Here is a 72,089-nt window from a genome sequence, read left to right as displayed (position 1 = left end):
CAGTGTCACCTTCAGAGAACATGAACTATTAATCACATGTAATCACTCTTCACGTCTTAGGTACTAGTTTCATAGCTTCCTACTGGGATTCCTGTACAGTAAACTATAAGGTTTTGAAATATGCATAAAATCGTGAAATTTGTCTAGATATTTACGCCAACTCACAAGACTCACACTAGTATAATAACTAAAATTAGACTTTTGTGTTACGTAGTCATGAAACGTGACTGTTTCTCATTTCACGAATTCTGTTTGCGCCCGTAGCGGGAACAATTATTCATCATTGCTGTTAACTAATAAACAAAAGTTACAAAAGGGTAAATACGTGTTGCATTAAAGTTTCAGTCTTACCGCAAAATATAAGCAAACAGCGTTACGTCGAAGTCCCATGACAAATTGGTTTGATGTTGACTGCATAAACACGCACATTGCCTTCCCTCCCCCTGAATTTGCATTACTCTTTGCTCATTCCAAAGATATTTTTACCTTGTGAGTTGCTAAGCTGTAACAAATGAAAGTCCTAGTTTTTTACGTGGCTGATAATTATAGAGGCGGATGTTTCGGTAAGTTACTGTTTCAGATACGTTCTATTTCTTAATTCTGTCTCGAATATGATCATAGTTGCTTTCAGACATGCAGCGCTTTTCGGAATCGATACTTGTGTAATAGGGGGCAAATATGAACTCATGGAGACCAAAGATAGTTTTGCAAAAATGAGTAGCATTACTGTTTTTAAATTACACGTAGGGTCTTAGGCAGAACAAACTAATACGCACTGCAATAGACTGTACTCTAAATCAGCACGTTGTGATTGGGGCAGATCATATGGAAGCTTTGTATGTTCATCTCAGGTTTACAGCCGGATACTTTCGTTGAGTATTTCACTTGCTTACTTCTATTCTGCGGTTCAAGATCGTCTCATTCCTTGATTATTCGGATAAATCTCAGGAGTCCACTGCGAAATAATAGTAGTAAGAACTTCTGATATGGCCGTACCGACGTGAAACTACCTTCACGAAATGGTCCTTAAACGCATTTAATGTTAGTGTCACGACCACCATAACATTCACCGATTTCGAATTCGTATTGGTACTTTCATGTCATCGTGGCGAACTCCAGCGAACCCTGGGAACTAGATTTTCATTAAAAGTAGCATGGAATTCTCATACGATATTATTTGTGAATGGTCGGAGAATATACTCGTATGCTGCGAGCTAAATTACATACAAGCTTTCACAATGAGACCCAGACAAAGTTGCAGGTTAGTAACATGAGGAACCTTAATGAAGCCTTTGTGCGCAGGACAATAACTTCAATGAAATAACTGACGGTTGGAAGCAAATTTGACTTTGCTGAATACAGGAATATGAAAAAAGGAGCATTCAACCATTTTATTGCTTATTAACATGCGTATCTTACGAACATCAAAGTTCCCACTACATTTCGACCTATTGAAGCGAAAATAAGGGAAAATTAGTAACTCGTTACTTTCATCATCTACTGTGAGCAGCATTTTAATTATGTTCTCGCGTCATGAAACGTGTAGAAACTTCATTTTAGCTGCTCATCTGAAGCACTAACGGAAGGAGGAGCAAATGGCGTCCGACTTACCGGATATCTTCATTTGCCTGCAGCTGTCAGATAATTTCCTGCGACGCCTTAGTCCCTCGGCAGTTGCCCGGCGATTTCCTTTATGAAGAGGATCCTGTGTGGACCTGCTAGGACAGCGGAATCCGCTGAGTGCTTTCTTCTGTTGTAGGGTAACCGCAGCCGGATCCGATTTTACCACCACAACGACAACGCCAGTCCCGGCACAACCAAAGAAGTTTCGCTTACTGATTTACATGAATAGTGCCTGTTTGGCGCGTTGACTACTTAAATGTTGTGTCTCCAAATTGCTAAAATAAGTCATAATTATTTTACCATAGAGGAGGAATATTTATGCGTTGAGCATAGCGCACTACGAATGTTGCCAACATCAAGTGAAACTGGCACACCGCTTCAGCATAACACTGTTTATATTTTATGCTAAGACCGCAACAATAATATTTTTACACATTTATTTATTAGCAACAGCAATGCTGAGTGATTGTAGCTGCTGAAGATGGATATTGAAACCCGTCAAACGAGAAAAATTTAGTTTTCTTATGTAAGATTTCCGTGAAAGACAAAAAGTAGAGAATGTTAGGATTAATTGGGACGCTACTATACAAGTGCTGAATAGTTCACTTAGTAAAACGTCATCAGCTGGTGAATAAATAACTTAACTATCACGCATTTCAGTATACCCACCATCAGATATCAGAGACATCCAGTTGTACAGATAAGCTGAAGTTACTTGTTCTGTAACTCACTCTGATTAGAGCCGGGCGAGTTAAACTGACAACGGTCTACGAATTTAAAATGTGTAAGACACAAAACATTATTCTCTCACAATAACTGGTTTGGCTTCGTATTTTCGTGACCGTGAAGATCTGGAATATCTCAAGTGTGTTAATTTTATACGCACTGAGCAATCGGATTTTTAAAATCAAATGATATGCGGCTTCTAAGCAATTGCTGCAGTTCGTAGTTATCTGGGTAATACGGCCGCAATGATGGCTAAACAATATCTCCCAAGTTGCTCATGCAATAAGACTCACCCACACTTCCACTTGTGAACCTGTTAGCAACGTATTTATGAGACTAATGTTAAGAAATAGCAAAACAAGAGTCATTACTTGAAATAAGTAAAATAATTATTCGTACTTATCCTATATTTGTTAACAATTATGTATACATTTTAACAGACCAAGGTCAGGAGGAGGAGAGGTAACGATGAAAGTGACAGACGAGGAAAGACAGACAAAAGATGGAAAAGACATTACAAAGGTGATGTAATTTATAGCTCTCCCTCCAGATTTTGAAACACTGTGGATTTAATGGCTCAGTGCTTAGTTATATTAGGTAAAATTAATTTTATTAGCACAAGTAAAAATAAGGGTATGTCGTTATAATGTTACATACATAACTATAAGTGGCAGACTGAATGTCTTCAGTTGATCTGTACAACTCTTATCTGATATCTGTTGATGGGTTATTCCTAATATAGATGATATTAAAGTCATTAATCCACTAGCTGATGACTAATAATAAGTGACCTATTCAGAATTTGTGCAGCACTATTCTAACTATATATATGATATTTCATTATATTTTTTATTTTATATTATTTATATTTTATTATATTATTTATATTTAGCATATATATATGTTAAATATAATAATATTATAATGTAGTCGAATGTTTTCTGTACGACTTCTTGTCGCATATCCAATGTTAAAATTCACGTAGTTGCTTGTGGAGAATGCCAAGACTCACATATTCGCTTAGCTTATGTCGACATATTTGCTAAATATCCTTATTTCTTACATACACCGACAAATGGCGACATTTACTGTGCATTGATGGTGAAAGTGAAATAAAAATAGGTTTGTTACGTTTTTAAATCACAGTTTATTATTAAAACATATAATTTTATTTATTAATTCGTACAGCTAGGGCCCCCCGTCGGACGGACCGTTCGCCGGGTGCTGGTCGTTCAATTTGACGCCACTTCGATGACTTGCAGTCGATGCGGATGATAGTATGATGATGAGGACAGCACAACACCCAGTCCCTGGGCGGAGAAAATTCCCCGACCCTGCCGGGAATCGAACCCCGGCCCAGAGGATTGACAATCCGTCACGCTGACCATTCCGCTACCGGGGGCGAACAAAACTTATGACATGTGTTAAATTAAAGGAAGTTTAACAGCATATGTAACAGTGTTGAAGTTAAAAGGAGTAGGACATTCTAAAAGAGAAAACAAAATAGTACCAATGATAATCTTACTTAATTATGTGATTGTATAATGTCGATCTTATTTATTGCGACAACTTAAGCCGTTATGACATTCTGAATTGCGCAATAGTCCCTTGCTTTTACAACAGCATTTAATCTAGAACCACTTCTTTTTGCAATAATAGCGAATACAACCTTGCCCTACACTTCTCGAATAAGCTGACGCTACCTCTCTTAGAGACATTTCTTGGAGAAATCTCATCCATGGAAAGGAACTTTTCTTTCCAGATTACGAACTAATTGCAGATATGAAGCTGGATTAGGGCACCTTTTTCATTTACTAATTTATAAAAGTCAGCGTCACCTATGCCAACAGCAGCCGCCAACATATTTCGGGTATTTTTAAAGCCACGATGGCGTCCGGGATAGGGTATCACCAATTTGAACTAGAGGAAATCATGTTTTTCACGTTCGTAACATTTTTGTTGCTTGCAGTTGAAGATTCTCATTCGCGGAAGCTCTTTTTATAGAAAAAAATCTCGTGCTGTTCAGTCAGGGCTTCACATGAAGACGTGGTGAGTTGCTGCTCCTTTTCAATGTGTTCTTTTGGAACATGGTTTACAATATGGCTACAGTTGAAATTGTCTTCAGAATTATTAACTGTTGCTTCGAGCTGTTCTTCGGCTTCAATACTTTCAATCTGTCCCCCAGGCAAAGATGACGATACAATGCGTCTTCCTGATTTAATACCAAACATAGTTTCGTCAGAACTTTGGAATATTCCTTCGTGGTATGTGGTGTTCTTGGCAAATTTAATATCTTTATCGTTCATCGAAGGAGTCATTGTATATCCTGATTGGCTCTTGCAACTGAGCCTTGTTTAGACTATGACGAGGCTTCCCAAGAACTATCTTAACATCTTTCCACAAAGCTGATAGTTAGGATATATATTAGAACAAATAATCGGTCACAAATATTAAGTCAAAATTGACCAGGTTTCGACGTTACTATGAGCGTCGTCTTCAGAATGAGACTAACTGTTCTAAAAAATATTAGGTGTATAATACATTAATAAAATTAAAGTTTGTACTGACTGGAAAAGATGCAGTACTTACAAGTCACATATTAAAAAAGATCTAAGCCGGAAAGGCGACGTCGTGAATAGTTGTGAGATGGCGAGCCGCTAAGGGCTGATCGTACTGTAAACAAGGGTTGCAACAAGACGCTCATAGTAGCGTCGAAAGCTGGTCAATTTTGACTTAATATTTGTGACCGAGGGCTTATTTGTTCTAATATAATTCTGACGCGGTCACTGAACCTTAGCAGCTATGTTCAAAGTTTTAATTAGGATATGATTTGATTACAGAATTCCCAACCACTATGTGATTGCAATGTTCTTGGGCACCAGATGTTACAAATATTTGATGAAGATGATACGCTGCTTCTTCAGCCACTCTAGTTTTCAAAGGTGGTAGCTCGACAAACTTCGTTAAATGACCTTCACACAGCATTACGAACTTACGGGGGGCGTTCAATAAGTAACGTAAGACGTTTTTTGACGGTAATTTTCAGTTAAAAATTGCGAAATTTGTTGTGGTACACCATGGAACATTTCAACTTCATTCCCTATAGTTTCATAAAGTTCCAGTAGGCGGTGGCGCTATGGGTAATACGGTTAGTCGTTGCGCGAGTCGTCTGTCACCGTAGCAACAAAGTAACACAAACCTGTCCGATCTTCAGCATGCCGACCTTCGCACACAGCTGTGACTCGAGCACTGTCTGAACGTGTGGACACTCTCATTCGTGGTGATCGAAGTATCAAAGTCACAATCAAACACCTCACTGTTGCTAGTGCTAACCCACTCGTCCACGACTGGGGGCACTGAGAGGTGTGTGTCCGGATTCCGCACCTTCCGTGCATTAATTACTGGACGAGCCTCGGGCATTCGACATACCTGTGTGACTGCAGGAGAGCTTCTGTGAAGTTTGGAAGGTAGGAGACGAGGTACTGGCAGAATTAAAGCTGTGAGAACTGGGCGTGAGTCTTGTTTGTGTAGCTCAGTTGGTAGAGCACTTGTAAAGGTCCCGAGTTCGAGTCTCGGTCCGGCACACAGTTTTAATCTGCCAGGAAGTTTCACATCAGCGCACACTCCGCTGTAGAGTGAAAATTTCATTCTATTTATACGATTTAATGGATAGCTCATTTTCGAGGCAGTATATATCTGTGACAAATGTTCTATTCTACTCATCTGAGTTCTCACTCCTAAGAGATTCCTACTGTATTTTCTTGGCAATGCATTATACAGTTTTGAGTTACTGTGGCTACAGGTTAATTTGCTTATGCCGCGAGACATATTATTTAACCCAAGAGATTGTGTGCTCTACTCCTGTAAGTTTTGTTCAGCTTCATCGGTTAAGAACTTGCGTGAATTCCAGTGCTGGTGAAACGTAGCGCTTAGTAATCTAGTACGACTGCAAGTACTTACTGTAACATGTTGTGCAGAACACTGCTGAGATTGTTCTCTGCCGCTCGTATTTGGGATTTTTCAACAGTCTCCTTACTTACAAGCATTCCCACAGGTAAAAATTGGCCAGGTGCGAGTAGTACTCGCATATTAAGGTTTCCGCACAAGTTTAATTATTTATGTGGACTATTCATCCTTTCCGTGAATCTAGAATCTCGACCATTTTTGCCTGTCATCGACATTGATACTTTCAATATATCGTTCCCAAGGATTCCAAGATTTTAGAGAATATTTCAGTTTCAATAATATAAATGCAGAATAAAGTCATGCGGGTGGCAGGGGCCATTGTTATAATACTAAGTAGTTTTCCATTCAGGATGACTGGGTCGCAATGGCAGAGGACAAACATCAAGCAAGGAATGACCTTATAGCTCATATGAAGCCATTCGAAATTTATCCACCATCAGACGTCAAGGAGCGGTTACTGCACGTAGATATGGCGTTTCAAGTTTTATGTGGAATGCCATATCTACGTGCAGTAATTACTCCTGGATATCTGACGATGAAAAATTTCGAAACGCGACATATAAGCAACGAAGTCATTCCTTGCCTGATGTTTCACTTTTACCATTGTGATTTAGTCAGCTTGGATACACAACTACTGATTATTTTTTTTAGTTAAAACTTCCGATGATAATGATTGGTTTGTGGGGCGCTCAACTGTGCGGTCATGAGCGCTCGTACAAAGTCCCAATTTTTACACAGTCTATTTTTTTCAAAAAATGGTTCAAATGGCTCTGAGCACTATGGGACTCAACTGCTGTGGTCATCAGTCCCCTAGAACTTAGAACTACTTAAACCTAACCAACCTAAGGACATCACACACATCCATGCCCGAGGCAGGATTCGAACCTGCGACCGTAGCAGTCGCACGGTTCCGGACTGCGCGCCTAGAACCGCGAGACCACCGCGGCCGGCCGTCTAATTTTTTCCACAGTCCAATCGAGTCACTGTCACGAATGACGATGATGAAATGATGAGAACAACACAATTACCCAGTCCCCGGGCAGAGAAAATCCTCAACCCGGCTGGGAATTGAACCCGGAACCCCGTGATCCAGGGGCAGCAACGCCAGACTAGACCACCAGCTGCGGACTAAACCTTCTGGGATAAGAGGTCGTGGTTGAACAGTAGAAATTATTCTTCCTCCTGACGTTTCGTTGCTAACTGTGCGCCATCTTCCGACGCCTGGCTGCAAGGCCGTGGAGGTCCTGTTTATATAGAGTGCATGGAGCACGCCACCACTCGTCACGTGCTGTCGACAGTAAAACTATCTACTACTAACGTCATTACTCTCGATCAAAGGTAATCGATTGTCACATCGTTGGTACAAAGTACATCGTTGGTACAAAGCTTTCTCCTTTCCTGTTAAAATTATTATGGCGCTTATAAATCTCTATGACTTCCCTGTGCATACGTGCATAATAATGCGATGTCTCAGTTAGTACGCTTATCACACTAAATTTTATTTTATGATCGCCGTCTTCAAAAACAAGTTCCGGTACAGCCAATTTGTCGGTGTGTTCCAGACGACGGTTCCTTTTCTACTCAAATGGCTCTAAGCACTATGTGACTTAACATCTGAGGTCATCAGTTTCCTGGACTTAAAACAACGTAAAGCTAACTAACCTATCACACACATCCATGCCCGAGTCAGGATTCGAACCTGTGACCGTAGCAGCCGCGTGGCTCCGGACTGAAGGGCTTAGGACCGCTCGGTCACAACGGCCGGCCTTTTTCTACTCAGTTAGACGGGTATCAACACTTATTTTCGTTGTTCCAATATAAATATTACCACAACTGCACGGAATCTTACACACCCAAGTCGTTGCAAAAGGGTGTCGTGCGTCTCTCGCCGATCTTAAATATTCACTGATCGTCTTTGTGAGTCTAAAGATTGTTTCAGCTCGACATGCCCAGAACTTTTCCAATACGGCCCGTAATATTGTAGATAAATGGAAGAAAAGATTTACCAGCCGACGGTTGTTGTTGTTTCATGTTTCCGGACACTTTTCTATTGGGATGGAGTGATCCGTCTAGCTCATTATCAACGTATAAATATTTCTTAAAAGCTGTTCGCAAATGATTGAGTTCCTCTTGCAAGTAAGGTCTACACTTTATGATTACTGATTGTTTTAATTTCAAGTTTGATGTCGAATAATAAATGACAAAAGAAATACCTTTTCGTCTGAGATGATCACAAATTAACAATTTTCGGATTTTTTCCTTTCGTTGTACTGTGAGACCTTCCTTTTCGCCAAATTTAATGAGCCTAGCCGAACGGGAAGTACCGTATAGGTTTTGATGAATGAGTTTGTTTCAAAATATGTGACATAAATGGCTGTGTCTTTTGACTGCATTGACTTAAACCCTCAATTTTTACACTGTCAAGGGACCATAGGCGCCAGTGTGTGACATAAATTTCAACTTGATGCGTCTACTCGTTCCTGAGAGAAGCGTTTTTAACATTCGGTAGACAGGCAAACAAACAAGGAGACAACATAGCGGTCCTATAAGGGTTCCATTTTACCGACTGAGGCACGGAACCTTAAAACTGAAGGGCGTTAACATCGTGAACTGAATATCGGTGGCCACCCACAAGCAGGAATCGTCCTAAGTGGCCCGTATCGCGCTGTGTCTAGACATTTCTTGGTAACACTTCTCACACTATCTGTGAGGCAACTGTTTGTGGACAATAATATTTCTACTAGCGTGTCCCTCATCTCTACCTGAACCCAACGGAAAGCTTTGGGACGAGTTAGAACTTCGAATCCGCTCCAGACCGCAGCGACCAACGTCGCTTCCTCCTCTGGTTTCGGCTCTTGAGAAAGAATGTGCTGCCATTCCTCCATAGACAACCAGATACCTGACTAAATGCGTTCCTGTAGAACTGAAGCCGCCATCTGCATTAAGCACAATTGACTGAGATGTCACTATTATTTTATTGTATACTTTGTCGAATGCTATGATTGAATTACGGAAACAAATTCATGGCACATCGGGCGCTAATGACCGTAGCAGTTTTGCGCCCTAAAACCATAACAAAAAAAAATTCATGGCACGAGATTCGACAAAACTTCAGCTTTTTATGAGTGCTTCAAACTTGAACAACATTCCCTGCTTGCGAATTATTGTTCACTATTTGAATGCATTATGGGAACAGCAGTGATCAATGTCTTATAAATATTTACTATTAAAAACAGTCTTGATCACGATTTATTTATCAAGGTGACCGGTTTCGACCACTACTGTAGCCATCTTCAGACCATTGAGTAGGAACCTCTTTCTGTTGGAGAATCACTACTAGTAGTGGTCGAATCCGGTCACCTTGATAAATAAATCGTGATCAAGACTGTTTTTAATAGTAAATATTGTTCACTACTCTAAAGACTTTCTTTCGGCCGAGTTTTCGCGACCGACCACGTCAACAGACATCTGCTAGCGCACTCAAAATCAAGCCACAGAAAAGCAAGTCATCATTGAGCCGAGAGAGAGTTGATCGCGCATTGTCGCACTTCACAGAGGTTGTATTTGTTCTCGTATCGATCAAGATGCAGCAACCGTGATCTCACAGTGTGAATGTTACTCGGGCAACAATTTCTTGTGTACGCCTTGCCAAGTGACATTTGTAGCACTTAAAAGTGGGGAATGCTACGAGCTTCCTTTGCCAACAACGCATCAGTTACCAGTGCTAAGAGATGGCAAGCACTTTGGAGGAAATGGTTTTGCCGGTGTAACGTAAAGGGCACTCTGCAGAGACGAATGGCAGCAAAATGTAAAAGATAAACACATTTTTTGCCGCCAGACAGGGTGGAGAGAAGCAGAGAATGAATACAGCCCACAGACATTTGAACTGATAGTGCCTTGTGAAACAAGAGAGCGGAAAGATACTAACATACAAAGATTTGGCCTGCAAATACGTAGCATCGAATGCTGAAAATAAACTTACCTAATTAACCACTAGCTCTCATCAGTAAAAAGAGAAACAAAAGGATTTGCGTACAGTGAACATCCAATCCAAGAATGCAAAATTCCTCCAACGCAAATACGAGGGCTATTCGGAAAGTAAGGTCCGATCGGTCGCGAAATGGAAACGACTATGAAACTCCGATAAAGCTTTGCACAGATGTGTTGGGTAGTGTCTCTAGTATAACCCCAGTTAGCATCACGTCCCTCTTCTCATTTCTGAGCTCGCAGTGAGTGCGTAAAGATGTCTAGAAAATAGTGTCTGCCGCCAAGTACGAGGGCCTGGTGAGAAATTTCGCCTGAAGCTATGCAGCTAACATTACATAACTGTCGTGCTGTTTCGTCTTCAAGACAATTCTCAGCCGCATTCTGCAGGGGCAATGAAGATACTCCTGCATCGTTTTCAAATGGAAATGTTAGATTACCCACAATACAGTCCGCAATTGTCTCCCCCTGAGTTTCATCTCTGGTCACATGAACCGCTGGTTATGAAGACAACATTTCGGCACAAGACAACGAGCCGTAGGCCAGCGTAGAGAATTGGCGGAGAGCACTGGCGGCTGCCTTCTATAGCGAGGGTTTTGGAAAGTTGGTACAACGCTACGATACACGTCTAAGTCGGATCGGCGACTATGGAGATAAGTAGCTGCAAGGTGTATCTAACTGTTGCAAATAAAACATTTTTGATTTTTACCGTGGTTTCCATTTCGCGACCTATCGGACCTTACTTTCCGAATAGCCCTCGTACACTGAAGAGCCAAAGAAACTGGTACACCTGCCTAATATCGTGTAGGGCCCCCGCGAACACGCCAAAGTGCCGCAACACTAACGTCTCAAGTAGTGTCGCAGGGAAGTGACACCGTGAATCCTGCAGCGCTGTCCATACATTCATAAGAATACGAGGAGGTGGAGATCTCTTCTGAACAGCACGTTGCAAGGCTTCCCAGATATGCTCAATAATGTTCATGTCTGGGGAGTTTGGTGGCCGGTGGAAGTGTTTAAACTCAGAAGAATGTTCCTAGAGCAATTCTGGACGTATGCTGTGTCACATTGGCGTGCTGGAATTGCCCAAATCCCTCGGAATGCACAATGGACATGAATGAATGCAGGATGCTTACATACGTGTTACCTGTCAGAGTCTTATCTAGACGTATCAGGGGTCCCATATCACTCCAACTGCACATCCCCCGCACCATTACAGACCCTCCGCCAGCTTGAGCAGTCTGCTGACGACATACAGGGTCCATGGAATCGTGAGGCTGTCTCCGTACGCGTACGCATCCATAAGCTCGTACACATCCAGGCAATATGTTTCCAGTCACCAACTGGCCAATGTCGGTGTTGAGGGGCGCAGGTGAGGCGTGAAGCTTTGTGTCATACAGTCATCAAGGGTACATGAGCGCGCCTAAGGCTCCGAAAGCCTATATCGATAATGTTTCAGTGAATGATTCGCATGTTGACACTTTTTGATGATGGCGCAGCATTGAAATCTGCAGGAATTTGCGGAAGGGTTGCACTTCTGTCAGGTTGAATGATTCTCTTTAGTCGTCGTACCGAGCTAGGTGGCGCAGTGGTTAGCACACTGGATTCTCATTTCGGAGGACGACGGTTCAATTCTGCGTCCGGCCATCCTGATCTAGGTTTTCCGTGATTTCTCTAAATCGCTTCAGGTAAATACTGGGATGGTTCCTTTGAAAAGGCACGGCCGACTTCCTTTCGCATCCTTCCCTAATCCGATGAGACTAATGACCTCGCGGTTTGGTGTTCTCCCCCAAACAACCACAATTTAGTCGTCGTTGGCCCCGTTCTTGCAGGATCTTTTTCCGGCCGCAGCGATGTCGGAGATTTGATGTTTTATCTGATTACTGATATTCACGGTACACGGAAAATCCCCAATTCTTAGCTACCTTGGAGATACTGTGTCCCATGCAGCGACTATAACACCACGTTCAAACTCATTTAAATCTTGATAACCTACCTGTTTACATATCTCTGTATTTCAATACGCATGCCCATACCAATTTCTTTGGCGCTTCATGCACAATGAACTCAACAGCGGTGCTGACGCTGTGGCAAGACGGTCGGGACGACATGGTTCATATTCGAGTCCAGACATCCAGATTGACGTTTTCCTTGTTTTCTCTAAATCACGAGTGTGTCACGTTCTGGGGCAGTTACGGTCAAAGAGAAACGTCAACTTCCTTCCCCATTTTTCTTCAACCAGAGCTTCAACTCCTTTCATAATCTAGATTTTCTTTTTTTCCTATCATATCCTAAAACAAAAGCCTAACCCACACACTCCAACTCGCTGTAATATCTGCACCTACCCACTCCTACGAGTTAAATCCTATCCCACTAATTCATGAAATGACTGTCTCTATCCGCTCCACAGACTATCACTCCACCCGAGCAACTCCCTACTTTCCGCCCCCAACCACAGAAAATTGATGAACTGTCCTCCAAACATGGACATCAGCACAAGTTTATTCAAGAGTGGACGATAGCGATTTTTATAGAACTAATTAAGTCTACATGTAAACATGTAGTGCACCGATAACTAATTCGACAAAAATTACTCAAAACTTACTCTATTTCACACGATCGATAGCCATCCACTCGATATTTTTAGGTTTATTTCTTTGATCCTGAAATGAGAAACATATTTAATCAGTGCATACAAAGAACATTTGTTTGTATGTTTAATGATTATGAAAAAATCATTTTGTTTCAACGATCTGAAATTACAATATACTTACGGTCAAATTCGAGGTATTCCTGAATTATACAAAAACTATTTTCCTTCATACGCCAGTAACGTCAGTTTTTAACCGAATGTTATAGATCTTCTATAGAAAAAATCTGAACAGTTGATCCTGTTGTAAAGCAATGAAAGCCAGTCAGGAAAAAAAATGCCACGTTAATACTGCACTAAAGAGGAGAAAAAGGAATAAAATCAAAGAAAACACAGTATTTCTCATCACTCTCAGCGATGCGATTTAGTATAATCGCAGACAATAATTTCTAGAAACGATCGAGAATATTGTTATAAATACGAATAACACTGTAATAAATATAAATTTTTACCGCCACCCCAGATTTCTGGAGGAGGAAACTGCTCTTTTCTTCGCCCCTCCCACTATCTTGCGGACGGCTATGCCTCTTAAAGGTCCACCCCATCGAGGTACTCAACGTCCTTCATTAAGTCGTAATGACTATCGTTCGTTATATCTTCTAAATTCTTCCTCCACATACACCCAGAATCACTCTCATTTAACTGTCTCCGGCCTAGTTCCTTTTTTTCCATCTCCACTAACGCCATACCACGATCAGAATCTCTAATCATTTGCACCAAATACCCGGCACAATCCGGTTCTGTTCCATAGCCGCAGCTCTCGGTATAATACCAGACAAATTTTCTTCTACGACATCTAACATCAGTTTCTCATCTATATTCATCTTCCATTTTACTACTTCTTACATCATGTCTCGAAACTTCGTCCTCCGGCTCGGACACAGAAACACCAGCTTCATCATCGAGCCCAGAGTTGAATCCACAACTTTCACCTTGGAAATACTCGTCAGCTGGTCAGTATCATCTGTCTCAATATCATCTGGGTCTACAGGGTGTAAATTTTATCTTAACAAACCAGAATAACTCGAAAAATAGGCTTCACACGAAAAAATGTGTAGAATCCAAAGTTAATAATTTTCGAGGGGGACATCTGCTGGTGCTAAAATTAGCCAACCACCCTCCAACCCCCTGGGATTGGGGTTGGAGGCAACTTTAAAATTTCCAATGGGAACCCCCATTCTTTATTGCAGAATCAGATTCTACATAAAAAAACTACGTACATTTTGTCTTAAACATTTTTTTTAATTTTATTCTTGGTAGTTGGCGCTGTAATTCAAGAAAATCCATGTTCTCAAATTTTGTGTGGAACATGGTTACGAATGAATGAAAAATACTTATTTACTTCGTAAACTTCGATTCGCTGAAGTTAGAACTCTCCCTCTCCCCACACAGGGTAGGGTTTGAGAGAGGGAAATTAGAGTTTTACAAATGCTGACCCAAATATTATTTTTTTCAGCAGATTCGGATAAGTGTGGTTTGTTTCGTGGTCAACATTTGTAAAACTCTAATTCCCCTCTCTCAAACCCCGCCCTATGTGGAGAGAGGGAGAGTTTTAGCTTTAACGAATCAAAATTTACGAAGTAAATAACTATTTTTCATTCATCTGTAATCACTTTCCACTTAAAAATGAGAACACGAACTTTCTTGAATTACAGCGCCAACTACCAAGAATCAAAACAAATGCTTAAGACAAAATGTACGTAGTTTTTATGTAGAATCTGATTCTGCAAAAAAAAAAAAAAATAAAATCGGGTTCTCATTTGAAATTTTAAAGTTGCCTTCCGCCCCATCCCGAGGGAGCTGGGGTATTGCGCAAAATTTAGCACCAGCACATGTCCCCCTCGAAAATAATCAACTTTTTATTCTACATGTTTTTTCGTGTGAAGCTTATTTTTCCAGTTATTCTGGTTTGTCAACTTAAAATTTGCACCCTGTATATTTCTAAGAACATCGTATAAAGAAAGTTTTCTGTTCAAGAGCAGTTAATTATACCGCTAGCCTGCCCCAGTTGGGGGAATGAGACGACAATAAACAATAGAAAAAGCATATAATAAGAGGGATTAACGTCATAATTCACCTGGTGGGGCATACAATTTCTTATTTTTTAAACGATATTTTTTTCCACAAGACACTATCAACTTACTTCAATTTACTTACTGAAAGAGTTTGGATTCCTTTGCCTTTTGCGCACCATACCGATCGGTTCAAAATATGCGTCACGCCTTGTAGAGCGGTGTGGGGACCAAATGGCATAAAACCCTATGATGTTGGATTCAAGGCTACATTCCATGCGAAGAAGAAAGAAAAACAATTCAACATCTTGTGTAGGCAGTTGAATGACGCGTTACACAACTGGAAAGAAATTAATCTGTCAGGAGCGACACGCAAGCGGAAGATCGAAAAGAAGTGAAACGGTGGAGCTCAGGTTGTAATAACTTAACATAGGCTGTTAAAGGGAAAGGGAATCAACAGCATTAAGGAGCAGAGACAAGTCGAGTGTAGGGAACCGAGACAGTCAATCGAGCGTGACAAGCAGCGCCAACGATAAAAAACACGTTTTTTCTTAAAAATGGCTGCTGTTATTCATTCCTAACGATCCAGTGAAAGTGTGTTTGCGTACCTCATAGCTCACCATGCACGTGAAAATCTGTTCCACATTCTGATGTCTCTCGAAAAAATGGTTCAAATGGTTCTGAGCACTATGGGACTCAACTGCTGAAGTCATTAGTCCCCTAGAACTTAGAACTAGTTAAACCTAACTAACCTAAGGACATCACACACATCCATGCCCGAGGCAGGATTCGAACCTGCGACCGTAGCGATGTCTCTCGAGCATTGCATTTCTTTCTGCTACAGTTTCCTCTGATGCCGAAGTCATTAAATATTATTAATATTTGCAGCTAGTTTCTTCAGTTGCTGATAATTTCAATTATGTTTTATCATGAAGATAAGAAAATTTTTCTCTTTTGCAACTGAAATTTGTTAAGTAACAGACATGTTCCGCCTATTCAGGTTAGGCATCTTGGATATACGAGTATTACAGACGAATGAAGAAGCCTGACTTGAATATGCGAAACATACACTACTGGCCATTAAAATTGCTACACCAAGAAGAAATGCAGGTAATAAACGGGTATTCATTGGACATATATTATACTAGAACTGACATGTGATTACATTTTCACGTAATTTGGGTGCATTAATTCTGAGAAATCAGTACCCAGAACAACCACCTCTGGCCGTAATAACGGCCTTGATACGCCTGGGCATTGAGTCAGACAGAGCTTGGATGGCGTGTACAGGTACAGCTGCCCATGCAGCTTCAACACGATACCACAGTTCATCCAGAGTAGTGACTGGCGTATTGTGACGAGCCAGTTGCTCGGCCACCATTGAGCAGACGTTTTAAAGTGGTGAGAGATCTGGAAAATGTGCTGGCCAGGGCAGCAGTTGAACATTTTCTGTATTCAGAAAGGCCCGTACAGGACCTGCAAGATGCGGTCGTGCATTATCCTGCTGAAATATAAAGTTTCGCAGGGATCGAATGAAAGGTAGAGCCACGGGTCGTAACACATCTGAAATGTAACGTCCACTGTTCAAAGTGCTGTCAATGCCAACAAGAGGTGACCGAGACGTGTTTTACTGACTGTGGCGTCTAACGTTCAAGTCCTACGTAGCGTCTCTACTACACTGTAGTAGACCGTTCCGAGACATCTTGTTTCTCCTGATCAACTCATTTCATAGGCTTCTTTTTACCGTTTCCTTTCCGGTATCTCCTCATTTCAAATTTTGCTGTGTAATTTATTTTTAATATTTTTCTGTAAGTTTCCATTTTAAATCCTTCTGTTTTTTTCCACACTCCACACTACACTAATATGAGATGATGTGTTAAGGAAATAGTTTCAAGAACTCTACCCTATTTTACATAACATATGTTATGTAGAATTTTTTTAAATAAAATTTTATTTACTGTATCGGTTTCTTATGTCTCTTTTGCTTCACAGACTGACTGTAATACAGCTAATCCTTAACTCTCTAGTTTTTACACTGTCTTCCCAATTATGTTGTTTAAAAGTTCTTCCAGGACATGTACAACAATGATTCGTTACTTGTGATCGACTTTCGTCTTGGTAGGTGTCTTCTTCGAAGTACAGTCGTCTGGCGGCGCGTGGCGGACTGTTCCAAGTAAACAATAGCAAGAATAATTTCCTATCTCTATAGTATAATGCAGAGACATGGGAGTGTGTGACTGAGAGTAGGGTATGTGTTTCCATTCTTAGGGAGAGTCAAAATCGAAGGTAATATCCACCTACTCAAGATACTAGTCTGTTCTTTCTTTTAGTGATTACAACCGACCGCACGAGAAGCGCAACGATAAGGCTTCCAAACGGAGATATCCAGTGATGTAAGTGAATTTGTCAATGGGAAAATTCTTATGGCCCGGCGCCTCGGACCGAGCATCTCGGAAACGGCGAAGATGGTCCGCTGATCGCGTGCTTCTGTCGCTGGCATCTATGGAAAGTGGCTGAACCACGGTGAAACGAAGCCTAGCCGACAGGGAGCTGAATGTCCACGCCGCATCACAGCAGGTGGAGATCCGGAGGCTTGCCCGCTCTGTAAGCAGGACGGGTGGCGGTCAGTGGCAGGTTTTAAGGTCAGAGTACAATGCTGGTGAAGGCAAGTTTCAGAGCGCTCCGTTCAAGACACATTGTTGAACATGAGGCTCCGCAGCACACCCCTACATGTTCTCGTGTTACGACTGCAGTGGGTATGGGATCATCATGATTGCTCTGTGGCATGTTCTAGCAGGTAAGTGCCCGTGTAGGAGTCCAGAATGGTGCTAACGTGGTTTGAGGGGATAGATAGCGAAGCCACGTTGACGTATTGAGCCCCTATTTCTCCTTATTTTAAAAGGATGGAACACGTTGGGATGCTATCGGGTGCCAGTTCCACGCCCAGAAATAGTAATTGTGCGACCTGATGTCACATACGTACAGGAACCTTTAAACTTGTCGATTCCATGCTCCGCAGAATGTCTTCTATATTAAGTTCTACGGCTGTGGAGAAAATGGTCATAACTGCAGTATCACATTGTGGGAGACGCACACACAAAGGTGCCCAGGTAACCACCAACAATAGAACTTTAATAATAACAAAAGCAACTGAGATGCCGAGTAAAGGAGACGTGAAGATCGTCCTGATCTGACGAAAGCTTATCACGAACACGATAACAGTTCTTGGATGTCCAAACTAAACACACCGTCGGTCACTATCGAGAAACAGTGCAGTAGGCCGAGTCTGTAAACGTGACACTGGCTATGTCTCTACTCTGCATACGTGCCAGTGGCTATGTCTGTTTCCACGGCTAGCGATGCGCTCTGACGAATAGACTGGCTGCCACTGTCGAGCCGAGAAGTCGAAGTCTCCCGGGTTCGATTCCCGGCGGGGTCAGGGATTTTCTCTGCCTCGTGATGACTGGGTGTTGTGTGATGTCCTTAGGTTAGTTAGGTTTAAGTAGTTCTAAGCTCTAGGGGACTGATGACCATAGATGTTAAGTCTCATAGTGCTGAGAGCCATTTTGAAGTCGAGGTCGAGACTAGAAACAACATTGACTAGGCGCTGTGCTGTAAGGGCCACCCAGCGGGGAAACATCACGAAGCTGTCTTAATATTTCGTGGCTCGCGGTCGCGAGCTATTGCCGGTTGTAGCAGGGGAATATGGCGCCCCCGTATACTGCAGCGGCTGTAGCGAGCATGAGGTGCTCAGTTTGAGTTGCAGGTGCCTTGACGAGGAGGCAACCTGCAGCCCTGTGATGTGCGGCATGTGGCTGAATCATAAGGCGTCAGCCATATCCTACAGTAATATTGTGTATTATGCAAATTGAAGGTGGAGTGGAGAGTACAGAAAGAGAAGAGAAGGAACTAATGCTATCAGCTGCGTCGGGACGTTATGATGAATCAGCGGCGATGAGTGAAAATGTATGCCGGGCTCGAAACCGGAATAGGCAGTTTCAATAACCACTGCGCCACCAGGACACACAAAAGCTAAGACTATCTCGGCACGATTCCCGGCCTACCCACATTCCCAAATAACGCCACCTATCCGCAGTCCTTGTCCATGTCCTCCATGATAACTAATTTTAGATTCCCGCTGAAACGCACACGTAAATGTGCATCCGCATTGAGTGTTGTGGGTTCATTGCCAATCGAGGCACACCAGGTACGTGAATGTGGACATGTCCGAAAGAACAGACACCACAAATTCATGTAATAAATAATGATTTATCTTATCGGCGTATATGACAGAAAGACCCTATGCAGATGACGATAAAGGATATTTCGTACTTGAATATATGCCTTGATGTGGACACTATTTTTTATCTACGTGGGGTAAACGGTTGGGGCAGCGAAATTGTCATACGCTGTAATAGAGATACATTGAATTTAGCCAGCAGGGTTTCGCCAAACTCTCTCTTCCAAAGATTCCTATTTAATTTCCATCCGCATCTCTGAAACACTTCCGTACGGCCTATGCTGACTGTTATGATCCTAGCAGTGCATTCTCGAAATCGGTCGGTGTCAGCTGCCATTCCTTCTTGACGAGGGCTCCAAATGCTGGCGTAGCATGGTAGTGACTGCTTCCCGGTTTCCTTTAGAGGGGCATTCTTCTTTTCCAAGAAAGTTTTCAACAAATCCAAGTATTTCATTGTCCTTCGCTATTACTAATTATACTTGGACACATCATTTCATATCGCTTCGTAGTATACTCTTAAATATTTAAACTACGTGAGGGCGTATGTGTGATTTTATATATATACACTCCTGGAAATTGAAATAAGAACACCGTGAATTCATTGTCCCAGGAAGGGGAAACTTTATTGACACATTCCTGGGGTCAGATACATCACATGATCACACTGACAGAACCACAGGCACATAGACACAGGCAACAGAGCATGCACAATGTCGGCACTAGTACAGTGTATATCCACCTTTCGCAGCAATGCAGGCTGCTATTCTCCCATGGAGACGATCGTAGAGATGCTGGATGTAGTCCTGTGGAACGGCTTGCCATGCCATTTCCACCTGGCGCCTCAGTTGGACCAGCGTTCGTGCTGGACGTGCAGACCGCGTGAGACGACGCTTCATCCAGTCCCAAACATGCTCAATGGGGGACAGATCCGGAGATCTTGCTGGCCAGGGTAGTTGACTTACACCTTCTAGAGCACGTTGTGTGGCACGGGATACATGCGGACGTGCATTGTCCTGTTGGAACAGCAAGTTCCCTTGCCGGTCTAGGCATGGTAGAACGATGGGTTCGATGACGGTTTGGATGTACCGTGCACTATTCAGTGTCCCCTCGACGATCACCAGTGGTGTACGGCCAGTGTAGGAGATCGCTCCCCACACCATGATGCCGGGTGTTGGCCCTGTGTGCCTCGGTCGTATGCAGTCCTGATTGTGGCGCTCACCTGCACGGCGCCAAACACGCATACGACCATCATTGGCACCAAGGCAGAAGCGACTCTCATCGCTGAAGACGACACGTCTCCATTCGTCCCTCCATTCACGCCTGTCGCGACACCACTGGAGGCGGGCTGCACGATGTTGGGGCGTGAGCGGAAGACGGCCTAACGGTGTGCGGGACCGTAGCCCAGTTTCATGGAGACGGTTGCGAATGGTCCTCGCCGATACCCCAGGAGCAACAGTGTCCCTAATTTGCTGGGAAGTGGCGGTGCGGTCCCCTACGGCACTGCGTAGGATCCTACGGTTTTGGCGTGCATCCGTGCGTCGCTGCGGTCCGGTCCCAGGTCGACGTGCACGTGCACCTTCCGCCGACCACTGGCGACAACATCGATGTACTGTGGAGACCTCACGCCCCACGTGTTGAGCAATTCGGCGGTACGTCCACCCGGCCTCCCGCATGCCCACTATACGCCCTCGCTCAAAGTCCGTCAACTGCACATACGGTTCACGTCCACGCTGTCGCGGCATGCTACCAGTGTTAAAGACTGCGATGGAGCTCCGTATGCCACGGCAAACTGGCTGACACTGACGGTGGCGGTGCACAAATGCTGCGCAGCTAGCGCCATTCGACGGCCAACACCGCGGGTCCTGGTGTGTCCGCTGTGCCGTGCGTGTGATCATTGCTTGTACAGCCCTCTCGCAGTGTCCGGAGCAAGTGTGGTGGGTCTGACACACCGGTGTCAATGTGTTCTTTTTTCCATTTCCAGGAGTATATATATATATATATATATATATATATATATATATATATATATATATATATATATATACAGGGTGTTTCAAAAATGACCGGTATATTTGAAACGGCAATAAAAACTAAACGAGCAGCGATAGAAATACACCGTTTGTTGCAATATGCTTGGGACAACAGTACATTTTCAGGCGGACAAACTTTCGAAATTACAGTAGTTACAATTTTCAACAACAGATGGCGCTGCACGTGATGTGAAAGATATAGAAGACAACGCAGTCTGTGGGTGCGCCATTCTGTACGTCGTCTTTCTGCTGTAAGCGTGTGCTGTTCACAACGTGCAAGTGTGCTGTAGACAACATTGTTTATTCCTTAGAACAGAGGATTTTTCTGGTGTTGGAATTCCACCGCCTAGAACACAGTGTTGTTGCAACAAGACGAAGTTTTCAACGGAGGTTTAATTTAACCAGAGGACCGAAAAGCGATACAATAAAGGATCTGTTTGAAAAATTTCAACGAACTGGGAACGTGACGGATGAACGTGCTGGAAAGGTAGGGCGACCGCGTACGGCAACCACAGAGGGCAACGCGCAGCTAGTGCAGCAGGTGATCCAACAGCGGCCTCGGGTTTCCGTTCGCCGTGTTGCAGCTGCGGTCCAAATGACGCCAACGTCCACGTATCGTCTCATGCGCCAGAGTTTACACCTCTATCCATACAAAATTCAAATGCGGCAACCCCTCAGCGCCGCTACCATTGCTGCACGAGAGACATTCGCTAACGATATAGTGCACAGGATTGATGACGGCGATATGCATGTGGGCAGCATTTGGTTTACTGACGAAGCTTATTTTTACCTGGATGGCTTCGTCAATAAACAGAACTGGCGCATATGGGGAACCGAAAAGCCCCATGTTGCAGTCCCATCGTCCATGCATCCTCAAAAAGTACTGGTCTGGGCCGCAATTTCTTCCAAAGGAATCATTGGCCCATTTTTCAGATCCGAAACGATTACTGCATCACGCTATCTGGACATTCTTCGTGAATTTGTGGCGGTACAAACTGCCTTAGACGACACTGCGAACACCTCGTGGTTTATGCAAGATGGTGCCCGGCCACATCGCACGGCCGACGTCTTTAATTTCCTGAATGAATATTTCGATGATCGTGTGATTGCTTTGGGCTATCCGAAACATACAGGAGGTGGCGTGGATTGGCCTCCCTATTCGCCAGACATGAACCCCTGTGACTTCTTTCTGTGGGGACACTTGAAAGACCAGGTGTACCGCCAGAATCCAGAAACAATTGAACAGCTGAAGCAGTACATCTCATCTGCATGTGAAGCCATTCCGCCAGACACGTTGTCAAAGGTTTCGGGTAATTTCATTCAGAGACTACGCCATATTATTGCTACGCATGGTGGATATGTGGAAAATATCGTACTATAGAGTTTCCCAGACCGCAGCGCCATCTGTTGTTGACAATTGTAACTACTGTAATTTCGAAAGTTTGTCTGCCTGAAAATGTACTGTTGTCCCAAGCATATTGCAAAAAACGGTGTATTTCTATCGCTGCTCGTTTAGTTTTTATTGCCGTTTCAAATATACCGGTCATTTTTGAAACACCCTGTATATATGACCTCAGACAACAGACCATTTCACACAGTGGACAGGTGGAATGTAGTCTGTGTTAGTAACACCTACGTGTCAACTTTTAATTTGTGAAAGTCGGGTTCGTTCTCTTTTTTACGAGTGGTGTCTTCCACTCAAAAATGTGAAGGGAGAGCTACCTTTCAGGAAACCAAGTGGGAACCTTTCCGAAGCCGTTCAGCATTTTCTTATGAACATTCCGCGATGATGCTTCTTGTGCACCACTGCTGACAGCGCTGCTGATATTATCTGAAAGATGTTTATATACTGTAAATCAACCCTCCTAGTACTTCTGGGGTCAATATGACCCCATAAGCTCATTGGAAAATATTTCTCTCCCTTGTTTTCAAAACCATTATTTCCAAAGTATTTGACTTTCTCCCTTTGATTCAATTGAATCCAGTGATATTTCGATCATTTTGATATTTACAACACGATAAAATTTATTAAAGAGTTTTGCACTGAGTGCTATTAAGGTCAGTATGACCCCCAAATTAAGCTGTTTGTTTCTTGAATGTACCACTTGTGAAAATAGTATTCTGAATCTTATATTGAGCATCTATTATACGAAACAATGAAAATATTATTTCCAGTTTTTTGGGCCTATTGTTAGGGTTTCTTTCATCAGCTGTTGCTACACCCTTTCTAGTACCGCCGGGGTCAATATGACCTCAACAGCACATTGGAAAATCATACCTGCCTTATTTTCAAAGCTTTTTTTTGAAACATGTGACTTTCTCTCTCTGAGTCAGTTGGATCCACTGATGTGCTCAGTTTCACATTTACAAAACATTAAAATTTCATGGTTGGCCGGCCGGTGTGGCCGAGCGGTTCTAGGAACTTCAGTCTGGAACCACGCGACCGCTACGGTCGCAGGTTCGAATCCTGCTTCGGGCATGGATGTGTGTGACGTCCTTAGGTTAGTTAGATTTAAGTAGTTCTAAGTTCTAGGGGACTAATGACCTCAAATGTTAAGTCCCATAGTGCTCAGAGCCATACTCATGGTTTTTTTGCGCTGTGTACTATTGGGGTCGTTAAAATACTGCCAATATATCCGTTGTAAAATACTTGCTGTTTTCTTGACAACAATGGTATACGGTGAGACAAAAAAATCCTAGTAGTAGGACTGTTAACGCCATTAATGGTCCTGTTCCACTCTTTGGAACACACACGATGCGACGTTAGTTCCTGCTGAGTGGTCATCGCCCGGATTGAAATACGGAGTTAAATGTGGCTCTAAAGCTTCACTCTCTTATCTGCGTGGGTAAGATGTACATTGGTATTGTGTAGACACATTAAAAATTCCATATGGTTTGTGTGTGAACATACACGCAAAGGGTAATGACAATATGAAGAACAGTCCTAGTAATTGGAATAAAGGTCTTAAAATCAAGCGATCTTAGCTATCACAGTAAATATATATAAACGGAGATCCCCCACCAACATGTGTAAGTTATGTGTGTAGAATGTGGTACAGTGGTGAAACAAGACGAGTCAGCTTAATAATTGATTCTGGTGAGAGTAATTTGTGCACCTGTCACAGCGATCCCAGCACGTAGGCACCAGAACGTCCAGTGCTTCCGGTGTGTGTGTGTGTGTGTGTGTGTGTGTGTGTGTGTGTGTGTGTTACATGAATACATGACCACACCCACACAGGACACACCATTTCTAGTGGAATTCAGTCTGTGCTAGTGACACCTACCTTCAAGTTACCTTCTCTTTTCATTTGCCTCTTATAAATTTATGATCAGCACCGCTGCCTTCTTCACATTTTCCGTTGTCTCTTCCACGGTGCAGCTAGGCGACGTGGAGGATGTACCCGGTGTAGTTGGAGGCAGTCTGTGCGAAGCTTTGGGGCGAATTAGCGCAGGCGATGTTTAATTACTGGAAGTGCCGTCCACAGCTGACGGTGATGGACAGACGGCGGCCCTTTGCGCATTCTCCAGCACATGTTCGCCGCTGTCGCGCGTGGGTAAACGATTTACCTACAGGACGTACCCAATTAATCCGGTGTCAGTTAACACACACGCATGACAGTCGGATATCTGCTCGAGGCTGATGTGATACTTTTGCAGTATTACTTAAGGAAAAAAATACTAAACGTGTGTGTTACAGACAGGTTTCCTGCTAGCAATTCCAAGACTGTATTGCAAGAAGAGGCAAGTGTACTCTAAGACAAACGACGCACCACGGAGGACTTATCAGAATGGGACGGAAATCGGTAGATGTATGTTCGTGTACGGGCAAAGAAATGATTACAGTGTCAGAAAAATTAGATGATTTATTCAAGAGAAAGAGCTTCACAAACTGAGCGAGTCAATAACGGGTTGGTTCACCTCTGGCCCGTATGCAAGCACTTATTCGGTTTGTAATTCGTACACTACTGGCCATTAAAATTGCTACACCACGAAGATGACGTGCTACAGACGCGAAATTTAACCGATAGGAAGAAGATGCTGTGACATGCAAATGATTAGCTTTTCAGAGCATTCACACAAGGTTGGCGCCGGTGGCGACACCTACAACGAGCTGACATGAGGAAAGTTTCCAACCAATTTCTCATACACAAACAGCAGTTGACCGGCGTTGCCTGGTGAAACGTTGATGTGATACCTCGTGTAAGGAGGAGAAATGCGTACCATCACGTTCCCGACTTTGATAAAGGTCGGATTGTAGCCTACCGCGATTGCGGTTTATCGTATCGCGACATTGCTGCTCGCGTTGGTCGAGATACAATGACTGTTAGCAGAATATGGAATCTGTGGGTTCAGGAGGGTAATACGGAACGCCATGCTGGATCCCAACGGCCTCGTATCACTAGCAGTCGAGATGACAGGCATCTTATCCGCATGGCTGTAACGGATCGTGCAGCCACGTCTCGATCCCTGAGTCAACAGATGGGGACGTTTGCAAGACAACAGCCATCTGCACGAACAGTTCGACGACGTTTACAGCAGCACGGACTATCAGCTCGGAGACCATGGCTGCGGTTACCCTTGACGCTGCATCACAGACAGGCGGCCTTATGGCCTTCCTGACCCCGCAGATGTCAAGGTAAACTAACAGACGAAAATCGAGTGCCCTCTATGCCTGTGAACTGTGTTCTGCTTGTTATCGTATTTTACCATTTGCGTATCGTACTCTCTGAAGCGAATGTGCGAGGTGGCGCATTGGTCAGCAACTGGACTCGAGGGAGGACGACAGTTCAAATCCGCATCCCACCATCCAGATTTAGATATTCCGTGATTTCTGTAAATCTCTCCTGGCTATGGCCTGGATGGTTCCCTTGAAAGGGCACAGGCTATTTCCTTCCCCATCCTTCACACATTTCGAGCCTGTGCTCCGTCCCTAGTCACTTTTATGTCAAGAGGACGTTAAACCTTAATCTTCCCTGCTTCCTTTTTTTGTTTCCTCCTCGAGGCGGAATTTGGCGGCCAGGGCAGTATTTGCCTGAACAAGCATAAGTAACCACCTAAAAATCACACTTGTTAACTAGCCCGTGGATTTGATCCGGGTCATCTTCCTGTATAGCAAGCTAGCACACTCAGCAATGTGCTGTTTGATCAGGTTTGAGAAATTAGAGTTCGTACTGAGACGTTGTACCCACTCATTATTCGTGAATGGAAACAGAGAAGTTGGAAATGATGATGCGGCTCGGGAAACTGTGGGAGTGAAAAGTGACTGGCGGTTCTTTGAGAGTACATCCTTGATAATTATTAATTACATTTATTAGTAAGGTTCACTAACTCCGAGTGTACGCATAAAGTTGGAAAACTGTGGAACTTAACGAAAAGATCCAATGTAATAGGGCACACAATAAAATAATTTGCCTCATAATTTATTCAAATTTGCAGCAAAAATGACATGGTCAATATGCCACTAATAACAGGCAACAGTAAAAGAATGACGAGAAAAACAAGCAATAATCAAATCTTGGCCGAGATTACTATATTGTAAAATATACTCCACCAAAAGTTGACGCCCTAACTAATACTATAATATCTATAACAAGAGAACATAACATAGGAACAGAATACATCAAGTTACCAGCTGCTACCTCAGCCACGACAAATGAAGGCAGCAACGCAGTGGATGTCAGCAGTAAGAACAGATCAAACAAATTTTCTGAACACGGTTAACAATAAAATACAGATTCTCAGCCTTAATACACTGGGTTCTTCAGTGAAAGCAAGTTTCTAAGACACGTTAGAATCGTTTTAAGGACAATTCATCTGATCTTTGTTCTGGCTTGTGACTGTGGATGAAAAAGTGCACACAGCACTTAATAAATACTGCAGTAGATGGAAGCAGGACCTTGCAAACAAGAAGGTTAAATCAGTTTCATAGAACAGAGACTTATCGTCAGTGTTGCAAATGAAACGGGGCTATACTTTTTGATTAAATTTTTTAGTGTGATAATATCTGAACACTTGGATTTATTCACATATAGGAAACATACCTATTGTGAAATATTTAGTACAGTTATGATTGTATTACTTTTGAACAAAACTTTGCCACTTCCAATGGATTTTCTGCTCCTTGATGTAGTTCACCTTCAGTGCAGGAGGCTGGAAGCGTATGACGAACAGTCTGGTATTCTCCAGAGTCACAATGAATATCATCTGGATCACTGTAGCCCCATCTTGCTAAATTAACCTTTGATCTGCCAGCTCCAGATCTCAGTCTATTCAGGGACTTCCAAGCCGTTCATTTCTCGCCACAAGGTGCAGCCAGGGGAAGGTAGGTGGTAGCTCTCCATGGTTGAAGCCTAGCCTTTTCAGCAGTGGTTCCAAACGCCGTCGATGTCCTAAGGTGCGGTTGGTGCCCACAGGGAGAATAATATCTCTCCTCCAGCACTTTCTTTCTGTCCTCTTTCGCAGCTGTTCCTCTTGGAACAGGAGTTAATGTTATTCCTACGTGGTGGTAAAGCCAATGCACAGGAGTGGATTTCAAGCGACCTGTTATGATGTGCGTTTGTCATTGAGAGCTATGTCCGCTTGGCTGGCATGTGCTAAATTATACCAAACGGGACATGCATACTCTGCGCAGAATAACGTAGTGGCATTGAAGATGTTCGTAGAGTTTCGGGTTGACTACGCCACTGTGATACGACCAGTTTCCGCAGAAGATTGTTCCTTGGGGGAAGCTTTTGATTTCTGCTTCACGCAGTGTTTCTTGAAAGTAACACATCTGTCAAGATAGATACTTTGGGGATGTCACAGTGTTGCGTTAGACACCTGGTCACGTCATCTGTAATTTGCAACTACTTACACGTTTTTTGAGTGAATAGCATGCAGTAGTATCTTTGTAGCTTTTGACGTAAGTTGGTTTGTATTGTAGAATCTGGAAAGTTGTTTAAGGACATTCGTGAGAATGTTTTCCACCGATTACAAATCTGTGCTTTGGATGGCGAAGGCGAGCTCTTGCTGTTGTGCGCTTTGGGTTGGCCATTAGTGTATATGTGAGCAGAACTGCAAATGAAACTGGATTATACTTATTGATTATCTTTTTTGGTAAAATAATAACTGATCAGTTTTATTCATTCTCGAATGAGAAATATCCGTATTATGCGAAAGTATGACTATATTACTTTTGCCCAAAACTTGGCCACATACACTTAGGGAGAGCGTTTTTCTGTAGTCTGCAACAGCTACGTTCTTCATGGAAGTCGACAAAGAACTCCCGATCCTGCAAAAGAGTGCAGAAGAGACTAATTAGTATGATTGACAGGGTCATACGCTGCTAATAATTCGACAGATACCACTCCTATCACCTTTCGAGCTTCAAACCCATAACCGTTTGAGATTTAGATGCTGCACGATACAACTTTTTCCAGGTCGAAATACGTATTACTGAGATAGTAGTAAGGGGTCAGTTACAGAGATTTGCAATCAGTCTTTCTAGCAATTTTCAGTTTCAGTAAAAGAATCTCTCAGCTCTTCCGCCATATCTTTGGGATTTGGCTTCATCTCACACAGTTGTTGAAAAATTGGAGGATCCATTTCTTCTCTGTCAAGCCAAAGTTTTTAATTCACTCGGTTCGTATATCATTCAAGACAGCTGGTTTTCCATTTTTGCTCTGTTTGATAGCCTTCTCTAATTCTTCCATGCTGAATGACGTCGTAAGATCACTATACCACTATTGCTCTTCTGCGATCAGTACCACTCAATTCTTTTACGCCCGCCACATGAAAAAGTAAAGGATGTTTCCCATACGAAGCAACTACTGTCTGCACCGCTGCGATGCAGAATGTGATGACCGCTGATGTTACGGCCTGTTGCTTGGAAGTGTGGTACAGGGTATTGGTTTTAACCGAGAACAACTGAAAGAGTTGGGAGAGGCCGCGGAAAGAAGTCTGATAAAATATTCGTGCCATTTAGCATTTCAGACTGGTATGAGAGCACAATTTAACATTTCAGCCTGGTATGACAGTCCGTGTAGTATTTCAAACTAGTAAGACAGTTTAGCATTTCAGACTGGTGTGTCAGTACTGTTTGATGACAGAGCTGGGCAGAAGCTCAGTCTGTCAGTTGATAGTAGGATAACGTTACCGATGCAGGAAAGATGTGAAGAAATAAAAAAAGCAGTGATCGTTAGGAGGACTGATTCAGCGTACAGAAAAGTCAAAACAGCCTTCGGTGAAATTAGAAGCAAGGATGGTAATGTTAAGAATGCTATGGGAATCCACTGTTCAACGCAGATGACAGAGCAGATAGGTTGGAAGAATACAATGAAGGCGGAGAACTCGTCTGATGACGTAATACAAGAAGAAATTTGCCTCGATAGGAATGACAAAGCGGATCTAGTTTTAAAGTCAGTTTTTAAAAGAGCCGAGGAAGACTTGACGTCTAATAAGACAGAAGGGGTAGATAACATTCCATCAGAATTTCTCAGTTAATTGGGGGAAGCGGCAGCCTAATGACTGCTCAATATGCTGTGTATAATGAGACAGACGACGTACCATAAACTGCAGGAAAAATATCATCTACACAATTCCAAAGATAAAAGCGCCGCTTAGTGCAAGAATTATCGCATAATCAACTTAACAGATCATGCATGCAAGTTACTGACAAGGATAATGTAAAGAAGAATGAGAAAGAGAATTGAGAATCTGTTGGATGACAATTAGTTTGGCTTTCTAAAGGGTAAGACACCAAAGAGGCAGTTCTGACGTTGCGCTTGATAATGGAAGCAAGTCTAAAGAAAAATAAAGACACGTTCATAGGATTTCTCGACCTGGAAAAAGCGTTCGACAATGTGAAATGGTGCAAGATGTAAAGGAATTTTAAGAAAAATAGGGAAAAGTGGGTAATATACAAAATGTACAAGAACTAAGGAAGAACAACAAAATTTGAAGACAAAGAACTTACTGCTCGGATTAAAAAGGGTATAAGATAGGAATGCAGTCTTTAGCCTCTACTTTCAGTTTGTATATCGAAGAAGCAATGATCAGTACAAAAGAAAAATTTAAGAGTGGTATATCAATGATAAGTTTCACTGGTGACATTGCTATTCTGTGTAAATATGAAGAAGCATTAGAGGATCGAGGGAGAGAATGGAAAGTCTAGTGAGTACAGAAAACTGATTGAGAGTAACCAGGAAAAAGACAAAGTAATGAGAAGTATCAGAAATGAAAATTGTGAAGTAGACAGAGTTAAGGAATTCTACCTAGGAAGCAAAATTACTCATGACGGACGAAGCAAGGAGATCATGAAAAGCAGACTATCACGGGCAAGCCGGCCGCGGTGGTCTCGCGGTTCTAGGCGCGCAGTCTGGAACCGCGCGACTGCTACAGTCGCAGGTTCGAACCCTGCCTCGGGCATGGATGTGTGTGATGTCCTTAGGTTAGTTACGTTTAAGTAGTTCTAAGTTCTAGGGGACTGATGACCACGGCTGTTAAGTCCCATAGTGCTCAGAGCCATTTGAACCATTTGAACCATCACGGGCAAAGAGGGCATTCCCGGCTACGAGGAGTCACAATGGTCTCAAATATTGGCCCTAATTTGAGGAAGAAATTTCCGAGAATATACGTTTGTAGCACAGCATTCCACGGTAGTGAATCATGTACTGCGGGAAGACCGGAACAGAAGAGAATCGAAACACTGGAGATGTGGTGCTACAGACGAACGTTGAAATTTAGGTGGACTGATAAGATAAGGAATGAGGAGGCTCCCCGTAGAATCGGCGAAGGAACGAACATATGGACAAGAGACAAAAAGAAGGAACAGGGTAACAGGAAGTGTTAAGGCATCAGGGAAGACAGAGATCTGAATACCTCTAAAAAAAAGTAATTGAGGATGAAGGCTGCAAGTGCTTCTCTAAAACGGTCATAGATTGACTAATTCAGATGCTGTTGTTTGATGACGCTACTGCAATTTGCTATTACTGACTGGACGATGAAAATGACGTACCTCTATAATTATTTTTATCGTGAAGCATTATGATACATATAATAGAGTAATAGACGCTGGACCTATGCACAACCTCTCTAACAGGAGTGTAGTGTGCAATTAGTGCAACATGAATTATTTGGGTAATTTTTTCCACAAAAGATGCTGAGACCCCTGCTAAGCCTGCAGGACAGAACAGGTAGTTTAAGGGTGGAAAGAGGCCAAAATAAGCGGATGTCAGTTACACTGACCTTTTATTTGATCAAACATTACAAGAGCCAAGAAAAATTTAAGAAAAAAGACACAGCTTTAGTTTCGGAACCTAATTAACGGCTAAATGCGCCGTAAAATCTCATGTCTTAAGGGCAAGTTCACTTTAATTTTAAAACGCTGAAGGCCAATAACTTAAAAGCTCAACAAAAATCAGAAATTTTAAATGCAAAGCCTTACCTTAAAACAGTTCCATAATTAGGCTGAAGGTCCAAAAAATGTGACACTTTAAGAGCAAACAAATTCAAAATCGGCTGAAGGTGCAACACTTGGAATCAATAACATTAATTTTAAAAATGCCAAAGGCTTTACGTAAAACAGTTCTTATACTAGGCTGAAGGGCCAAACCACCTGACCCCTTAAGGGCAAAACAACCTTAATCTAAAAATCGGCTAGAAGCCATATAAGTACAAACAACAAGAACAAACAAGAAAAGGCAGTACACCCAAGGGAACTCAGAAGTTCCGAGGGTCGGCCTGGAATTCATACACTGACACTCGCTTAGGTGAGACAGGTAGTTGGCCTACCATTCTCGAAACGAGGAACCCCCAACCGACAGACAGTCAACGGACCCACAGACAAGATAACCTCTGCTTCACCCGTCCAGCACACAACAGGGAGTTCAATGGAACAACGTAGTAGGTATTGGACCCCACAACCAATTAATCACTGAGCTGTCAAACTACACACCGTGCTGGACATCGATGAGAGAAATACACTGCCTGAATTTATTTCAACGGCCAGGGCAGGTAACAGGAACGTTAACATCCACAAGGCAGAAAATTCCTCTGGTGCACTTCAGTTCAAATAACCAAGTACAGTTAAACTCCACCGGAGGGTAGATAAAATTTGCCAACTTGAAAACACTCGTTGTTGCCCGCGGCAATATCCCAACAGCCGACAACGAACTCCAAACGACACAGTGTGAACAGTCGTGACTTGCTGCTAGATTAAATCAAAACTCAACTTTCATGTCCAGGATCGGTGAGCCACGAAGCTCGAAGCAATGGGAACATCACCACACACTTGGTCACTATATAGAGGCCGGCAGTGGGCCGGGCCAAACTACGCACCACAGAGGTTTCCTCGCTGCTCCACGCCAACCGATCAACGGTCTGCACACAGCCCAGCCGAAACTATAAGCGCCAGGAAAAAGATAGTCCAAGGTGCTAGTATCGATAAACAGTGCTGCTGCCACCCACGGACAGAGAGGATAACGGCATAATCGCGATAACTGTGGGAGACTAAACACAGAATAGCAACTAAGGTTTAATCCAACGCATAGCGTGAGCCAGCCATGGCTCAATCTCTCCCTGCTCAAGCTTAACACAGGGAGGGGGTGATACAGCCGCTGAGCTACCTGATCTTAACTTGGCTGAGGTGAACCTGATACTGCTTACCTGAACTTGACCAACAGATTTACCGGGCCTAAAAAACGCACGATAGTGCAAGGCCCCAGAAAACGAGGAGAAAATTTACTAAGATTCCCGCCACGAACCTTCCTCCCCGGGAAATTGCGGACTTAATCTTGATCCCCTGGCCTACCCTTAAGGGTTTCTCGACTACGATTATAACGCTCAGCTTGTTTATTATGGGCTCTGAGAATATTACGCCTGGCCCAGTTCCAGTTTTCCTTGATGAAACGAGGACTGATATCGGCTGGAACAATATCTTGAATTCCCCACAAGTGCGAAAGAGGGGGACTAACCGGATAGGAAAGGATCAAGGAGGCGGACGTAGCTCGCAAGGCTTCATGACTGGCGGTATTAAAGGCGAAACTAATCCAGGGAAGAGTGGAGTCCCATTTACTAGGGGTTTTCTAATGATAAATAATCAATGCGGACTTAAGATTTTGGTTAACTCTCTCCGCAAAGGACCCCTGGGGATGATACATGGTGGTCGTGATATGCCTGACACCGTTCTGAAAATAGAAGGCCTTGAAAAGAGCCGAGAGAAAAGCAGGAGCATTATCGCTAACAAGCTGCTTTGGTGTGCCAAAAACACTGACGACATTAGTTAAATGATAAATAGTGATGGCAGCGGTAATGTTACGGCTCGGGAGGAGCCAAGTAAATCTGGAGAACGCATCGATAATAAATAGTACATATCGATGACCCTTCTTAGTACGAGGTAACGGTCCTAAATAATCAATATAGAGCTTGTGCATAGGACAGGACTCTCGTTTAGAACTCAACAAACCGCGCTGAAGAGCATTCTTGGGTTTGGCTACATTACACAAGCGGCATTGGGATATCATCTCTCTCACATCCCGGTCCATGGAGGGCCAAGTTAAATATTCCTTGATGCTTTGGAGAGTCTTATAAGTATCCAAATGGCCACCCACCAACGAATCATGAAAATAACGAAAAACCGGGCGCACCAATGTCACAGGCAAACATATGTTGCACTGCTTAGCCTCGCCCACCCTCTTACAGAGAATACCACTCTTAAGAACATACTCATCCGACAGTTCTCCTGCCAACACGCGTTGCTTAATGGGGGCCCAAACAAGGTCCCGATCCTGATGAAGACCCACATCTTCAAACAAGGAGGGAATTAAGACCGTCTCCTTCTACGTGCTGGTTTTTCTCACTAGGTGTAGTTTCGGTGAACATCCAGCTGAGGACATCCGCAAGAATTTTTTCAGAGCCCTTCTAATGTTTAACTTCAAACTGAAATGCCGAAATGCCTACTGCCCACCAGGCAATACAGCCAGTTTTACGCGGCCTAGCCAAAACCCAACTCAAAGCCTGATTGTCGGTTTCTAATTGGAAAATCCGATGTTCAAGGTAGAAGCGGTACGTCTCTAATGCAAATAAAACGGGCAATGCCTCGCACTCGCAGACGGAGTACTTGAGTTCGGCATCAGTTAACCGACGAGACGCGTAGGCTAATGGCAGTCCCTGCCCCTCAAACTCCTGGAGGAGAAAAGCTGAAATACCAGCATTAGAAGCGTCAGTCTGAACAACAAACTTTTTATTAAACTCGGGTACCCCAAGAACCGGAGGATTGGCTATCGCTGCCTTAATATGACCAAATGCAGCCTCCTGGGCGGGTCCCCATTCAAAACGCGCCCCCTTCCGGCGTAACTGATTTAAGGGTGCCGCCATCTGAGCAACATTGGAAACGAAACGTCTAAAATAATTTGCCATGCCTATGAATTTAGCAATTCCCCACTAATCAGTAGGTGGAGGCAAAGCCCGTAAGGCTTTAGTTCGCTCTTGGTTAATACGAATACTCTGACCCGACACTATATGACCTAAGAAAGATACCTGCTGCTTGACTAGCGTCATCTTACTAGGCTTAACGGTCAGCCAGGCTCCCTGTAATATCAAAAGAACTTGCTAAATATGCTCCAAATGATCCTCAAACGAACGACTGTAGATAACCAAGTCGTCCAAATAATTATACACACAGACTAACTTCAAGTCGCCAAGGATACTATCCAACAAACGAGTAAGCACACCCGCTCCAGTTGCTAGTCCAAAAGGAACTCTGTCGAACTCAAACAAGTTCCAATCAATACAAAATGCTTCAGCCAAGAGAGTCTGATAATAGGCCTGATTCAAATCAATGACCGTGAACCAATTAGCGCCTGCAAACCAAGTAAAAGAATTATGCACATCAGATAGTTCTACCGATTCAAGGACAACCTTAGCGTTTTAACGGCGGCAGCCAACCACAGGTCTGAAATCACGCCCCTGATCTGCAGGTACAAGAAATATTGGGGAATCATAAGCAGATGTAGAAGGCCTAATCACTCCTTGTTGGAGCATGTGAGATATCTTAGCCTTGAGTATCTTCATCCTTAGGGGGTGAGAGCGGTATGGGGACTGCCTAATCGGAATACTGTCGGACAGACGGATGTAATAATCAAGAACGTTAATCACACCCAGGTTATCACTAAGGAGCTGGGGAAAACTGTGCAACAAATCGCGTAGTTGAGAAGCCTGATGGGGCAAGAGATGGCCTACATCAAACTCATTAGCTACGGCCTCAACGGCCAAAGCCCCAACATTTCGATGAACACTAGGTTTAGCGCATTCGCAAAGGCCAAACTTCTCTCCAGGAGCGAATTTAAAGAAAAGGGTGTGTCCGGAATAATCCAAGACCAACCCAGTTTTATTGATGAAATCCCACCCTGAAATCACATTAACGAGCAGTTCCTTAACCAAGGCTGAAGACATTCGCCAGGAAAAATCGCCGACCGATATACTCCGCCGGACCCAACCATATAGAGGTAACACATGGCCATTGACCACCCGACATCTCTGCACCGGCGAAGGGACCGACCGAAGTTTCGTGAGATGCCCAAATTCCAAAAACCACTCAGCTCAATAATGAAAAGGAACTACCAGGACCCAAAGAGAAAAAACTGCCTCTCCACCTACCTGAGAACAAACGTAAGGCAAGGGAGTGATGAGGGAGAAACCACCCGAGTACGCAAATGTCTGAAAGCTCGAACTCGAGTTCGCGTCTCAACCCAGCATCATCTAGTGGCTCTGGATGCACGAGGCTGAACACAAGAGCGCACCAAATGAGCCGTACTGCAGCACCTGAAACAACGCTGGTGTTCCCTTTTGAACTCTTCAGCGGATGTAGATACTGCGGAATCAGCGCCGACATCCCGCCCCTTAACCTCGTGACGTACATGGTTCTCAAGTGGTAATGCGGATGCTATTACGACCACGTCAAGGTGGTCCTTTCTCAGCAGGCAGATTCCTGGACTGCCATGGCGATAAGCACCTGAAACAAGTAACAGCCAAAACAATATGGTGCCACAGAACACAAACGAAACAAGAGTGAAACTGACAGCAACTAGAATGGCAAGCAAAAGCGCAACCACGCTCTGCTACCAGTGAGACGCTCTGCTAAACCCGCAGGACAGGACAGGTAGTCTAAGTTGCGCAAAGGGGCCAAAATAAGCGGCTGTCAGTTACACTCGAATATACAATCTTTCATTTGACCAAACATTGCAAGAGCAAGAAAATCTTTTTTAAAAAAATATACACACACAGCTTTAGTTTTGAAAGCTAACTAACGGCTGAATACGCCGTACAATCTCATGCCCTAACGGCAAGACTACTTTAATTTAAAAATGGCTGAAAGCCAGTTACTTAAAGCTCAACCAAAATCAGAAATTTAAAAGGCAAAGCCTTATCTTAAAACAGTTCCTTAATTAGGCTGAAGGCCCAAACAATCTGACACTTTAAGAGCAAACAACTTAAATTCAAAATCGGCTGAAAGACCAAGACTCAATAACATTAATTCAAAAAAAGAAAAAGCCAAAGGCTTTACGTACAACAGTTCTTAAATTAGGCTGAAGACCCAGACAATCTGATGCCTTTAGGGCAAAACAACCTTAATCTAAAAATCGGCTAGAAGCCATGCAAGTACAAACAACAAGAACAAACAAGAAAAGGCAGTACACCCAAGGGCACTCAGAAATTCTGAGGGCCGGCCTGTAATTCAAACACTGACACTCGCTTAGGTAAGACACGCAGTTGGCCCAACCATTGTCGATCCGACAACCCAACCGACAGAAAGCCAACGGACCCACCGACAAAATAACCTCCACTTCGCCCGACCAGCACACAACAGGGAGTTCAATGGAACAACGTCGAAGGTATAGGCACCCACAACCAATTACACATTAGCTGTCAAACTACACACCGTGCTGGACAGCGACAACACGATGAGGAAAATACACTACCTGAATTTACTTCAACGGCCAGGACAGGTAACCGGGACGTTAACGGCCACAAGGCAGAAAATTCCTCTGGTGCACTTCAGTTCAAATAACCAAGTACGGGTAAACTCCACCAGAGGGTGGCTAAAATTTGCCAACTTGAAAACACATGTTGTTGCTCGCGGTAATATCCCAACAGCCGACAACGAGCTCTAAACGACACAGTGTGAACAGTCGTGACTTGCTGGTAGATTAAGTCAAAACTCAACTTCCAGGTCCAGGATCGGTGAGCCACGATCCTCGTAGCAATGGGAAAGGCACCACACACTTGGACACTGCATAGAGGCCGCCAGCGAGCTGGACCAAACTACGCACCACGAAGATTTCCTCACTGCTCCGCGCCAACCGACCAACTGTCCGCACACAGCCCAGCCGGAAACTATAAGCGCCAGGCAAAATGTAGTCCAAGGTGCAACACACACGCCCAAGAACCTATATTGTACAGGGTGAGTCTCTCACTATTGCCACCTAGAATAACTCCGAATGTATGACAGCAACTGAAACGTTTGTGGGACAAATGTTGCATAGGACAATGGGAACCATAGTATGAAGTTTCTTTTTTGTTGCTAGGTGTGGTCGTGTCAGAGATATAAAGATCAACTTTGTTTTTTAAATGGGATGCTATGCTTTGGTACTTACTTTCTGATGGCGGCTAACGAGACGAATCCAATGATGTGTAACAGTAAGGTCTTTGAAGGTCAACAAAGGTCAAAAAGGTGGCATGAACGTCCATTGCCATAAGTTGTTCGAAGTGATGACCATGCAGTGCTGCAATCTACTTATCATGAAGTGAGTGGCATTCCTTATCACTTCGGCACTATCGAAGCACATGATCTGACAATTCTCTCTCGTATATCGTGCAGATAGTAAATAATCGCAGAATACGGCATATCCATCTAAAGTGCCATTGACATGTAAACACTATTCGACGGTTTCGCATTACAACACTAACAGGAACGATAAGACTAGTATTGTCGAATCAAGCGAATGTGAATGAAGTATCACTTCGAAGAACAAGTCGATATGCTTCTCATTTACAGAGAATGCCAACGATTTTCAGTGACAGCTAGAGATTTATACGCTGAAAGATATCCTCAACGTACTCACCATACACGTCGTACATTTAAATATGTGTATGATAAATAGAGAACAACTGGATCTTTAACGCATCAGAAACATATCCATCAAAGGAAAGTTACTAACGAGGAAACGGAAATTGATACTCTTGCTACTTTGGTTCGAGATCCTTGTGTTAGTTCGCGTCAAATCGCAAGGGAAATCGCCATAAATATCATCCTTACCATATCAGTCTCCTCCAAGAATTAACTTTACGGATTGTATGCGTCGCATTTAATTTTGCCGATGGGCTCAACTTCGGTTTCAGAGGGATGACACATTTCTTAATTTGATTTTATTTACTGACGAGGCTACCTTCACGAACCATGGAAATGTTAATTTCCATAACATGCACTATTGGGCAACTGAAAATCGATGTTGGCTGCGGCAAGTTGCACAACAACTCAGGAGGCAGTACAGTTGAAGAGAAATGGACATCTCTAAAGTTGGAAAGAAAAACTTAGGTACAAAGAAGATAACTGTGAAGAAACCATGGGTAACAGAGGAAATACTTCAGTTGCGTGATGAAAGGAAGAAGTGCAAAGGTGTTCCAGGGAACTCAGGAATACAGAAATACAAGTCGCTCATGAATGAAATAAATAAGAAGTGCAGGGAAGCTAAAATAAAATGGCTCCTTGAAAAATGTGAAGAAATCGAAAAAGGAAATGACTGTCTGAAGGACAGACTCAGCATACCGGAAAGTCAAAACAACCTTCCGTGACATTAAAAGCAACGGTGGTAACATTAAGAGCGCAATGAAAATTCCGCTGCTAAATGCAGAGGAGAGAGCGGATAGGTGGAAATAATACATTGAAAGCCTTATGAGGGGGAGATTTGTATGATGTGATAGAAGGAGAAACAGGAGTCGATATAGAAGAGATAGGAAGTGCGAGAATTATTGCAGAATCAGCTTAACAGCTCATGCATTCAAGTTGCTGACAAGCATAATATACAGAACTAAAAAATGGTTCAAATGGCTCTGACCACTATGGGACTTAACATCTATGGTCATCAGTCCCCTAGAACTTAGAACTACTTAAACCTAACTAACCTAAGGACATCACACAACACTCAGTCATCACGAGGCAGAGAAAATCCCTGACCCCGCCGGGAATCGAACCCGGGAACCCGGGCGTGGGAAGCGACAACGCTACCGCAATATACAGAACTAATGGAAAAGATAATTGAGGATGTGCTAGTCGACGATTAGTTTGGCTTTAGAAAGGGTAAAGGCATGAGAGAGGCAATTCTGACGTTGTGGTTGATAATGGAAGCAAGACTAAAGAAAAATCAAGACACGTTCATAGGTTCTGTCGACCTGTAAAACGGATTCGACAATGTAAAGATGTTCTAAATTCTGAGAAAAATAGGGGTAAGCTATAGGGAGAGACGGATAATATACAATATGTACAAGTGCCAAGAGGGAATAATAAAAGTGGACGACCAAGTACGAAGTACACGAATTAAAATGGGTGTAAGACAGGGATGTAGTCTTTCCCCCCTACTGTTCAGTCTGTACATCGAAGAAGCAATGATGGAAATAAAAGAAAGTTTCAGGAGTGGATTTAAAATTCAAGGTGAAAGGATACCAATGATACGGTTCGCTGATTACGTTGCTATCCTGAGTGAAAGTGAAGAAAAATTACATGATCTGCTGGATGGAATGAACAATCTAATGAGTACAGAGTATGGATTGAGAGTAAAACGAAGAAAGACAAAAACAATAAGAAGTAGCAGAAACGAGAACAGCGAGAAACTTTAACATCAGGATTGATGGTCACGAAGTACATGAAGTTAAAGCATTCACCTACCTAGACAGTAAAATAACCAATAACAGACGGAGCAAGGAGGACATCAGTCTAGCAATGGCTGGCTGGCTCTGAGCACTATGGGTCTTAACATCTGAGGTCATCAGTCCCCTAGAACTTAGAACTACTTAAACCTAACTAACCTAAGGAAATCACACACATCCATGCCCGAGGTAGGATTCGAACCTGCGACAGTAGTGGTCGCGCGGTTCCAGACTGAAGCGCCTAGAACCGCTCAGCCACAACGGCCGGCCTAGCAATGGCAAAACGGCATTCCTGGCCAAGAGAAGTCTACTAGTATCAAACATCCTTAATTTGAGGAAGAAATTTCTGAGAACGTAGGTCTGGAGTACAGCATTGTATGGTAGTGGAACACGGACTGTGGGAAAATTGGAACAGAAGAGAACCGAAGCATTTGAGATGTGGTGCTACCTACGAATGTTGAAAATTTGGTGCGCTGGTAAAGTAACGAATGAGGAGTTTCTGCACAGAATCGGAGAGGATAGGAATATGTAGAAAACACTGACAAGGAGAAGGGACAGATTGATAGTATATCTGGTAAGACATGATGGAATGACTTCCATGGTACTAGAGGGAACTGTACAGGGCAAAAACTGTAGATGAAGACAGAGATTAGAATACATGCAGCAAATAACTGAGGACAAAGGTTCCAAGTGCTACCCTCAGATGAAGAGGTTGGCATAGGAGAGGAATTCGTGGCGGGCCGCATCAAACCAGTCGGAAGACCGATAATAATAAATAAAAAAAAAATCCTTGTAATGGACTGGCCTGCACAGAGTCCTCACCTTAATCCTATAGAATACCTTTGGGATGTTTTGGAACGCCGACTTCGTGTCAGGCCTCACCGACCGACATAGATACCTCTCTCAGTGCAGCACTCCGTGAAGAATGGGCTGCCATTCCCCAGGAAACCTCGCAGCACCTGATTGAACGTATGCCTGCGAGACTGGAAGCTGTCATCAAGGCTAAGAGTGGGCCAACACCATACTGAATTCCAACATTGCTGATAAGGGCGCCACGAACTTGTAAGTCATTTTCATCCAGGTGTCCGGGTACTTTTGATCCCATAATGTAGGTATGGGAACTGAATGCACACACTAATCGCCTCCTTCCCCCTCTCTTCGCCCATCTCCTCCTCCCTCCTCTCTTTGTTCATCCCCTCCCCCTCTTCCCCCACCGTCTCTAACTTTGAGCCGTGTTTATTGTTGTTTCGACCGAAACCTTACTTGAGGATCGAGTTGTTTAAAATTAGGGAGCAGATATGTTGGGATCATTGGTATACGTGCTTTGAGAGACAACTCTCGAGCTACTGGATTTCGAGGATAGAAGCTTCCATAGTTTTAATCTGCGAATGGGTAGGATTACGAAGTTCAGTACGATTCAGATTCCGTAGTAGTAGTCGACCCATAAGCCGTTAAACTATAAGCACAAGTTTCCTGTTTTGTGTTGGGACGGTCTACGAGGAGGAAAACGAAACAGCACATTGTTGTGCATACAAGTTCTATTTAACTTTAAATCTAAGGAGAAAGAATACATATGGGAGAAACAATTCGCCAATGGTGTAAACTCCTTACTATAATAAATGAAACTGACTACGAGAAAGAAATCGAAGTTACATATTTTCACGGCACAGCATAACCAGAAAAGCTGTACATTTCCCTTTAAAAAGTATAGCCTACTTACGGCTGAATGTTTATTAGAGAATCATGTAAATTTTGAAATAAATCGGTCAGGGAGTTTCCGAGATTTTTGCTGTCCAAATTTCCTCTTTAAATGTTATACACATATTAACATACTATATGTATTAAAATGTGTACCCTGTGCCAGTCTGAATGTTTATTAAATTATCGTATTGAAAGCTGAAGTAAATCGGGCAAGAACTTATTAAGATTTTTGGTAACAACGTTTGGCCCTTTATATATATTAAGAAATACGTAACCTATGTCCACCATAATGTTTATTAGAGCACCGTGAAAAAAATCTGAAAAACAATCGGTCAAATGCTTTTCGAAACTTTTGTTTATATATCACTGACAGGAAAAAAATTGCAACACCAAGAGGGAGCTGTGTGACATAAACGAAAGTTTTCAGGCATATTTCTACATCTGCAAAATGATGTCTATTCGTATTTCACGCCAGCCGCATGAAAGTGGCGCGAGTAGCGCCAATATGAGGATACAAATCCTGTTTACCTCAAATATACGTTGTAACTGTCATGAGCGTTAGTTACCTTTGAGGTTGGACATGGTCAGTTGATGTTAGCCAAAAATTAGGGAAGATAATCTTCTTTGCCAGGATCGCTATTAATAATCTTTATACTTATAACCGATTTCGTTGATCAATGTTAGCATCTTCAGATCTTGCTACACAGGTTAATATACATTTCTTAAGAATCCAGCGTCATCCACAAACAGCACTAACCGCCCCTGTATTGATCGACTAAGTGCAACAGGTGTGGAACTCCATCCCACAAATTGACATCCGGCACCTGTGCAACACAATGCATGCATGTATGCATACCTGCATTCAACAGTCTGGCGGTTACATTGGTTATTAATGTACCAGCATTTCACGTTTGCAATAGCTTACATTAACCTGTGATCTTTCAATATTGATTACAGAAATATGTTACCCAGACAAACGTATTCCCGAAATTTCATTATTCATTTTGATGTTGAGATTTTTTCCGTCAATGTAGTAGTATAGATATCTCCCAATATCTGTATTTTCCTAAATTTTTGTTCTCTTTCGGTCCCCTTAGTACCACAGAAGATATTCCCAACAGTATTAATGAAGTTTCACAATGTTTCGGTTGTTCCAGTTAGCCAACATAATCATTTCTTCACCAGTTTCTCGAGGACTTTCGTCTCTTGTAATGAGCCCTTCTGCAACACTAAACCTCAAACACTTAGATTCGCCTATTTGATTCACTTCCATATTGCAGTGAGCTCAGACGTATATTCCCATAAAATTCCTTCAGGAATTAAGGCCTAAGTTTGATATTGGAACAGTTCTTTTGGCGAGGAATGTGCTTATTTCCTGTCCCGGTCAGCATTTTACGTGCTCCTTATTTCTCCTATCACGCACAGTTTCTTCAAGGATTTAAAATTTGCTTCACTTCTGCTAAGTTATCCCCAATTACAATGGTAATTTTGGCGCTAATCTCATTTCAAAAAATGTTCAAATGTGTGTGAAATCTTATGGGACTTAACTGCTAAGGTCATTAGTCCCTAAGCTTACACACTACTTAACCTAAATTATCCTAAGGACAAACACACACACCCATGCCTGAGGGAGGACTCGAACCTCCGCCGGGACCAGCCGCACAGTCCATGACTGCAGCGCTGAGACCGCTCGACTAATCCCGCCCGGCTAATCTCATTTCCGTTACACCTCAACACTCTGCTAATACCTCGTTTCATTCTCAGTCTTTGTTCTGTTTTCAGTAAGCTGTTCAGTCCATTGAAAATATTCCATAATTTTTCTTCATTTTCACGGAGGACACCAATGTCATCAATGAATGTTATCGTTTGTGTCCTTTCACCGTAACCTTTAGTCCCATTAATGAATTGTGCTTTTATTCCTTACTTGGTTCACCGATGTGCAGGTAGAATAGTACAACAGAAAAACTGCATCCTTTGGATGCGCAGTTCTTAATCCCTGAAGTCCTCACTTGGCCTTTTATCCTCATTAACCTCTCTAGATTTATCGAAATATTACAAGCAAAAATGACTCGACTTGAAATGCAAAAACAACCATTCATATCGAGCATCAATCAGATGGTCTCCGTAGACTTGCCCAGCGACATGCTACGCCTCGAAGCTGGCAGATGCACGGTAGGACGTAAAGAGTACCTGCAGGAAGATACTGACGTTGCTGCAGTGTGGAGAATCTGCAAAAAGGGGTTACGCGTGCCTTGGGAGCACTCTCAACTGTGTAACCCGACCGGAACGAGTGTGCGAGAGTGTCGTCCGCCCACTTAAGAAGCGTCGAAGTTGGCTGACACAAGAGGCTCTCGCCGGCCGCGGTGGTCTAGCGGTTCTGGCGTTGCAGTCCGGAACCGCGGGACTGCTACGGTCGCAGGTTCGAATCCTGCCTCGGGCATGGGTGTGTGTGATGTCCTTAGGTTAGTTAGGTTTAAGTAGTTCTAAGTTCTAGGGGACTTATGACCTAAGATGTTGAGTCCCATAGTGCTCAGAGCCATTTTTGAACCAAGAGGCTCTCAGTCCCTGGGTGGTGGTGTGGAGCGGACCCACGTGCGTCTCCCAGCGCCGTCTGTGTAGAACGGAGCGCTCCAAGCCAAATGAAATAAGCTCACCGGAGAACGTATTAATCTCTAGATAAACCTGAGGTTATTGATTTCCACCTAAATAAAAGAGGAGCCCAAAGGAAGTCACAGGTGACTTTCGATGGAATCGAAGTATCACCCAAAGGAAACCACAGGTGACTTTCGATGGTATCAAAGTATCACATTACTTCGATCCTATATATCTAGGAATCACGCTGGACCGGTGGATCAAGTTATCTGAGAATCTTGGATCAAGTATAAATCTACTTCGCAAGATTGCCGGAAGTGGCTGGGATGCGGACTCCAATACTCTACGCCATGCTACACTCGCTCTTGTGTATTCTGTTGGAGAATATTGAGCTCCTGTGTGGGAAAACAGAGCCCACACAACAAACATTAGATATTTAAGTTAATTCTCATTTATAGTTCTGTTTCAGTTGTACACTTTATAATCCGATTATATGTTTCGATGACTCTGGATCATCTTCAGATCTAAAACAAAAGTAAAACTAAATATGTACCATCTAATATTTTACAATAGTTGAAAACTGATCATCAGACGATCAATTCCAATTACAAAATGATCTAGAGAGAATTTCTGTATGGTGTGAAAAGTGGCAATTGGCACCAAACAAAGAAAATTGCGAGGCATCCACATGGGTACTAAAAGAAATCCGATAAATTTTGGGTATACGATAATTCGCTCAAATCTAAGGGCTGTCAGTTCAAATAAATACCTAGAAATTACAATTACGAGCAACTTAAATTGGAATGACCACATAGATAATATTGTGGGGAAGGTGAGACGAAGACTGCGCTTTGTTGACAGAACACTTAGAAGATACGACAAACCCACTAAAGAGACAGCCTACATTACACTTGTCCGTCCTCTGCTGGAACATTGCTGCGCGTGTGGGATCCTCACAAGGTAGGATTGACGGAGGACACCGAAAGAGGAATGGTAGAGAAGTAGTATGGATATGGTTCGATGAAACCTCTGCCAGGCACTTAAGTGTGAACTGCATAGTAATCATGTAGATGTAGATGTAGGATCTAGAATTTACGTAAGTAACCGCATCAGCAAACCGTCTTGTCTGCTCAGAACAACATACCTGAGTACTGTATTTTTCAACTTGTGTCAATGTTTTAATTAGGCAGATGTTGGAGGTAGGGGGAGGAGGGGGGAGTGAAATGGAGTGAGACGCATTGGGAGAGGGAAAAGAAAGCAAAGAGGAAGAGGTGGGGACGTCAAGAGTTTAACAAGAGAGGGCGTGCTAAAATGAACGCGTAATTATTTAAAAATCCTCTTTGAAACATTAATAGTATAGAGCAAAGCGTAGGTAAAACTTAAACGGTTTAAAACAGTGAAATTATAAAATGGAGCTAGGGGGGATCGAGAGCGGGCAAAGGCGGCAAAAGTGGGGAGAAGGAAGGGACTGTAGCAGGAATGCTATGGGTGCAACAGAGACGATCTTACATCAACGTTTCAAAAAGTCAGTAACATAAAAAGCCTTTCGTTAAGATATTAGAATGGACGCGTAAATAAATGAGAATTATCTTAAACACCTACTCGTGTACAGTTGGCGAATTCTCTCAAGCCGATAATGTCGACTACAGTGACAATAAAGATTGATGTTCATCTTAATGAAGCCATGAGAGTTATCGCCGGTAGTGTCACATCTAGTCCCAGTCAATGGCTGCCTGTCTTAGCTAATATTGCTCCGCATAATTTAAAGAGGAGAGTCGCTAAAACATATTTGCTCAGAAAGATTGCCTCTCATTAGAATTCGCTCTTTTATGAAGCCCTGCAAGATTGACTAACAAGTCATTTGAAATCGCGCAGACCAACCTGGATTGCTCCGTTGGTTAACGGGCGTCACGTCGGTTAATGTTGTGAGAGCTGGACAATATTACAACGAGACGGCTGCTCATAATCTTCAGGAGCTTACTGACGTGCTGCTGCAGCGGCTCTCCAATATATACGCTGGTGACAAGGGGCGAGGCTATAACGTCATCGTAGAAGAATCTTAGAGCACGGCGACATACTATGCAGCTTTTTCATAATTATCTGACGCGACGCCTGTGTATCAGTGAAACAGATGGTATGTCGAGAAAGGGGAAAGTCTGAAACAGCACCCTGGGCTGCGCGGGGTAGCCAGCGGTCTCGGGCGTCTTGTCACTGTTCACGCAGCTCCCTCCCTCCCCCCCCCCCTCCCCTCCCCCCCCCACCCCACCGTCACAGGTTCGAGACCTCCCTCGGGCGTGCGTGTGTATGTTGTCCTAACCGTAAGTTAGTTTAAGTTAGATTAAGTATTAAGTATTATGGACCGATGACCTAAGCAGTTTGGTCCCATAAGACCCTGCCACAAATTTCCACAAAAAAGTATCGGCTCTTTTGAGGTGACATCCAAATGGCGACAGCGCTGGAACATCCCACCAACATTGCTCATCTAGTTCAATAACCAACAAAGAAGGATTGGGAAAGGGATTAGAAGTACCAGGCCGAATCTAGTCGAGGCTGGATCTTACTAGGACTGGCTAAGGAAGATGTAGTTACATCATGAAGATGTGGGGTTTCCATTCATCTGCTGACTGTAACTACGGAACGGAGGAGCGAACAATAGATCACACTGTCAAGCAGTGCTCATTTCGAGCATTTGACAGTGATCGGAGGACCTTACGTCAATTCCCTCGAAGTGCTCTTGACTGGTTGTCACATTTCGACATTTCCATTTAATTGTAGACGCTTTGACGACAAATAAAAATCCCAAAATTAGAGGACAATGATAGCTTTGAAGTGCTGTAGATAGCCGGCCGGAGTGGCCGAGCGGTTCTAGGCGCTACAGTCTGGAACCGCGCGACCGCTACGGTCGCAGGTTCGAGTCCTGCCTCGGGCATGGATGTTTGTGATGTCCTTAGGTTAGTTAGATTTAAGTAGTTTTAAGTTCTAGGGGACTGCTGACCTAAGCAGTTACGTCCCATAGTGCTCAGAGCCATTTGAACCATTATTTTGCTGTAGATGGCGTAGAACTGGTACGAAGCAGTAACGGGACATTTCACTGCGCATGTAAGTCATGGCAGTGAAGTGTACGTCCCAGTCGCAGCACTAAGATATAGACGTAATAGAATGGCAGAAAGGAGCTTTCATGTTTGGACGACTCATTAATTACACAGTCGATATAGTTGGCTTGTTTGTTGGTATGTATAACGCAGACCGTACATTGTTTACTCAAGAAGTAGCAGGGATGTTATACATGCAAAAACAGTGATCGTAAAAAGATTCAAACCCATAGAAACCCCTGTTGGAGTGCCAAGCCCTGTCAATTACGCTCTGATCCAGAACCGAAATGAATTGCTGCTTTGATCGAATTCCGGTTCATTTCAGCTAGCATAATACACTGAGGTGACAGTACACAGAAGGCGATAATATCGAGTACACAAGGTGTAAAAGGGCAGTGCATTGGTGGAACTGCCATTTGTGCTCATGTGATGCATATGAGAAGGGTTCCGACCTGATTATGGCCATACGAAGGGACTTTGTAGGAGGAATGGTAGGTAGAGCTAGACACATGGGACATTTCATTTGGGAAATCGTTAGGCAGTTCAATATTCTAGGATCTACAGTATCAAGAGTGTGCCATACCAAATTTCGGGCATTACCTCTCATTACGGACAACGCAGGGGGCTAGAGCCTTCACTTAACGACAGAGAGCAGCGGCGTTTGCGTAGCCACTGCTAACAGACATGAAACATTGAGTGAAATAACCACAAAAATCGACGTGCGACATACCACGAACTTATATGGTAGTGCAGTGCGGCGAATTTGGCGTTAATGGATTGCAGTAGCGGCCGACCGGCGCGAGAGCTTTCGCTAACAGCATGACACCCTCTGCTGCGCCTCTACTGGACTCGTGGCCATATCAGTTGGACCCTAGACGACTGGAAAACCGTAAACTGGCGAGACATATCCCGATTTCAGTTGGTAAGAGCGGATGGTAGGGTTCGAGAGTGGCCCATGCTCCATGAAGCCATAGACCGAAGTTGTCAACAGGACATTGGTGGTGACCCCATAATAGTGTGGACTGTGTTTTCTCTAGTCCAACTAAACTGTTCATTGACTGGAAATGGTTATGTTTGGTTACTTGGCGACCATTTGCAGCTATTCATGGATTTCATGTTTCCAAGGTAATGGGTTATGTCGCCTGGTCACAACTGTTGGTGACCGCTTTAAAAAACATTCTGGGCAATTAGAGTGAGTGATCTGACCATCCAGATCCCACCGATCATTTGGGGGCCTAACAACGGAGGGGTCAGTTGGTGCACGAAATTCAGGACCGGCAACACTTTCGCAGCTCTAGACGGCTATAGAGGCAGCATGGTTCAATATTTCTGCAGAGGACTTCCAGCGCTTGTTGAGTCCATGGCACGTCGAGTTGTTGCACTAAGCCGGGTAAAAAGAGGCCCGATACGCTATTAAGCGGTGTCCCATACTTTTGGCACCTCAGAGCACACTCTTTGCGTGACATCACGACTGTTAACTAAAATGTTTAGTGATCAATAAATCCACTCCAGTTGTACCTGAGAAATCCTTTATTTGGATAAAATCGTACGAACGACCCGGGTTTCAGGGTACAAATCCCATCATCAAGCGCAACAAAAAATAAAGGAAACTTAGTGGGATACTATACACAATTAATGAACATTAAAGGTGTTCATAAGGATGAACATCAAGTCATACCTCGATAGTCTACAAAAAAATCGTATCTGCCATGTACAAAAAAAAAAATCCAGCAAATTTATCAAGTAGCATGCGAGATCCCGTGCCGCTGGTGGGTGTCGCCCTTCCTTCAACATCTTCGTGACGAAAAAGCTGTCTTGCAGTTTAATGAACCGCCTTTTCATACGGCTGCACGCAGTTCTTCTTGGCTTTGAAGAGCAATCAGTTTCAGACTATTGTCCCAATCGGAAGTGGTAAGTATCTATGGAGTGCCTCTATGCACAACAGTCAAAATCGCTATAGTGAATAATCATATTTAATAGCACAAAATGAGGGAAAATTTTCCATTTCTAAAACAGGCAGACGTACTATCGGACATCTACTGACTCGCTAAGTCATTCTGTCGTATTCCAATAGAAAATGTGCCATTTGGCACGTCTACGTGATCTGATCGTCAACGAATGGCTTAGACTGCATACGGAATACATGAGGAAACTTAGAACCGTTTCCCTCACTGAACTGAGGCTGTAATCAGGTGCAGAGACTGTATTACACTGTACTAGAGTGATTCTGTTCGGGGTGAGTATTTTCGTGTTCGGTGTGAAATCTCAACTCACTCTCCCGCCATGAAACCTAGGTAATCGACACTAAGGACATCTGTTGTACACTAATAGGATCGTAGACTTCAGGACTTTTAGTGGCTCATTGCAACTGTTAGTTGCCGCGCGGGATTAGCCGAGAGGTCTAAGGTGCTGCAAAAAAAAAAGTTGGTGCAAATGGCTCTGAGCACTATGGGACTTAACTTCGAACGTCATCAGTCCCCTAGAACTTAGAACTACTTAAACCTAACTAAATTATGACATCACACACATCCATGCCCGAGGCAGGATTCGAACCTGCGACCGTAGCGGTCGCGCGGTTCCACACTGTAGCGCCTAGAACCGTTCGGCCACCCGGGCCTGGCTAAGGCGCTGCAGTCATGGACTGTGCGACTGGTCCCGGCGTAGGTTCGAGTCCTCCCTCAGGCATGGGTGTGTGTGTTTGTCCTTAGGATAATTTAGGTTAAGTAGTTTGTAAGCTTAGTTACAGATCACCTTAGCAGTTAAGTCCCATAAGATTTCACACACATTTGAACCTTTTTTTTTTTTTTTTTTTTTTTTTTTTGAACAACTTATAGTTTCCGGGGATATTGTATATCACCTACGACACTGTTGCTCGTTTAGCACCACCCAGGGGTCACGTGTAGGGTTATACCTACGGACGTGAGCAACAATCGACCCAAGACTGGCATCTGTCTTGTGTACTCAGCTGCCGAGTACTTTGCAACTGTCTGGTTGGAAAGTGTACATGTGAAAAAGATAGACTCAAAATTTAACGACAAAATGCGCTTCATTACTGGTTCCATCAAATCAACCCCATGCCACTGGTTACCTGTACTGAGTCACATCCCTCCACCTCAATTAAGGCGGAAACAAGCTCTACTAAGGGAAGCCAAGAAAATCTCTGCATCACCCTCTCTACCACAGCATCATGAACTCTGTCATCCGCCACAGCAACGATTGCGATCAAGAAGACCAGCAAGTGTTACTGCAGGACAACTCATCGCGGATGGTTTTGATCTAAATGAAAGCTGCAAGCATGAATGGTCTACAAAAACATTGGGAACAAGAGGTCATCAGCTTGATCCCACAAAAAAGCCAAAAGGTTTTGACCTACCGTGGAACCATTGGTGCCGCCTCAACAGGTTAAGGACTGGACATGGTTGTTGTAGGTACTTCAGGTACAAATGGGGCTGGACCAGTTCACCAACGTGTGAATGTAATCAAGAAGAGCAGACAATAGAACATTTACTCCAACGCTGTCCACTTCATTCACACCCTGGAATTCCCGATGACTTGTTCACTCTCACTCCCAGCATAATTAACTGGTTGAAAAACACGGACCTTAAGGTTGAATCTTGTCTAATATCATATGTATATTTTATAAAACCATTTGCCTTATATCAACCGTATATTGTATAAAATCAGCATACGATTAAACAAATAAAATTGCAACTGTAGTCCAGAAACCAATAAATAAATGTCGCTAAATAAACTGCCAGTCAAGTAAACTGAAGCAGATCGAAACGAAACTTCAAGGCTTGGTATGGTATGTGATGTCACTGCAGTGATTAGAAAATCGAAACAAATTTACGAAGTACAGTAGTTCGAGCCTACTTATCAGAATGACATTGCGCCTCTAGCCTAGCTGCATGCGCTGATTCGGTTGGGAAGCGTGTCATAAAGCCGTTGTATCTTTTCGTGAGGCATGCTTTCGCACAGCTGTTGTATCTGGCCGTTGATATCCCGGGTACTGGCACGGGGACGGTACTGAAGTCCGAGCTGGTGTCTCACGTATTCTGTCAGGGACAGATCTAGGACTCTTGCTCATCACGAGAGCTTCTCAGCAGCATGAAGACTGTTCACAGAGGCACGTACCCTGTCTGGTCGAACATCGTCCTGATGAAAAAAGGCCCCACGATACTGTTGCATGAGAGGTAAACACACACAGGACGTTCGTGTCTTACGACTGAGCCGTCAGAGACCCTTCAGTCACTACCAGTCACCGCCATATTCGGCACCGATTGTGGTACAGATTGATGATAATTCAGGATATTCATGGGACGATAACTCACTAGTTCATCTGCGTTAGTTACCGATTAGTTGTGCAGGATGGCACAGAATATTTTAGGGAGTCCATTACTTGTTCAGATGTGAAGGGGTTACTATGCACTTGATGCATAATGAGGCGATTGTCCCTTGTGGTGATCAGACGTGGTATATCCGAACCATGTCGGCGAGTATGCCTGCCCTCACTTCCCACGCAGTTCAACATCGGGCCAACCTGTCACATGCGAACGCTCCAAAAAGCTGGATGTTGCACAACTGGACTAGCTGCCCAAAAAGAGACACACAATAGCGCCATTATCAGACTCTACCTTGTATTGATAAGGCTGTCCCAAGCAAGTACACAGCATCTCCTTGTCAGTCACAGTCAGCTCTTAGTCCGATGATGTTCACGCCCAATATACAAGGTGATCCAGTTGCCCTACCATTCTCGTTTTATGCAACCCGCAATGTCATTTCTGAACACATGCGAGATTTTCATATTCTCTCTCTCTCTCTCTCTCTCTCTCTCTCTCTCTCACACACACACACACACACACACACACACACACACTACGTGCAAAATATTAGTCCTACAGGAAAATAGAAGAGGACCTTTTCTGTAGAAAATTTAATGTAGCTGTATTTTGTACTGGGATACGTTTTCTCTGGAGGTCTCGGTTTTCGAGTTGTCGAAGAAAAAAGGTCCGAAACTGACCTTCAAAGGCACCTGCAACGCCACACTCATGGATTACCAATCAGGGTTTCTAGTATGTTTCTCGTGGCTCTCCCTCCTACCACTCCACCAAAATTTCCCACTACACGAAATATCCCCGATAGTCGACCTTCTATAGTAGTCACTGAATGTCATTCCTGCACCTGATCATAAAATAAAAAATTTCTGTGGCCTTGCGGTTCTAGGCGCTACAGTCTGAAGCCGAGCGACCGCTCCGGTCGCAGGTTCGAATCCTGCCTCGGGCATGGATGTGTGTGATGTCCTTAGGGCTAGTTAGGTTTAATTAGTTCTAAGCTCTAGGCGACTGATGACTTCAGAAGTTAAGTCGCATAGTGTTCAGAGCCATTTGAACCATTTGAAAAAATTACATCACTGTATTCGTCAGGCGTTCTGACTATGAAACCAGTGTGCTTGTAAGGATTAGTTTGGATCGAACTGTCACCGTAGTTAGTGTTAGCATAACTTTTACAGAAGTCGTTTTTGTTTCATTACTCTAGAGGTCAGGCTTAAATTAATAATCTCAATGTGATAGCCAACTACGCTGGTGGTGCAATAGCCCATTCGATAGAGACCAAGACAGGTCGAATATCGGGAATAGTTCGTCGAGCCGGAAAATTTTCTACAGTGGTAAAAAGGAGTTCCACTAACAACATTGTAGAAGTCCCGATTGGTGAGTGTTGAGTGCGGGCGCTGAGGTAGTTTTTGTTAGTGTTTCTTGAATAACTCGAAAATCGTGGTCTCCAGGGAAAAAGCATCCGTCTACAAAGTTTAACAACACTAAATTTCCTACTCATAAAGTTTTGTTCCTTTTTGCTGTAGGGCCAATAGTTTGCAGGTAACAAGAAAGAGAATGTGAAAATATCGCGCGTGGTCGGATATCACACTGCAGGTTGCATAAAATGACAGCAGTAGGGGCAGCTGAATCGTCTGGTAACTACGGTAAACGCAAACAACATTAATGCACTCTGGTGGCCGTTGTACCTGTCACACAGAATTGTAGCTCTAGTTATTTACATGTGCGCCGATGGTGTGTACATGTTGTTGTGTACGACTTCATAGAGAATGGTAAGGAGAGGTTAACTGCAGTGGTCATCGTAGGAAAGCTCGACGATAACAGAAATGATGAGTGAACAAACAAATGTAGTACACAAAACTTTACTTAACTGAAGCGTATGAAGATTCTTTACAAATAATTGGCGTCCGACGAAAAGTTGCAATTCCGTTAATAACTCTGAAACTCCTGGGTTGGTATCGGCACTTGATACCACACATGTACAAAGTTACACTGAAAACCGAGCATCTGTTTTGGGTGCTTCTTTTTTTTTTTTTTTTTTTTGTGAAGTGGTGTATTTGCTCTTACAAAGAATCCACGCATGTAGCTGGTCCCGCAAAGCGCCCAACATCGGCATTAAGTCACGTACTGATTTGACGCCGCTGCGGGGCCCCTGTGTCTTATCGCGGGTAGCACACCCTGCCGTTCCTAGCAGGACGCGGTCGCCGTTCTGAGTCCGCCCCCAGCGGAAGGTGGCGGCCGCGTGGCCAATTGTTGCCGACGTGAGCTCCGCGGCGGCGAGTTATTGAATCAGGCGGGATTATCGCGGCCGTAATATCCGCCAATCTGCCCCCGCGCCGGCCGCGCCTTCCGCCCGAAACGTATTATCGTGTGCGCCGGCTCTGCTCGCAGCCGCGGCAAATGCTCTCGGGCTATTATGTGCGGTCAGATAGGGAGCTGACCACCGCTTCCCATATGTACCGTGTACTCAGGTTCCACTGCTTGTCTTATCGAGCAAATTAGACACTAAAATAGAAGCTATACTTTGCGGTACGCTTTTGCCAAAGTTTGTACTGGCTACATTTTCGGGTCTCTCTCAGGACGCAGAATTATGTAGTACCCTTCTATCATCCCTTTTAATGACTGCAGAGCCTCATAGTCTTATGAGGAACGACTGTATTTTCTAGCATTGGAAACAGGTTACAAGAAGGAAATCTGATGAACAGGCACTATGTGGCCACTATGAACCGAGAGACAAAGGAATTGAAGACGTTAGTTGCCAATGGCCGCTGTTTTATATTAATGGGCATACTGAAAATTTTTGCCGGACTGGGATTCAAACCTGGGTCTTCTGCTTCCTACGTAAATGTGCTGACCATTACGCCATCAGACCCAAATTCTCAACACATGCCGTACACTACTGATGCAGTGCCCCTGCGCATTGACCTCATTACTCGCGGCATCTTGCTGATTTCCGTAAGAATTTGAACTTCGTCTGCATCCGCACAGAAGTGATCATTGGCCGTCGTCGCCTTGATTATACTCACACATCTATGGAAAAACACATATAGTAACGGCGACTACGAGCAATGACACCTTATGTGCAGATGCACACCAAGCTCGAATCCTACGGGAATGACGGTAATGAGCTGAGGCACTACATCAGTAGTGTGTGGTGTTACGTTGAGAATTTGGGTGTGACGGGAGGCGTGCTAGGATAGTCCTTGAGGTTCTGGTGACCACTGTGTCCGGATGGTGCTTGCCGGCACGGTAGCTCAGCGTGTTCGCTCAGAGGGTTGGGTGCCCTCTGCAATAAAAAAAAACTGAGTTAAACGATCAACAACGAACTTAAATGGATGTCTTACGGCGTCCGCCCCGAGCAGATACAACGAACAAGAGTGAACAAAATGAGATTTAAAAAAAAAAGAGACAGAGAGAGAGAGATGGTGTGGTCAGCGAATCTGCCTAGTGAGCAGACGACCCGGGTTCGAATCACGTTCCAGCATAAATTTTAAACCTTCCCCAGTGACATACTCGTAAATCAGCGTCCACTGGCAGCTACCGTTTTTAATTCTTCTGTGTCTTGAGGATAAGAACAGATCTCGATATCTAGAGGGTGGGTCTCCAATAGAAGGTCGGTTAAAAGTTAAACAACTCAATATATTCCCGCGGGACTGCTACGGTCGCAGGTTCGAATCCTGCCTCGGGCATGGATGCTTGTGATGTTCTTAGGTTAGTTAGGTTTAGGTAGTTCTAAGTTCTAGGGGACTGCTGATCACAGATGTTAAGTCCCATAGTGCTCAGAGCCATTTGAACTCAGTATATTCAATAGACGGCATACATACAGTCACGTCCATGTCGGCCTGTGAGGCAGTTCCCCATTCAAGATAATGCCGAGTAATGTCAGTTCCACTGACGGAACAAATTCTGAGGAAAAAGTGGTGTAGGAGAGAGTTTACATTATTACTAGTTGGAAGCCTGCGCCAGAGAGCCCATCCATTGTGGATCAACGCTCCAGTTGCAACCAGCAGTTAAGACGTCATTTCTCTCCAATACTCCCTATTGGCTACCTGCCTCCCTGCACTTTGTGCCGGTTGATAACATGTTCCACATGAACAAACAGCTTTTCTGAAACGACGATCCTACTTTCCATTTGGGCCACAATGAATTGTACAGGAAATCACTAAAACTTCGTCTTTTCCTTGTGCATTCGTCCCACATTGGCGCGGGGTCAGCATGGTCATTACCGGATTCGGCATAGTTAATTTAAGGCGCAGCCAGATGCCCTTCACGTAGATACATATATTTATAAGCAGATATAGGTCAGATATTCTATCAGAATGATATTCTACACACATCAAAAAAAGCTTTCCGTCACCCTGATTCCGAGAGTTCCGGAACCTAGACAGAAAATTGGAATAGAGATCAACATAAATATCGTTTCCACACATTTTATTGCTCATGAAAACCACACATTGCATGTTTTACTACCATGCAGCGAGATCTTCAGAGATGGTGGTATAGATTGCTATACACACCGGTACCTCTAATACCCAGGAGGACGTGCTCTTGCATTGATGCATGCATGTATTCGTCGTGACATACTATCCACTTGTTCATCAAGGCACTGTTGCTCCAGATTGCTCCCACACCTCAACGGCGATTCGGTGTGGATCCCTAAGAGTGGTTGGTGAATCACGTCGTCCATAAACAGTCCTTTTCAATCTATCCCAGGCACGTTCGATAGGGTTCATGTCTGGAGAACATTCTGGTCCCTCTAGTCGAGCGATGTCAATATCCTGAAGGAAGATTTGAACGATGGGGCCGCGATCTGTCGTACATGAAGATAAATACCTCGCCAGTATCCTTCCGATATGGTTGCACTATCGGTCGCAGGATGCCGTTCACGTAGCATACAGACGTTACGGCGTTTTCCATGACCACCAGCGGCGTACGTCGGCCCCACATAATGCCACCTCAAAACAGCAGGGAACTTCCACCTTGCTGCACTCGCTGGACATTGTGTGTAAGGCGTTCAGCCTGGCCACGTTGCCTCCAAACATGTCTCCGACGATTGTCTGGTTGAAGTCATATGCGACACTCATCGTTGAAGACAACGTGGTGCCAATTCTGTGCAGTCCATTCGGCTTGTTGTTGGGCTCACCTGTACCGCGCTGCATGGTGTCGTGGTTGCAAGGACGGACCTCGCCATGGACGTCGGAAGTGAAGTTGGGCATAACGCAGCCTACTGCGCACAGTTTGAGTCGTAACACGACGTCCTGTGGCTACACGAAAAGCATTATTGCCGTCAGGGTTCCTCCCAGCCTAATCCGTAGGTAGCGGTCATCCACTGCAGTAGTAGCCCTTCGGTGGCCTGAGCGAGGCATGTTATCAACAGTTCCTGTCTCTCCGTATCTCCTCCATGTCCAAACAACATCGCTTTGGTTTACTCCGAGACGCCTGGACACTTCCCATGTTAAGAGCCCTTCCTCGCACAAAGTAACAATGTGGACGCGATCGAACCGTGGTATTGGGTGTCTAGGCATGGTTGAACTGCAGACAACACGAGCCGTGTACCTCCTTCCTGGTGGAATGACTGGAACTGATCGGCTGTCGGACCCTCTCTGTTTGATAGGCGCTGTTATGCATGGTTGTTTATATCTTTGGGCGGGTTTAGTGACATCTCTGAACAGTCAAAGGGACTATGTCTGTGATACAATATCCACAGTCACCGTCTATCTTCAACAGTTGTTGGAACCGGGGTGACGCAAAACATTTTTTGATGTGTGTAGGTAAATATACATCACGAGAGACTGAGCAGAACCGCTGATCAAGACACTGAACCTTTGAATACTTCAGATTAGCACTGATTTAACCATACAGCATTTAGAGCCACAGCTTAAACGTGGCTGACACAACGGTACACAATTCTGAATGCTGCAGCCGAGCAACGACAATTATAAAACAGTTCAAAAAAGCTCTCACCCAGTATAGTCTTTTGGCAGAGCCTTGGCGGTGGTGCTGCGGCCGTACTTCCACAGTTGCTGGTTTCCTCCTCTGTGAGCTGCTGCCCACAGGACCTCCTGTCCACTCATCTGGTGACGGGGCGCTATTGATCTGATGTATTCCGAGTGTTGGTGTGATCGGCTCCGCTCCAATACCAGTTCCTTCTGCCTGTCCGTCCGCAGCTCGTGTTCCAGTGGCGACCGTTGGTGCCTCTGGATCAGAAGGTCGCGGGTTCAATTCTCGGCCGGGTTGGAGATTTTTTCTGCCCGGGGACTGAATGTTTGTGTTGTCCTCATCATCATCATCATCATCATCATCATCATTCGTGACAGTGGCTAGATTGGACTTACAAGGGAACCTCCCCATCGCACCCCCCTCAGAATTAGTTATAAGTTGGCACAGCGGATAGGCCTTGAAAAACTGAACACACATCAATCGAGAAAACAGGAAGAAGTTGTATGGAACTATGAAAAAATAAGCATAATATACAAACTGAGTAGTCCATGTGTAAGATAGGCTACATCCAGGTGGGTGTAAACACATGAGCGCCGTGGTCCCGTGGTTAACGTGTGCAGCTGCGGAGCGATAGGTCGTTGGTTCAAGTCTTCCCTCGGGAGAAAATTTTAATTTTTATTTTCAGACAATTATCAAAGTTCAGGCACTCACATATAATCATCTTCGCTCTCCAAAATTCCAGGACATGTTCAGATTTGCTTGGACATATGCAGGATTTGACGGTTTACACACGGAAAAATTTGAAAACGTTAAAAACATATGTTTTGACAGAGCACAGACAAAACTGTGCGACTGTGAAACTGTTGCATTCATTTGTTGCAGTTTATGTGACAAACTCTTATGTTTTCACACTTTTTCGGAAGTGATTATCACATCCAAAAGAAAACCTAAATTGGGCAAGGTAGAAGAATCTTTTTACCCATTCACCAAGTGTACAAGTTAGGTGGGTCGACAACATATTCCTGTCATGTGAAGCACATGCCGTCACCAGTGTCGTATAGAATATATCAGACGTGTTTTCCTGTGGAGGAATCGGTTGACCTATGACCTTGCAATCAATTTTTTTCGGTTTCCATTGGACAGGCACGTCCTTTCGGCTACTAATCGCACGGGTTTGCGGTGCGGTCGCAAAACACAGACACTAAACTTATTACAGTGAACAGAGACGTCAATGAACGAACGGACAGATCATAACTTTGCGAAAATAAAGAAAAATTTTCACTCTTGGAGAGATTTGAACCAGGAACCTCTCGTTCCGCAGTTGCTCACGCTAACCACGGGACCACGGCGCTCCTGAACGCAGATTGTCCTATACGTTGCCTATCTTGCACATGGACTATATATATTTTGCTTATTTTTTCATAGTTCCACACAACTTCTTCCTGTTTTCTCGATTGATCTGTGGTCAGTTTTTCAAGGCCTATCCACTGTGCAAACTTATGACTAAATCTGAGGGGGGTGCGATAGGGAGGTTCCCTTGTTAGTAAAAATTGGGACTTGGTACGGGCGCCGATGACAACGCAGTTGACTGCCCCACAAACCAAACATCATCATCATCATCCTGCTTGTCCCTTCTCCCAGGCGGAAATCCCTTTGCATCGGCTGCTAAAAGTAATCTGTCCTCTTCAAGCGAGCATGTGCTAATCCACACTGACTGCGTCTCTGGCTCACGCTAAGAGACCTCGGCGCGCACCATTCCCGTCTGCTAGTGGCGGACGCTGTCGGGAGTAAAGTCTGCTGAACCCAGGAGCGTGGCGCCAGCTATCTATCCTTGCGGTAAGGCTCAGGTATCAATCATCTGGCAGTCTGTCACCAAATCAGCTAACGTCGGTTTCGTGCGCTGCTCTAACGAATTTTTCAAAACGAGAACCCGTCCGGGACGATTTTTTCTCTGATAATCCCTTTCATTATAGATAAAACATGTTCCTAACTGTTCATGGTAAGTACCACACAACGACATGCAAGAGAACATTCCACTTGGCATGCTTTTCAACCGATCTGACACTGCTGAAAGTAATTGATGTTGATTAGACCACCGTTCGTTACTGATCTGTTTCACCTTCCTATTTTCAGTTAAATCCTCTTCGAAATAAAAAGTTCAGAAATCACGTGAGGAGGAGGTATACTTGGTAAAGACCGGGTGATACGGGAAGATTTCAGTTAGATTACATCATAGTCAGACAGAGATTCCGAAATCAAATATTGGATCGTAAGGCATACCCTGGGGCAGATACAGACTGAATTCACAGAGTAGTAGTAATGAAGAGTGGGTGAAGCTTAAGAAATTAGTCAGGAAGTATCAATGCACAAAGAAGTGGGATACGGAAGTACTAAGGACGGACGAGATACGCTTGAATTTCTCTAAGGCTATATATACAGAATTAGGCAATAGCTCAGTACGCAAAACGGTTGGAGAGGAATGGACATTCTAAAAAGGGCAAAAACAGAATTCGGAAAGAAACGTCGGTACAAAAAAGGTAAATGAGAAGAAACCATGGCTAACAGAAGAAATACTTAATTGATCGATGAAATAAGGAAGTACAGAAACGTTCAGGATAATTCAAGAATGCAGAAATAAAAGTCACTAACTAATAAAATAAATAGGCAGTGTAGGGAAAATGAGACGAAATGGCTGCATGCCAAATGTGTAAAAATCGAAAAACATATGGTAGTCTGAAGGACTGACTCAGCATGTAGGAAAGCCAAAACAACCTTCGGAGAAATTAAAACCAAGGATAGTAACATTAAGAGTGCAACGGGAATTCCATTGTTAAATGCAGAGGAGAGGGCAGATATATGGAAACAGTACATTGAAGGTCTCTATGAGGGGGAAAGATTTAAGTGATCTGATACAAGAAGAAACAGGAGTCGATTTAGAAGAGACAGGAGATGCAGTGTTAGAATTAGAATTTAAAAGAGCTTTGGAGGATCAAATCAGGCTGAAGGGGTAGATAAAAGTCCATCAGAATTTTTAAAATCATTGGGGGAAGTGGCAACAAAACGATTATTAACGCTGGTGAGTAGAATGTATGAGTCTGGCGACATACCATCTAACTTTCGGAAAAAATATCATCCACACATTCCAAAGACAGGAAGCTGACAAGTGCGAGAATTGTCGCACAATCAACTTAACAGCTCATTCACCCGAGATGCTGACATGAAGAAATACAGAAGAATGCCGTGGGGGGTAGCCGCGTGGCTGCCCCCGTCGGAGGTTCGAGTCCTTCCTCGGACATGGGAGTGTGTGTTTTCCTTAGCATAAGTTACTTTACGTTAGATTAGGTAGTTGCGTTAGCTTAGGGACCGATGACCTCAGCAGTTTGGTCCCATAAGACCTTACCACAAATTTCCAATTTTTTTTTCCAGAAGGATAGAAAAGAAATTGAGGAAGTGTCAGATGACGATCACTTTGGGTTCAGGAAAGGTAAAGGCATCAGAGAGGCAATTATGACGTTACGGTTAGTAATGGAAGTGAGAGTAAGGAAAAATCAACGCAAGTTCATAGGATTTGTCGACCTGGAGAAAGCGTTGGGCAATGTAAAATGGTTCAAGGTGTTCGAAACTCTGAGAAAATAGGGGTAAACTGTATGGAGAGACGTGTAATATAAAATACGTGTAAGAGCCAAGAGGGAATAATAGGAGTGGAGACCAAGAACGAAGTTCTCGGATTAAAAAGAGTGTAAGTCATGGATGTAGTGTAGCGCCCCTACTGCTCAATCTTTATATCGAAGAAGCAGTGGTGGAAATAAAAAAAAGTCCAGGTGTGGAATTAAAAAATTCAAGGTGAATGGATATCAATGACACGATTCGCTGATGACATTGTTATCCTGAGTGAAAGTGAAGAAGAATTACTGGATCTGCTGAATGGAATGGACAGTGTTATTATTATTATTATTATGTCGTTGGACTGGGGCCTCCCGTCGGGTAGACCGTTCGCCGCGTGCAAGTCTTTCGCCACTTCGGAGACTTGCGCGTCGATGGGGATGAAATGATGATGATTAGGACAACACCCAGTCCCCGAGCGGAGAAAATCTCCGACCCAGCCGGGAATCGAACCCGGGGCCCTTAGGAATGACATTCTGTTGCGCTGACCATTCAGCTACCGGGGGCGGACATGAACAGTGTAATGAGTACAGAATATGGATTGAGAGTAAATCGAAAAAAAAACGAAAGTAATGAGAAGTAGCAGAAATATGAACAGTCGGAAAATTATCATCGTCGTTGACAGTCACGAAATAGATGAAGTTAAGAAATTCTGCAACCTAGGCAGCAAAATAACCCATGATGACAGGATCAAGGAGTATATCAAAAGCAGAACAGCACTGGCAAAAAGGGGATTCCTGGGCGAGAGAAGTCTACTAGTATCAAACATAAGCCTTAATTTGAGGAAGAAATATCAGAGAATGTAGGTTCTGGGGTCAGTATTTTATGATAGTGAAATATGAAGTGTGGGAAAATTGGAACAGAAGAGAATCGAAGCGAAATAAGGAATGAGGAGGTTCCGCGCATAACTGGAGGGGAAAGAAATATATGGAAAACACTGACAAGGTGAAGTGATACGATATCTGTTACGACATCAGGGAATGACGTCCATAGTGCCAGGGGGAGCTGTAGACGGGAAAAATTGTAGAAGAAGACTGAGATTGAAATATAGCCAGCAAATAATTGGCTACGTAGTGTGCAAGTGCTAATCTGAGAGGAAGGAGTTGGCACAGGAGATGAATTCGTGGCAGACCGCATCAAAACGGTCAGAAGACTGATGACTCAAAAAAAAAAAAAAAAGAATGGTCATAAGGTTGGTACGAGGGATAAATATTGGGGCCGATCTCAGTGTCGGCGAGAGGGAGTTGTTTGAGGGTGCATTAAAATAGGATATAGAGTGTGTGTAGCTGAAGGGATGGACAGATATGTTTGTGAAAGCGTGACAGCATACCAGTGTTGGTGATCATAGACAAGACAATGGGGTTATTGGAATCTAGTTTTCGGATAGGATAGGTGATGTGGAGGTGTTCAGTTGGGGTGAGGAGGGGTGGGAATAGGGGTGGGAATTTGATAAAATGTTAGAGGATCCATGTGGCAAACGGATGTAGAAAGCGAGACGAAATGCATGGCGTTCGAGGATTTGGGGGGAATTATAGAACTGTTGTGAGGCTCAGAACCATGCAACATTTTCTTAATCGAAGATTGTTCGGATCAGGATTTTGTAGGTATGGAGAATAGGGGAGGTGTGTAATCCCCAAGTTCGGCCTGTTAGTAGTTTGTCTGTTGTGGGATTTCTGTTGGATGGTTATTATGTGAGGCTTAGTGTGTTAGTTCACTGGAGAGGACAGTCATAAACGGTAAGGTAGAAGTCATGGAGACGAAAAGTGTGGGTGATTCATCCTGTAATTATTGTCTGTGTTTTGGAAGGGATGATGTTAAGGAGCCATTCGTTACACCAGGAGGTAAACTGATTGAGGTAATATGTTAGTAGAAGAGACAACCAATATGTTGCTTAATCAGTATGGTCCTTTGCACAAAGTATATCTCACGAAGAGACCATGGTGTTTCATGACATTCTTTCTTTCGCTTCCCCCTTTGTCCCCCAGTTTATCGCTGGATCGGCGTGGTGACAACGGATTTGGCAAGATTAATTAAAGAGGTGTCTGCATGCCCCCAGGACGGAATCAGTGTACCCCAGCTGTCTGCGTCTAGTGTAAACCATGAAATAGGGCGAACGTGTTACAAATGTCTGCGAGACGTGTAACTGAGGCGGGATGTGGGGACCATCCCGGTATTCAGCTAGGGGGATGTGGAAAACCCCCTAAAAACCACATACAGGCTGGCCGGCACACTGGCCCACGTCGTTAATCCGCCGGGCGGATTCGATCCGGGGCCTTCGCGCCTACCCAAGTCCAGGAAGCAGCGCTTTAGCGCTCTCGGCTAACCTGGCGGGTACTGTGTTTCATGATATTGAAACAAATTAATGGTTACCGAGTGCTTTAACGTTTTATAAGAATTGAGCTATGAAACGTACTTGTGATTAAAACAACAGTCGCCAATAGAAGTACCAACAGTTTTCGAGGAAGATGTGGGGAAGCACACTATCTAGCCAAAAGTAACCAGACAATCTGTGTAATGCGAGATAGCCCGCTAGATGTCACGAGAGACGGATCCACCAATAAAAGGAACCAGGAAGTTTTACGTTCTCAGTAGGGAAGCAGCAACAACTGATTGCGTGAGTCACGAGAGCTAAGAGACTTCGAACGTAGATTGGTTATTGGCTGTCACCTGAGTAACAAACCTACCGGGGATATATTAATCCTTCTAAAGCTCCCCAAGGCGACTGTTGGTGACTGGGAAGTGGAACCGCGAAGAAACAACCTCAGCTAAACCAATATCAAGAAGACCTCATGTACTGACGAACAAGAACCTTCTAGCGCCACGGGGCGTGGTTGTAGGAAATCGCATGGAGTGAAGAAATCACTCTTGAGTTCGAAAGTGCTGCCAGAAGTCCAGTTAGAGCAATGACTGTGCGTAAGGAGTTAAAAATAATGGGGCACAACAGCATAACTGCTCCTCTTAAGTTAGACGTATCTTTAGTCAGTGTTAACAGATACTCGACGTCACTTGACGGTGGATGACTGGCAGCGAGTGATTTGGAGTGATTAATCACGATACACATCGTGGAATTCCGATACAATTGATTAGATTTGGCAAATACTTGGAGAACGTTAGGGTACCTGTGATCATGCATAGTGACAACAGTGAAGTATGGAGGAGGTGATGTGTTTCGTGGTTTGCAGCCCCATTATTGCGCCTAACAAAAGGCTAATTGCGAAGTTACATAACCACATTTTACTTCATTGTGTACTGCATACCGTAGACGCAGGCTGTTCCAACCAAGCTCTAGGGAGCCGGAGCGCTCCGGAGCGCTGAGTGAGGCAGCTCGGAGCCCTCGTGGAGGGGGAATGTGAACTCACTGCCCCGTGGCCGCATGAAGCCGCAACTGACGCAATAATCCGTGTTCAATGACGGCTATGACTGGCCGCGGGACCCCTGTACCTCTATTGGAGGATACCTTTCTATTCATTGAGAGGGATGGTCGTCCGCAGTGTCTTGTATGTCATAAAGTATTTAATTGTGCGAGGAGGTACAATATACACTCCTGGAAATGGAAAAAAGAACACATTGACACCGGTGTGTCAGACCCACCATACTTGCTCCGGACACTGCGAGAGGGCTGTACAAGCGATGATCACACGCACGGCACAGCGGACACACCAGGAACCGCGGCGTTGGCCGTCGAATGGCGCTAGCTGCGCAGCATTTGTGCACCGCCGCCGTCAGTGTCAGCCAGTTTGCCGTGGCATACGGAGCTCCATCGCAGTCTTTAACACTGGTAGCATGCCGCGACAGCGTGGACGTGAACCGTATGTGCAGTTGACGGACTTTGAGCGAGGGCGTATAGTGGGCATGCGGGAGGCCGGGTGGACGTACCGCCGAATTGCTCAACACGTGGGGCGTGAGGTCTCTACAGTACATCGATGTTTTCGCCAGTGGTCGGCGGAAGGTGCACGTGCCCGTCGACCTGGGACCGGACCGCAGCGACGCACGGATGCACGCCAAGACCGTAGGATCCTACGCAGTGCCGTAGGGGACCGCACCGCCACTTCCCAGCAAATTAGGGACACTGTTGCTCCTGGGGTATCGGCGAGGACCATTCGCAACCGTCTCCATGAAGCTGGGCTACGGTCCCGCACACCGTTAGGCCGTCTTCCGCTCACGCCCCAACATCGTGCAGCCCACCTCCAGTGGTGTCGCGACAGGCGTGAATGGAGGGACGAATGGAGACGTGTCGTCTTCAGCGATGAGAGTCGCTTCTGCCTTGGTGCCAATGATGGTCGTATGCGTGTTTGGCGCCGTGCAGGTGAGCGCCACAATCAGGACTGCATACGACCGAGGCACACAGGGCCAACACCCGGCATCATGGTGTGGGGAGCGATCTCCTACACTGGACGTACACCACTGGTGATCGTCGAGGGGACACTGAATAGTGCACGGTACATCCAAACCGTCATCGAACCCATCGTTCTACCACTCCTAGACCGGCAAGGGAACTTGCTGTTCCAACAGTACAATGCACGTCCGCATGTATCCCGTGCCACCCAACGTGCTCTAGAAGGTGTAAGTCAACTACCCTGGCCAGCAAGATCTCCGGATCTGTCCCCCATTGAGCATGTTTGGGACTGGATGAAGCGTCGTCTCACGCGGTCTGCACGTCCAGCACGAACGCTGGTCCAACTGAGGCGCCAGGTGGAAATGGCATGGCAAGCCGTTCCACAGGACTACATCCAGCATCTCTACGATCGTCTCCATGGGAGAATAGCAGCCTGCATTGCTGCGAAAGGTGGATATACACTGTACTAGTGCCGACATTGTGCATGCTCTGTTGCCTGTGTCTATGTGCCTGTGGTTCTGTCAGTGTGATCATGTGATGTATCTGACCCCAGGAATGTGTCAATAAAGTTTCCCCTTCCTGGGACAATGAATTCACGATGTTCTTATTTCAATTTCCAGGAGTGTACAGCGACATTATACACGTCTGCACGCAGCGCACTACGACCAGGTAGAAGGCGTTGCACGCATATAACTGGTAGCCAGGCTTAAGAACGAGATACCAGGAGACGTAAGTTTAAAAACGATTTCGTAGTACGGAGGGTATCAAAACATTCAACATAGTTCGTGTTCTGTACTGCGTTTATAATTTTCAGGCGAATGAGAGCGGAGAAAATACTACTGAAGCTGCAATTCGAGCAAGCTACATCATTGCGACGAGTGGCAAGCCGTTTTAGGTGGGACCACAAGTAAAATCGTGCATAGCAGCAGTTGCAGAATGTTTGTTTCCAAGGGAGGTGCAGGCAATTTAAGGGGTTTGCTGTCGAAGCAAACAATGTCTCGTCGAATCCTGGACATGGCTGCGGATTTAGAGACAAAGCTCAGGAAAAAGGTGGAGAGCTTTGTTGCATTTTCGCTAGCGCTTGACGAAACCACCGACATATTGGACTGTGCTCAGCTTACAGTCTTTGTGCGTGGTGGCGACATGGAGCTTCAAGTAACTGAAGAACTCATGGATGTGGTACCACTCGATTACACAGCAACAGGACGTGACATTTTTGAAGATGTTTGTGAATAAGTGGACAATATGAATTTGCCGTGGGATAAACTCCACTCTGTAGCGACAGACGGTGAACCACAAATGATCGGGCGTCACCAAGGTTTTGCATTTCGTTTGAAAAATAAACTCAGGGACAAATTGGGGAAACACATTTTGAGTCTTCATTGTTTCATTCACCAAGATGCACGTGTGCTGAAACAGTAGAACTAGGTGGCGTAATGAAAGATGTCGTGAAGTGTGTGAATTTTGTGCGGCGTCACGGTATGAATCATCGTCAATTCAAAGGATTCCTGAAAGATATGGAAGCGGAGTATGGGGCTATAACTTACCGCAGTACAGTACGTTGGCTGAGTCGGGGAAAAGTTCTTGATGTTTTCTTTGCCATACGTGAGGAAATATCGCTTTTTCTCGACATGAAAGGGGAAGAAATGCGTTGCCTGAAAGATATAAAATGTATATCAGACCCGGCGTTCCTAGCTGACATAACTATGTATGTGAATAGTTTAAATCTGTCGTTGCAGGGCAAAGGGCAGCTAATCGTTGACATGCACGATCAGATCAAAGCGTTCATGGAAAAGTTACGTTTATTTCAGATGATGATGATTATATTTGGTTTGTGGGGCGCTCAACTGCTCGGTTATCAGCGCCCGTACAAATTCCGAACCTTTGCTCAGCGCAATTTCGCCACTTTCATGATGATGATGAAATGATGAGGACAACACAAACACGCAGTCATCTCGAGGCAGGTGAAAATCCCTGACCCCGCCGGAAATCGAACCCGGGACCCCGTGCTCGGGAAGCGAGAACGCGACCGCGAGACCATGAGCTGCGGGCGTTTATTTGAGAGGCAGATGAGTAATGGACATTTAACGTTCTTCAATCGTCTTGTTTCTTTAAAACTACCTGACGGTACTACCTTCGGCGATTACCAAGCAAAGTTAAAGCAGCTCATCATGTCGTTTGAAACACGATTCCGAGGCCTTACTAGCTTGGAAATGGAACTTAAAGTGTTTAGCACTCCTCTTTCAGTTTCCCCCGATGACTTGTCATCGTCACTTCAATTGGAGATTATTGATTTGCAAAATTCAACTTTGTTGAAAGAGAGATACTACAACACGTTGGATTTGTCAAAAAAATGTTCAAATGTGTGTGAAATCTTATGGGACTTAACTGCTAAGGTCATCAGTCCCTAAGCTGACACACTACTTAACCTAAATTATCCTAAGGACAAACACACACACGCAAGCCCGAGGGAGGAGTCGAACCTCCGCCGGGACGAGCCGCACGCCTTGGATTTGTCACGATGGTATCGTTCATTACAGCAAAAAACATTTCCCAACCTTCACAACAATGCCGCTCAGATCATGTGCGTTTGGATCTACGTACTGTTGTGAGCACCTTTTCTCAGCAATGTACGTAAAGAAGAAAATGTAAGGAACGATCGTTTCTTCAGGATGCAACAATGAAGGCCATCCTCCGCATTAACGCTGCGAACACTTTGACGCCTGATATTTCCGATATTGTAATGAAATGAAAATGTCAAGCTACAGAGGCTCAATAAATTTAGTATGTAATTTCTTGTAAAACAGTTGTTTCTTATTTATTTCCTGAACATCGTATTTCCTGGTGTAGCATATCACCACGTCTTAGCAGCTAAGAGTATGAGGTTGTCGATCTTATAAGACGCAGCCGGCACATCAAAACGCTTGCCTTGCCGCCTGCCTCAGCCAGCCGTGCCACGTGCCGGCGTGCCGGCCCACTTGAATGGCCACAGCGAGCGACACGGCTCCCTGGAGCAGGGAGCGCTCCGCGGCTCACAACGGAGCCGACGAGCTGGAACAGCCTACGCGTAGAGGAACAATTCGAGGACGACGACCATTTGTAGGATCGCGACAATACATCCTGTCATAAAGCAGCACGTTTGTGGCAATGGTTTATGGACAATACTATTTCTGAAACTCCTGAACTCAACGGAACACCTTCGGAATGCGTTAGAACATCGACTTCGCTCCAGACTCCAGGGTCTAACATTATTACCGTCTCTGGTTTCGGCTCTAGAGGAAGAATAGACTGCCATTCAACCATAGACATCCAGACACCTCCTTGGCGTGCCAGCTGTCATAAGGGCGAAGAGTGGTCGCACGCATTATTAACGTCCACTAACGGGTGGCCGACCGCAGTGGCCGAGCGGTTCTAGACGTGTCAGTCTGGAACCGCGTGACGGCTACGGTCGCAGGTTCGAATCCTGCCTTGGGCATGGATGTATGTGATGTCCGTAGGTTAGTTAGGTCTAAGTAGTTCTAAGTTCTAGGGGACTGATGACCGCAACTGTTAAGTCCCATAGTGCTCAGTGCCATTTGAACCATTTGAACTTACAGGTCCGTGGATAGGCCTTTGAGCTAGCTGAATACCCGGCCTCATCCCTGTGCTACGCCACTGTCGCTGTGCTTCCGGAAATAGCATTGCCACTCGCACTTGCGAAAGTGTTCAGAATACTTCCTTTTGTGGTATGACTTCCATCCAGTGACGCACTTCCGGGAAAACAAGCGTTCACTTTCGACATATAGTGCCCACAAGCGGCATCTGCAGTGCTGTACATCCGACACAGCGATGAAAACGATATTTTGGATAATTTAGGTGACTCCGTGGTTTAGTGGGTAAGTGTGAGACTACCAGTCTGAAATTCGGGATTCAACCCTCAATTGGTCATCGCACTTTTCTGTTACTTGCCACTTCTTTCATTTCTCCCAGTGGTTTTTTTTTTTCATGTGAAAATGCCGACTGTGGAGTCCACATTTAAATGCAGGCTCTAACTGACAGAGTACGTCAGTTCAAAAGTAGGAGGAAGGCATGTACATACCGTCTCGAATAGGTCCATACCTAATAACCGTCTGGCTGACAACAGTTTCATCCGTTACACTGATTTTGGACCACATTAAACAAGAGTAGTGTAGAGTGAATGTCGCTTTATGCATGACCTGCTGACAACACTTCTCAAGAGGAATTACAACTCTTTAATTCGGATATAGCCGGGGTGGCCGAGCGGTTCTAGGCGCTACAGTCTGGAACCGCACGACCGCTGCGGTCGCAGGTTCGAATCCTGCCTCGGGCATGGATGTGTGTAATGTCGTTAGGTTAGTTAGGTTTAAGTAGTTCTAAGTTCTAGAGGACTGATGACCTCAGAAGTTAAGTCCCATAGTGTTCAGAGCCATTTGAACCAATTCGGATATATTTTTACTGACCGAGCTAAACTGACCATTGATAGCGAGATTAAGAGTCTATAAATACTACTTCAGATACCGAAGCATAGCTGCACGAACTAAAGGTGATTAAGAATTTATTTCATTGAAACGTTACGTCAGTTGTGGCACGGCCATATCTTGCAATCTGAGAGATGTTAGACGCAGAACAGTATTTGGCACACTCTTATTTAAGGATGGTGTTTTAGATGTATCTATTGGGTGCTAGACTCGAGTCTTGCCAAGGTTGTAACTAAACATGGTGGGGACCGTCAGATTTGTAGAAATGCATGTGGCAACAGGTATCCAATGGGCGAAGCAAGACTCGATAGGGGTTTCCGAGACTGCTACTTACCTGACGGGTAATCAAGATAGCAGTTGCATTCTCTCTCTCCCCATTTATATTACCTAATGGTGTATATTGTCAGTTACCTTAACTCGTTATGTTCTGGTATACTTTATATGGCGCAATGCATTCTCTATTTCCCTTGAGTGCTAACGTTTATCTTTTTCTTTCCGTACGGTTTAGTTTTCAAATTATTTATTATTCGACAGTTAAAAGTTACTATTAACTTCATTAACGACGTGATGTATTTTTCAAACAAGGGCATTAACAAAACAAAAGAATGGTAGGAATCATTATTTCAATAAAGATAGCGGATTACTCGGCTATACAACATACTAAGCGTAAAACACTGTTTCACTCGCATAAGTTGCGAAAGAAAATTACAAATTAACCTCATTAGAAATGTATTTCAATCCAGCTCCTACGAGCGTAAGTCTTATGTGTTAACCACTGCGGCCAGCCGTTGTGACCGAGCAGTTCTAGGCGCTTTAGTCTAGAAGCGCGCTACCGCTACGGTCGCAGGTTCGAATCCTGCCTCGGGCGTGGATATGTGTGATATCCTTAGGTTATTTAGGTTTAAGTAGTTCTAAGTTCTAGGTGACTGATGACATCAAATGTTGAGTACCATAGTGCTCAGAGCCATTTGAACCATTTAACCACTGCGACAACTCATTTCATCGGAAGGACCTATGTGTGTGATGCTAATAAATTGATACATCTTAATAATTTGGCTCCAGTCACTAGCAGCCTAAGACAAAAAACTAATCACAGCAATAATTCAACGTTTAAATTCTCCACAGCATTATAGAATTTGATTTGTCAGTGGTTTCCAACACAATCTGGTAACAATTCAGAACTGGCCATCACAAGAAAATCCAGTTAGTATTTGTTTAGCTGTCCAACAGGAGGCAACATCTTTAGAAAATCGGCAAATTGCATTCATGTTCTACAATTTTGAGCAGAGCTGCAGCGTGAATGTGAAATGTTTTGATACGTACCGCAATCAAGATATTCGTCTAAAACTGGAAAGTTTATTTCCTTATAAGACTCTGTTTCAAGAAGGCGCTGTTCCCCAGTACATAAGCCGAGAAGATTTAGTTGGAATTAGATGTTTAACTTTAAATACTAGTTTTCAATAAAAACAATCCGCCAGTGATATCCCGCTGAATATTGCAGTGTTGTTTAATATATCAGAGATAGTAGTTTAAGAAGTAGACGGATGCTTGTTAAATAGGAGTACTGGAGGTATTATCGAGCTCGGTTTCTCATATGTGAAATGTTATGTTAGCTGCGAAATAAAATAGCTTTACGATAAAAATATGATCTGCGTAGACCACAAACAAGCAATAGCAACTATTTCTCGAACGACAAGTTTAAGACATTTTCCAGCTTTTCCAGCCTTAGATATTCCATGTGAAATTAGTTGTCTCAAGGTCCTTTATAAGTGCTACAAAGGTTTTGTAACACTCAATTTAAACCACACTAAGAGGCCAGATATGTCCA

The sequence above is a fragment of the Schistocerca nitens genome, chromosome 1 (assembly GCF_023898315.1).
Source record: "Schistocerca nitens isolate TAMUIC-IGC-003100 chromosome 1, iqSchNite1.1, whole genome shotgun sequence".
Classification (NCBI taxonomy): Eukaryota; Metazoa; Arthropoda; class Insecta; order Orthoptera; family Acrididae; genus Schistocerca; species Schistocerca nitens.
This window is presented reverse-complemented; position numbering follows the sequence as displayed.